This window comes from Phoxinus phoxinus (assembly GCF_949152265.1).
Source record: "Phoxinus phoxinus genome assembly, chromosome: 10".
Classification (NCBI taxonomy): Eukaryota; Metazoa; Chordata; class Actinopteri; order Cypriniformes; family Leuciscidae; genus Phoxinus; species Phoxinus phoxinus.
The window spans coordinates 22,620,678-22,682,034 of record NC_136885.1 but is presented as its reverse complement, the minus strand read 5'-3'; the positions used below and the strand labels follow the sequence as shown (position 1 = coordinate 22,682,034).

General features: G+C 38.3%; 5 protein-coding genes and 1 long non-coding RNA gene across 12 annotated transcripts in view; 4 read left to right on the top strand and 2 right to left on the bottom strand.

The window, feature by feature from the left end:
* Nucleotides 1-17,444: 17,444 nt before the first annotated feature.
* On the top strand, nt 17,445-29,725 carry lingo4b (leucine rich repeat and Ig domain containing 4b). Of its 4 annotated transcripts, none has more exons than XR_013799423.1 (4): nt 17,445-17,858; nt 25,347-25,471; nt 26,162-28,341; nt 28,993-29,725. XR_013799423.1 is itself a non-coding variant. In XM_079627040.1 (3 exons), the coding sequence occupies exon 3, from the start codon at nt 26,174-26,176 to the stop codon at nt 27,986-27,988; it is 1,815 nt and encodes a 604-aa protein (XP_079483166.1). In that variant the 5' UTR covers nt 17,445-17,858; nt 25,347-25,471; nt 26,162-26,173; the 3' UTR covers nt 27,989-29,725. The 4 variants fall into 4 exon arrangements, 2 of the variants coding, with proteins under 2 accessions (XP_079483166.1, XP_079483165.1); XR_013799424.1 differs by lacking the exon at nt 17,445-17,858 and adding an exon at nt 23,222-23,446; XM_079627040.1 differs by having other exon boundaries at nt 26,162-29,725.
* Nucleotides 29,726-32,135: 2,410 nt separating this feature from the next.
* On the top strand, nt 32,136-45,916 carry LOC307006252 (semaphorin-7A). Its single transcript, XM_079627038.1, has 15 exons — nt 32,136-32,202; nt 33,361-33,453; nt 35,915-36,054; nt 36,432-36,488; nt 37,123-37,218; nt 38,021-38,117; nt 38,677-38,784; nt 39,510-39,649; nt 39,735-39,910; nt 40,318-40,426; nt 40,620-40,821; nt 41,296-41,411; nt 41,608-41,780; nt 41,883-41,938; nt 42,858-45,916. The coding sequence occupies exons 2-15, from the start codon at nt 33,375-33,377 to the stop codon at nt 43,202-43,204; spliced, it is 1,896 nt and encodes a 631-aa protein (XP_079483164.1). The 5' UTR covers nt 32,136-32,202; nt 33,361-33,374; the 3' UTR covers nt 43,205-45,916.
* Nucleotides 37,621-50,031, bottom strand: LOC307006255. The gene is made up of 4 exons (XR_013799429.1): nt 49,642-50,031; nt 42,956-43,216; nt 39,498-39,927; nt 37,621-38,756 (listed from the first exon to the last, which is right to left on the bottom strand). It is a non-coding gene; the product is annotated as an uncharacterized lncRNA (long non-coding RNA).
* Nucleotides 50,032-50,493: 462 nt separating this feature from the next.
* tlr18 (toll-like receptor 18) lies at nt 50,494-57,932 on the top strand. Of its 2 annotated transcripts, XM_079626569.1 has the most exons (5): nt 50,494-50,760; nt 52,305-52,449; nt 53,148-54,118; nt 54,759-55,935; nt 56,705-57,932. In XM_079626569.1, exons 3-5 carry the CDS (start codon nt 53,169-53,171, stop codon nt 57,104-57,106), a joined length of 2,529 nt encoding a protein of 842 aa, XP_079482695.1. In that variant the 5' UTR covers nt 50,494-50,760; nt 52,305-52,449; nt 53,148-53,168; the 3' UTR covers nt 57,107-57,932. The 2 variants fall into 2 exon arrangements, with proteins under 2 accessions (XP_079482695.1, XP_079482694.1); XM_079626568.1 differs by lacking the exons at nt 50,494-50,760; nt 52,305-52,449 and adding an exon at nt 52,864-52,922.
* A 664-nt stretch (nt 57,933-58,596) lies between these two features.
* Nucleotides 58,597-60,541, top strand: s100a1 (S100 calcium binding protein A1). Its single transcript, XM_079626331.1, is given in 4 exon segments — nt 58,597-58,671; nt 59,565-59,741; nt 59,835-59,888; nt 59,892-60,541. Coding segments are annotated over 3 exon segments (288 nt in total). The 5' UTR covers nt 58,597-58,671; nt 59,565-59,600; the 3' UTR covers nt 59,985-60,541.
* A 231-nt stretch (nt 60,542-60,772) lies between these two features.
* The window catches only part of mettl25b (methyltransferase like 25B), a 4,869-nt gene continuing 4,284 nt past the window's right edge, over nt 60,773-61,357 (bottom strand). Inside the window, exon 9 of one of the 3 annotated variants that reach the window (XM_079626328.1) lies at nt 60,773-61,231. In XM_079626328.1, the coding sequence (XP_079482454.1) occupies nt 61,143-61,231 (89 nt within the window). In that variant the 3' untranslated portion in view covers nt 60,773-61,142. The remainder of the gene's footprint in view (nt 61,232-61,357) is intronic. The other 2 variants (XM_079626327.1, XR_013799338.1) reach the window with 2 other exon arrangements.

The window sequence follows — 61,357 nt, the reverse complement described above, 5'->3', positions numbered from 1 at the left end:
GGGCCCAAGCCTTGAAAAGGCGAAGGCCCTATTGTTTTCCTCCGGATTATTATTATTATTTTTCTTACGCTATTCGGGCACTTTTGGGGGCCTTAACGTGCTCAAAAACTCTTGAAACTTTGCACACGGGTCAGAACCCGCGGCCATTAGAGCCGGACTAAAGCTGGTACCCGGGCGTGGCAGGGGGGCTCGACAGCGCCCCCTGGAACGGGGTCCGAAAACTTGGTCCATAAATCAAACACGCTTGCATGAAATAATATGAAACTCGGTACACTTATAGATCTCACCGGTTCATATATACTTCATGCTCTGACTTTTTACCCCAGCCCAACAGGAAGTCGGCTATTTGGGGTAGTTAGAAAAACGCATTCAATGGAATTTAAAAATACTCCTCCTAGACGATTCAACCAATCGCCACGAAACTCGGTGTGCATGAAGTCAAGACATGGAGGATGATAAATTGCGAGGGGATTTTTGATATCTCGAACTGTTTGGCCGTGGTGAGGAAACGAATTTATGGCGAATATTGAAAACAGGAGTTGTGTTATAACATCCTCATACATTAACTGATCTTGATGAAACTTCAGCAGGTGTGTTCGCTGTAAGAAGCCGATCACATGGATGTGACTATTGTGAGTCAAAGTTATAGCGCCACCAACTGGCAGCAGGAAGTGTGTCACTTTCAAAATGCTTTAAATTCACCCTCTTATTTTTACCCGATTTGCTTCAAAACTTCATCTGTATAATGTAAACACACGACAGATGTAGACCTGGGAAAGGATTATTGATATCTTTAATACTGTCGCCCATGGCAACGCTTTAAACTTTTATATTCTTTTTGGATGCATTTGAGGCTCTTAACATGCTTCAAATTGCATGAAACTCAACATGCATATCACATTTATTGCCTAGTACACTTGTGCGAAGTTTCAGAAACGGGCGTGGTAAGGGGCTCAGTAGCGCCACCTTTAGTCAAAAATGGGGTATTAGTTTTACCTACAGTAACCAAACTCGGTACGTATATTCTTCTCTTCGATCCGGACAACTTTCTAATTTACAGTCATTAGCTCCGACCAACAGGAAGTCAGATATTTTGGTTTGAATGTGTACTTTTCGGAGCATTTTCCTTCTGCCCCTCTGCGTCTCTGTGTGTGTGTGTGAGCGGAGGGGGGCTAGTTTAGTTTAACCCTTTCTCTGCTGTGTGCAAAATCTCTGGCACTTTTGAGGGCCTTAACATGCTCGAAAACTCTTGAAATTTTGCACACAGGTCAGAACCCGCGGCCATCAGGGCCAGGCTGAAGCTGGTACCCGGGCGTGGCAGGGGGGCTCGACAGCGCCCCCTGGAATGGGATTCGAACACTTGTCCGTATATCAAAAACGCTTGCATGTAATAATATGAAACTCGGTACACATATAGATCTCATCGGGCCGAACAACTTTCGTGCTCTAAGTTTTACGCCAGTCCAACAGGAAGTCGGCTATTATGGGTTGTATGAAAACGCATGTCCCTGGAATTTTATATACTCCTCCTAGAAAAATGATCCTATCGCCACCAAACTCGGTCAGCATGAAGTCAAGACATTGAGGATACTAAATTGTGGACGGATTTTTGATATCTCGAACGGTTTGGCCGTGGCGAGGAAACGAAATTATGGTGAGAAAAGACAAAACACAATGTGTTATAACGTCTTCATACATTAATTGATCTTGATGAAACTTCAGTAGCGTGTTTGTTGTAAGAGGCCGATCACATGGATATAACTAATGTGAGTCAAAGTTATAGCGCCACCAACTGGCAGCAGGAAGTGTATTACTTTTGACAAAAGTGGGGGGGTTAGTTTTACCTACAGTCACAAAACTTGGTATGCATATTGTGCACATCGAGCCGGACAACTTTCTAATTTACAGTCATTAGCTCCGACCAACAGGAAGTCAGATATTTTGGTTTGAATGTGGTTTTGTCTCTCTCTGCCAGAGTTCCTCCTGCCATTCTGTGTGTGTGTGTGTGTGTGTGTGTGTGTGTGTGTGTGTGTGTGTCTCTGTGTGGGGAGGAGAGGCAGGGCACACACACAGACAGCTCCCCCTGTCTGTGTGTGTGGGGAGGGGGGCATAAAGAATCTATTAAAAATAGGTATATTGTGCCATCTAGTGTTTTATACTATGTATACATGTGTTTTTTTTCTTTTAAACAAGTGTTTTAAAGTACAGTAATTTCAATGAATATATATACCACACTTCATAGGAATTTTCGGTGTTGTGTACTTACAATGGCTGCTGATTTCATGTGTCCGTTAAGTCCATGAGACTGTAAGGTGTCTAATTTTTCATTTTAGGTTTCAGAAGGGTGCTCACGCATACTTTGTGGTTGATATGTGCCCTCGATGTGCACTTTTGCAGAACCCACACTGATGCAAGCTCTAAAGCAGACTTCTTCTCGACAGTCAAAGCGGAGTTACGTTATTGCCCGTCGTGCACAGGAACCCTAAAGGCACCGGGGTGGCGGTTTATATATATATATATATATATATATATATATATATATATATATTATATATATATATATAAATATAGCTGCAAGCAGCGATGGAGGGCCCAAGCCGGTGGCACCGCCACCTCGGTGCCTTTAGTGCAACTAAAGGCACCGGGGTGGCGGTGCCACCGGCTTGGGCCCGTAATCGCTGCTTGCAGCTATATTTATATATATATATATAATATATATATATATATATATATATATATATATTTCTTCTTCTTCTTCTTTATTATTATTATATTACTACCTTTTGGGCACTTATGGGGGCCTTAACGTGCTCAAAAACTCTTGAAACTTTGCACAAATGTCAGAACCTGCGGCCATCAGGGCCCGACTGAAGCTGGGACCCGGGCGTGGCAGGGGGGCTCGCCAGCGCCCCCTGGAATGGGATTCAAAAACATGTCCATATCTCAAACACGCTTGCATGTAATAATATGAAACTCGGTACACATATAGATCTCATCGGGCCGAACAACTTTCGTGCTCTAAGTTTTACGCCAGTCTAACAGGAAGTCGGTTATTATGGGCTGTATGGAAACGCATGTTCTGGCATTTGAAACACTTGTCCTAGAGAATTCATCGGATGACCACGAAACTCGGTGTGCATGAAGTCAAGACATGGAGGATGCTAAATTGCGAGGGGATTTTTGATATCTCGAACGGTTTGGCCGTGGCGAGGAAACGAATTTATGGCGAATATTGGAAACAGGAAGTGTGTTATAACATCCTCATACATTAACTGATCTTGATAAAACTTCAACAGTGTGTTTGTTGTAAGAGGCCGATCACATGGATGTGACTATTGTGAGTCAAAGTTATAGCGCCACCAACTGGCAGCAGGAAGTGTGTCACTTTCAAAATGCTTTGAAATCACCCTCTTATTTTTACCCGATTTGCTTCAAACTTCATCTGTATAATGTAAACACACGGCAGATGTAGACCTGTGAAAGGATTATCGATATCTTAAATACTGTTGCCATGGCAACACATCAAACTTTAATATTCTTTTTGGGTGCATTTAAGGCTCTTAACATGCTTCAAATTGCATGAAACTCAACATGCATATCAGATTTATTAGGTACTAGGCATGTGTGAAGTTTCAGAAACGGGCGCGGTGGAGGGGCTCAGTAGCGCCACCTTTAGTCAAAAATGGGGTATTAGTTTTACCTACAGTAACAAAAATCGGTATTTATATTTATCTCCCCGAGCCGGACAACTTTCTAATTTACAGTCATTAGCTCCGACCAACAGGAAGTCAGATATTTTGGTTTGAATGTGATTTGATGGGAATTTTGCCAGTCTCTCTCAGTGTCTGTGTGTGTGAGAGAGGAGGGGGGCTTTATTTTAACCCTTTCTCTGCTGTGTGGGACTTCTCGGGCACTTTTGGGGCCCTTAACGTGCTCGAAAACTCTTGAAACTTTGCACCCAGGTCAGAACCTGCGGCCATTAGAGCCGGACTGAAGCTGGTACCCGGGCGTGGCAGGGGAGCTCAACAGCGCCCCCTTGAACGTGGTCCGAAAAACTTGGTCCATATATCAAACACGTTTGCATGTAATAATATGAAACTCGGTACACATATAGATTTAATCGGGCCGAACAACTTTCGTGCTCTAAGTTTTACGCCAGTCCAACAGGAAGTCGGCTATTATGGGCTGTATGAAAATGCAAGCCCCTGGAATTTGATATACTCCTCCAAGAAAAATTATCCTATCGCCACCAAACTCGGTCAGCATGAAGTCAAGACATTGAGGACGCTAAATTGCGGACGGATTTTTGATATCTCGAACGGTTTGGCCGTGGCGAGGAAACAAAGTTATGGCGAGAAAAGAAAAACACAATGTCTTATAACGTCTTCATACATTTATTGATCTTGATGAAACTTCAGCAGTGTGTTTGTTGTAAGAGGGCGATCACATGGATGTGACTATTGTGAGTCAAAGTTATAGCGCCACCAACTGGCAGCAGGAAGTGTGTTACTTTCAAGATACTTTTGACTAAAGTGGGTGGGTTATTTTTACCTACAGTCACAAAACTCGGTCTGTATATTGTGCTTATCGATCCGGACAACTTTCTCATTTACAGTCATTAGCTCCGACCAACAGGAAGTCAGATATTTTGGTTTGAATGTGGTTTTGTCTCTCTCTGACAGAGTTCCCCCTGCCATTCTCTGTGTGTGTGTGTGTGTGTGTGTGTGTGTGTGTGTGGGGGGGGGGAGGGAGGGAGGGAGGGAGGGAGGGCACACACACAGACAGCCCCCCCCCTTTTCTGTGTGTGTTTGGAGGGGAGCAGAAAGACTCACACTAGAGTGCGGATCGGGCCAAATTTTTCAGTCCGAGCCCGGCCCGCGTCCGACAGAGCAGTAACCGAACCCGACCCGAGCCCGACAGGCATAAAGATATTTATGTTCGAGCCCGACCCGAGCCCGACAGTTAAAATCCCATTTTTTTCTCATACTAATGACAATTGTACGTTTTTTTGTGTGGAAAGCCCACTTTTATTAAGCAACTGTAGGAAGGCAATCGGAAATGTCAACAGGACAAGCGCATCAGCGCGCGGAGCAAGAAGCGCTCTTAACACCTGGCGCGCGCACATTATGCACGCGTTTCGTTGTCACGGCTACATAAACAAATGTCCGCACACAGGAAGACGGATGTTATGGTAATATTTTACATGTATTTTAATCACAAAAACAAACGTTTGCATCAAGTGAAAGCATCAGGCACATCGGCTACCTACATAAGCTGTTTTAAATTTAAAATGTTCAATGCCTTATCGCGCTGATGTGACCGAGCCCGACCCGAACCCGAACATCATTTCTAAATATCTGTCCGAACCCGGCCCGGCCCGTCGGGTACCGGCGGGTCCCGTCGGGCTCGGGTCGGGTATCCATCCTCTAACTCACACTGATGCAAGCTCTAAAGCAGACTTCTTCTCGACAGTCAAAGCGGGGTTACGTTATTGCCCGTCGTGCACAGGAACCCGAAAGGCAACGGGGTGGCGGCTTTTTATATATATATATATATATATATATATATATATATATATATATATATATATATATAAATATAGCTGCAAGCAGCGATGGAGGGCCCAAGCCGGTGGCAGCGCCAGCCCGGTGCCTTTAGTGTAACTAAAGGCACCAGGGTGGCGGTGCCACCGGCTTGGGCCCGTAATCGCTGCTTGCAGCTATATTTATTATTATTATTTTCCGCATTTGATCGCATTTTTGAGGGCCTAAACATGCACGAAAACTCACGAAAATTTGCACACGCGTCAGAACTGGCGAAAATTGACATCTGATATGCGTTTCAGAATTGGGCGGGGTAAAATGGCTCGATAGCGCCACCTATAAAGGTTCAACGGAGTGCGCCTCCCGCTACGTTTCACGTACGTGTACGAAATTCGGTACATACATGTAATGACCCAATACCTACAAAAAAGTCTCTTGGAGCATAGCCTTAAACACAACAGGAAGTCAGCCATTTTGAACTTCCTCTCTGATTTTTGTGCAGTTTTTGGCATTTTCAGGCCTCGTACTTTAACGAACTCCTCCTACAGTTTTAATCTGATCATCTTCAAATTTGGTGAGTGTAATCTTAAGGCCTTTGCGACGTTAAATTGCGAAGATCTTGAGTTTTCGTCGAAGGGCGTGTCCTCGGCGGCCTGACAAATTTTGATGTTTCGCCATGAAACAGGAAGTTGCTGTAACTCAGGCATTGAATGTCCAATCTGCCCCAAACTTCACACGTTTGATAAGAGTTCTGTCCTGAACACATGACCATGCTCAAATTCAGTTACAGTCATAGCGCCACCTGCTGGCAACAGGAAGTGACATGTTTAACACCGTTTTGGACTCCTAATTAACATATACAAAATTGCCAGCAAGTGCTAAACATGTTAACACCATACTAGAAACATGCTAAAACATGCTAGCAAACATTAGCTAAGTGCTAAAGCATGCTATTCCTGCAATTAAATAGGAATTTGCTGTAACTCAGGCATTGAATGCCCAATCTGCCCCAAACTTCACACGTTTGATAAGAGTTCTGTCCTGAACACATTTACATGAGAATATTCAGTTATAGTAATAGCGCCACCTATTGGCAACAGGAAGTGACATGTTTAACACTGTGATGCTGTACTAGCAACATATTAAATAAACCATTGAGTTATAAACATGTTAGAAACATGTTAAAACATGCTAGCAATTCTTAGCTAAGTGCTAAAGCATGCTAATGCAATGAAACAGGAAGTTGTTGTTACTCAAGTAGGCAATGTCCAATCTGCCCCAAACTTCACAGGTTTGATAAGAGTCCTGCCCTGAACACATCTGCATGAGAATAATCAGTTAGAGTAATAGCGCCACCTGCTGGCAACAGGAAGTGTCATGTTTAACACCATTTTGGACTCCTAATAACATATAAAAAATTGCCAGCAAGTGCTAAACATGTTAACACCATACTAGAAACATGCTAAAACATGCTAGCAAACATTAGCTAAGTGCTAAAGCATGCTATTCCTGCAATTAAATAGGAATTTGCTGTAACTCAGGCATTGAATGCCCAATCTGCCCCAAACTTCACACGTTTGATAAGAGTTCTGTCCTGAACACATTTACATGAGAATATTCAGTTATAGTAATAGCGCCACCTATTGGCAACAGGAAGTGACATGTTTAACACTGTGATGCTGTACTAGCAACATATTAAATAAACCATTGAGTTATAAACATGTTAGAAACATGTTAAAACATGCTAGCAATTCTTAGCTAAGTGCTAAAGCATGCTAATGCAATGAAACAGGAAGTTGTTGTTACTCAAGTAGGCAATGTCCAATCTGCCCCAAACTTCACAGGTTTGATAAGAGTCCTGCCCTGAACACATCTGCATGAGAATAATCAGTTAGAGTAATAGCGCCACCTGCTGGCAACAGGAAGTGTCATGTTAAACACCATTTTGGACTCCTAATAACATATAAAAAATTGCCAGCAAGTGCTGAACATGTTAACAACACACGGGAACCATGCTAAAACATGCTAACAAACATTAGCTAAGTGCTAAAGCATGCTATTCCTGCAATTAAATAGGAATTTGCTGTCAGGCATTGAATGTTCAATTTGCCCCAATTTCACACGTTTGATAAGAGTTCTGCCCTGAACACATCTACATGACACTTTTCAGTTATAGTAATAGCGCCACCTACTGGCAACAGGAAGTGACATGGTTAACACTGTGATGCAGTACTAGCAACATATTAAATATGCCATTGAGTAATAAACATGTTAGAAACCTGTTAAAACATGCTAGCAATTCTTAGCTAAGTGCTAAAGCATGCTAATGCAATGAAACGGGAAGTTATTGTTACTGAAGAAGACAATGTCCAATCTGCCCCAAACTTCACATGTTTGATAAGAGTCCTGCCCTGAACACATCTACATGACAATTTTAAGTTAAAGTAATAGCGCCACCTACTGTCGACAGGAAGTGACACGTTTTAAACTGTGATGCATTGCTAGCGACATATTTAATATGCCATTGAGTTCTAAACATGCTAGAAACATGCTAAAACATGCTAGCAACACTTATCTGAGTGATAACGCATGCTATTATACCCATGATAAAGGACATTTTTGTAACTGACTTTGACATACTCCTATATTTACCTACTTAAATGCACAATGCCCACCGTGCTCTGTCTTCCTAAATCCACCGGGTGGCGGTGGCACGGGTGCGAGGGCCCTTTCATCGCTGCTTGCAGCTTTAATTATTATTATTATTATTATTATTATTATTATTTTCCGCATTTAATCGCATTTTTGAGGGCCTAAACATGCACGAAAACTCACGAAAATGTGCACACGCGTCAGAACTGGCGAAAATTGACATCTGATATGCGTTTCACAATTGGGCGGGGCAAAATGGCTCGATAGCGCCACCTATAAAGGTTCAACGGAGTGCGCCTTCCGCTACGTTTCACGTATGTGTACGAAATTCGTTACATACATGTAATGACCCAATACCTACAAAAAAGTCTCTTGGAGCATAGCCTTAAACACAACAGGAAGTCAGCCATTTTGAACTTCCTCTCTGATTTTTGTGCAGTTTTTGCCATTTTCAGGCCTCGTACTTTAACAAACTCCTCCTACAGTTTGAATCTGATCATCTTCAAATTTGGTGAGTGTAATCTTAAGGCCTTTGCGACGTTAAATTGCGAAGATCTAGAGTTTTCGTCGAAGGGCGTGTCCTCGGCGGCCTGACAAATTTTGATGTTTCGCCATGAAACAGGAAGTTGCTGTAACTCAGGCAAACAATGTCCAATCTGCCCCAAACTTCACACGTTTGATAAGCGTTCTGTCCTGAACACATGACCATGCTCAAATTCAGCTACAGTCATAGCGCCACCTGCTGGAAACAGGAAGTGACATGTTTAACACTGTTTTGGACTCCTAATAACATATAAAAAATTGCCAGCAAGTGCTTAACAAGTTAACAACATACTAGAAACATGCTAAAACATGCTAGCAAACATTAGCTAAGTGTTAAAGCATGCTATTACTGCAATTAAATAGGAATTTGCTGTAACTCAGGCATTGAATGTCCAATCTGCCCCAAACTTCACACGTTTGATAAGCGTTCTGTCCTGAACACATGACCATGCTCAAATTCAGTTACAGTCATAGCGCCACCTGCTGGCAACAGGAAGTGACATGTTTAACACCGTTTTGGACTCCTAATAACATATAAAAAATTGTCAGCAAGTGCTAACCATGCTAACAACATACTAGAAACATGCTAAAACATGCTAGCAAACATTAGCTAACTGCTAAAGCATGCTAATGCAATGAAACAGGAAGTTGTTGTTACTCAAGTAGGCAATGTCCAATCTGCCCCAAACTTCACACGTTTGATAAGTGTCCTGCCCTGAACACATCTACATGACACTTTTCAGTTACAGCAATAGCGCCACCTACTGGCAACAGGAAGTGACATGTTTAACAGTGTGATGCAGTACTAGCAACATATTAAATATGCCATTGAGTTATAAACATGTTAGAAACCTGTTAAAACATGCTAGCAATTCTTAGCTAAGTGCTAAAGCATGCTAATGCAATGAAACAGGAAGTTGGTGTTACTCAAGTAGGCAATGTCCAATCTGCCCCAAACTTCACACGTTTGACAAGAGTCCTGCCTTGAACACATCTACATGACACTTTTCAGTTATAGCAATAGCGCCACCTACTGGCAACAGGAAATGACATGTTTAACACTGTGATGCTGTACTAGCAACATATTAAATATGCCATTGAGTTATAAACATGTTAGAAACCTGTTAAAACATGCTAGTAATTCTTAGCTAAGTGCTAAAGCATGCTAAGGCAATGAAAGAGGAAGTTGTTGTTACTAAAGAAGGCAATATCCAATCTTTCCCAAACTTTACACGTTTGATGAGAGTCCTGTCCTGAACACATCTACATGACACTTTTCAGTTATAGTAATAGCGCCACCTACTGGCAACAGGAAGTGACATGTTTAACACTGTGATGCAGTACTAGCAACATATTAAATATGCCATTGAGTTATATACATGTTAGAAACATGTTAAAACATGCTAGCAATTCGTAGCTAAGTGCTAAAGCACGCTAATGCAATGAAACAGGAAGTTGGTGTTACTGAAGAAAGCAATGTCCAATCTGCCCCAAACTTCACACGTTTGATAAGAGTCCTGCCCTGAACACATCTACATGACAATTTTAAGTTAAAGTAATAGCGCCACCTACTGTCGTCAGGAAGTGACACGTTTTACACTGTGATGCATTACTAGCGACATATTTAATATGCCATTGAGTTCTAAACATGCTAGAAACATGCTAAAACATGCTAGCAACACTTATCCAAGTTATAACGCATGCTATCATCCCCATAATCAAGGACATTTTTGTAACTGACTTTGACATACTCCTCCTATTTTTAACTACTTAAATGCACATTGCCCACCATGCTCTGTCTTCCTAAAGCCACCGGGTGGTGGTGGCACGGGTGCGAGGGCCCTTTCATCGCTGCTTGCAGCTTTAATTAGGGCCCAAGCCTTGAAAAGGCGAAGGCCCTATTGTTTTCCTTCGGATTATTATTTATTATTATTATTATTATTATTCTTCTTTATTATTATTATTTTACTACCTTTTGGGCACTTTTGGGGGCCTTAACGTGCTCAAAAACTCTTGAAACTTTGCACAAATGTCAGAACCCGCGGCCATTAGGGCCGCGCTGAAGCTGGGACCCGGGCGTGGCAGGGGGGCTCGACAGCGCCCCCTGGAATGGGATTCAAACACTTGTCCGTATATCAAACACGCTTGCATGTAATAATATGAAACTCGGTACACATTTAGATATCATCGGGCCGGACAACTTTCGTGCTCTAAGTTTTACGCCAGCCCAACAGGAAGTCGGCTATTATGGGTTGTATGGAAACGCATGTTCTGGCATTTGAAACACTTCTCCAAGAGAATTCATCCGATGACCACGAAACTCGGTGTGCATGAAGTCAAGACATGGAGGATGATAAATTGCGAGGGGATTTTTGATATCTCGAACGGTTTGGCCGTGGTGAGGAAACAAATTAATGGCGAATATTGTAAACAGGAAGTGTGTTATAACATCCTCATACATAAATTGATCTTGATGAAACTTCAGCAGTGTGTTCGCTGTAAGAGGCCGATCACATGGATGTGACTATTGTGAGTCAAAGTTATAGCGCCACCAACTGGCAGCAGGAAGTGTGTCACTTTCAAAATGTCACTTTCGCCACCTTTAGTCAAAAATGGGGTATTAGTTTTACCTACAGTAACAAAAATCGGTATTTATATTTATCTCCCCGAGCCGGACCACTTTCTAATTTACAGTCATTAGCTCCGACCAACAGGAAGTCAGATATTTTGGTTTGAATGTGATTTGATGGGAATTTTGCCAGTCTCTCTCTCAGTGTCTGTGTGTGTGAGAGAGGAGGGGGGCTTTATTTTAACCCTTTCTCTGCTGTGTGGGACTTCTCGGGCACTTTTGGGGCCCTTAACGTGCTCGAAAACTCTTGAAACTTTGCACACAGGTCAGAACCTGCGGCCATCAGGGCCGGGCTGAAGCTGGTACCCGGGCGTGGCAGGGGGGCTCAACAGCGCCCCCTTTAACGGGGTCCGAAAACTTGGTCCATATATCAAACTGAATATTGCATGAATTAGTATGAAACTCGGTACACATATAGATCTCATCGGGCCGAACAACTTTCGTGCTCTAAGTTTTACGCCAGCCCAACAGGAAGTCGGCTATTATGGGTTGTATGAAAACGCACGCCCCTGGAATTTGATATACTCCTCCAAGAAATTTAATTTGATCTTCACCAAACTCGGTCAGCATGAAGTCAAGACATTGAGGATGCTAAATTGCGGACGGATTTTTGATATCTCGAACGGTTTGGCCGTGGCGAGGAAACAAATTTATGGCGAGAAAAGAGAAACACGATGTGTTATAACGTCTTCATACATTAATTGATCTTGATGAAACTTCAGCATTGTGCTCGCTGTAAGAGGCCCATCACATGGATGTAACTAATGTGAGTCAAAGTTATAGCGCCACCAACTGGCAGCAAGAAGTGTGTTACTTTCAAGATACTTTTGACTAAAGTGGTGGGGTTATTTTTACCTACAGTCACAAAACTCGGTCTGTATATTGTGCTTATCGATCCGGACAACTTTCTCATTTACAGTCATTAGCTCCGACCAACAGGAAGTCAGATATTTTGGTTTGAATGTGGTTTTGTCTCTCTCTGACAGAGTTCCCCCTGCCATTCTCTCTCTGTGTGTGTGTGTGTGTGTGTGTGTGTGTGTGTGTGGGGAGGGAGGGAGGGCACACTCACAGACAGCCCCCCCCTTTTCTGTGTGTGTTTGGAGGGGAGCAGAAAGACTCACACTGATACAAGCTCTAAAGCAGACTTCTTCTCGACAGTCAAAGCGGGGTTACGTTATTTCCCGTCGTGCACAGGAACCCGAAAGGCAACGGGGTGGCGGCTTTTTATATATATATATATATATATATATATATATATATATAAATATAGCTGCAAGCAGCGATGGAGGGCCCAAGCCGGTGGCAGCGCCAGCCCGGTGCCTTTAGTGTAACTAAAGGCACCGGGGTGGCGGTGCCACCGGCTTGGGCCCGTAATCGCTGCTTGCAGCTATATTTATATATATATATATATTTATTATTATTATTATTATTTTCCGCATTCAATCGCATTTTTGAGGGCCTAAACATGCACGAAAACTCACGAAAATTTGCACACGCGTCAGAACTGGCGAAAATTGACATCTGATATGCGTTTCAGAATTGGGCGGGGTAAAATGGCTCGATAGCGCCACCTATAAAGGTTCAACGGAGTGCGCCTACCGCTACGTTTCACGTACGTGTACGAAATTCGGTACATACATGTAATGACCCAATACCTACAAAAAAGTCTCTTGGAGCATAGCCTTAAACACAACAGGAAGTCAGCCATTTTGAACTTCCTCTCTGATTTTTGTGCAGTTTTTGCCATTTTCAGGCCTCGTACTTTAACGAACTCCTCCTACAGTTTAAATCTGATCATCTTCAAATTTGGTGAGTGTAATCTTAAGGCCTTTGCGACGTTAAATTGCGAAGATCTAGAGTTTTCGTCGAAGGGCGTGTCCTCGGCGGCCTGACAAATTTTGATGTTTCGCCATGAAACAGGAAGTTGCTGTAACTCAGGCAAACAATGTCCAATCTGCCCCAAACTTCACACGTTTGATAAGCGTTCTGTCCTGAACACATGACCATGCTCAAATTCAGTTACAGTCATAGCGCCACCTGCTGGCAACAGGAAGTGACATGTTTAACACTGTTTTGGACTCCTAATAACATATAAAAAATTGCCAGCAAGTGCTTAACATGTTAACAACATACTAGAAACATGCTAAAACATGCTAGCAAACATTAGCTAAGTGCTAAAGCATGCTATTACTGCAATTAAATAGGAATTTGCTGTAACTCAGGCATTGGATGTCCAATCTGCCCCAAACTTCACACGTTTGATAAGCGTTCTGTCCTGAACACATGGCCATGCTCAAATTCAGTTACAGTCATAGCGCCACCTGCTGGCAACAGGAAGTGACATGTTTAACACTGTTTTGGACTTCTAATAACATACAAAAAAGTGCCAGCAAGTGTTAAACATGTTAACAACATACTAGAAACATGCTAAAACATGCTAGCAAACATTAGCTAGGTGTGCTAAATCATGCTATTAATGCAATTAAATAGGAATTTGCTGTAACTCAGGCATTGGATGTTTAATCTGCCCCAAACTTCACACGGTTGAATATTCTCATGTTTAACACATTTACATGAGAATATTCAGTTATAGTAATAGCGCCACCTACTGGCAACAGGAAATGACATGTTTAACACTGTGATACAGTACTAGCAACATATTAAATATGCCATTGAGTTATATACATGTTAGAAACATGTTAAAACATGCTAGCAATTCTTAGCTAAGTGCTAAAGCACGCTAATGCAATGAAACAGGAAGTTGGTGTTACTGAAGAAGGCAATGTCCAATCTTTCCCAAACTTTACACGTTTGATAAGAGTCCTGCACTGAACACATCTACATGACAATTTTAAGTTAAAGTAATAGCGCCACCTACTGTCGACAGGAAGTGACACGTTTTACACTGTGATGCATTACTAGCGACATATTTAATATGCCATTGAGTTCTAAACATGCTAGAAACATGCTAAAACATGCTAGCAACACTTATCTGAGTTATAACGCATGCTATTATCCCCATAATCAAGGACATTTTTGTAACTGACTTTGACATACTCCTCCTATTTTTACCTACTTAAATGCACATTGCCCACCGTGCTCTGTCTTCCTAAAGCCACCGGGTGGCGGTGGCACGGGTGCGAGGGCCCTTTCATCGCTGCTTGCAGCTTTAATTATTATTATTATTATTATTATTATTATTTTCCGCATTCAATCGCATTTTTGAGGGCCTAAACATGCACGAAAACTCACGAAAATTTGCACACGCGTCAGAACTGGCGAAAATTGACATCTGATATGCGTTTCAGAATTGGGCGGGGTAAAATGGCTCGATAGCGCCACCTATAAAGGTTCAACGGAGTGCGCCTACCGCTACGTTTCACGTACGTGTACGAAATTCGGTACATACATGTATTGACCCAATACCTACAAAAAAGTCTCTTGGAGCATAGCCTTAAACACAACAGGAAGTCAGCCATTTTGAACTTCCTCTCTGATTTTTGTGCAGTTTTTGCCATTTTCAGGCCTCGTACTTTAACGAACTCCTCCTACAGTTTAAATCTGATCATCTTCAAATTTGGTGAGTGTAATCTTAAGGCCTTTGCGACGTTAAATTGCGAAGATCTAGAGTTTTCGTCGAAGGGCGTGTCCTCGGCTGCCTGACAAATTTTGATGTTTCGCCATGAAACAGGAAGTTGCTGTAACTCAGGCAAACAATGTCCAATCTGCCCCAAACTTCACACGTTTGATAAGCGTTCTGTCCTGAACACATGACCATGCTCAAATTCAGTTACAGTCATAGCGCCACCTGCTGGCAACAGGAAGTGACATGTTTAACAATGTTTTGGACTCCTAATAACATATACAAAATTGCCAGCAAGTGCTTAACATGTTAACAACATACTAGAAACATGCTAAAACATGCTAGCAAACATTAGCTAAGTGCTAAAGCATGCTATAAATGCAATTAAATAGGAATTTGCTGTAACTCAGGCATTGGATGTTTAATCTGCCCCAAACTTCACACGGTTGAATATTCTCATGTTTAACACATTTACATGAGAATATTCAGTTATAGTAATAGCGCCACCTACTGGCAACAGGAAATGACATGTTTAACACTGTGATGCTGTACTAGCAACATATTAAATATGCCATTGAGTTATAAACATGTTAGAAACCTGTTAAAACATGCTAGCAATTCTTAGCTAAGTGCTAAAGCATGCTAATGCAATGAAAGAGGAAGTTGTTGTTACTAAAGAAGGCAATGTCCAATCTGCCCCAAACTTTACACGTTTGATAAGAGTCCTGTCCTGAACACATCTACATTACACTTTTCAGTTATAGTAATAGCGCCACCTACTGGCAACAGGAAGTGACATGTTTAACACTGTGATGCAGTACTAGCAACATATTAAATATGCCATTGAGTTATATACATGTTAGAAACATGCTAAAACATGCTAGCAACACTTATCTGAGTTATAACGCATGCTATTATCCCCATAATCAAGGACATTTTTGTAACTGACTTTGACATACTCCTCCTATTTTTACCTACTTAAATGCACATTGCCCACCATGCTCTGTCTTCCTAAAGCCACCGGGTGGCGGTGGCACGGGTGCGAGGGCCCTTTCATCGCTGCTTGCAGCTTTAATTTGAAATGTTTTCCCTCTAGTGGCCAGATTTAATTAAAATCCTACAGGCAATGTGGAGAGTGTCACTGTTCTTCCAAACCACTATCTGCTACTCCAGTGCAGATATCTCTGTTTATATTTTACTTGCGCTATCCATGGATTGTAGGCTAATAGAAGTAAATAACCATGTGAAACCCTGTTGCCATTTAGGAACATCCTTATTATTATTGTGAACAAATGGCAATAGCATGACCTGCATGATTCATTGTTTTTTTAGACTGGTAAAAAAAATTCATAAATTAACATTTATGTTTCATATCCTTGTCATCCTCAGTCAATAATAAAAATAAAAGAAAGGATGACAAATCCTTTTTACATTAATGGTGCTGGTTAATGTTGTGTGATGTCCATTAAAAAGGCACTGAAGTTATTTAAGAATAAATGCATTCTGAATGTTAGCGATCATGGCTTATCTGGGGTTTTTCACCATGAAGGATAAAATCTATCACAGTCTGATTAACCACAGATGTTTTAAGGCAAGCTCCAAACTTTGTGTATTATAAAATGAAGGTGAATGGCTGTTCCTTAAGAGATCTGACCCTGGTTAGAGGATCTTGTTTTCAGGCCGGCACACATCTGACTTAAAGCCTCATGAAAACAAATAGTGTGATTTATCATTATCTTATCTGCAAGGTACTTAGCAAACGCCATAGAAAATATAGTTATTTTAACCAAAAAGTATTTTTTTTTAGAATAAAGAAAAACCTTATTTTTTTTAAAGACCATGAAAATATATTTTTTTACTAAAAATATTGTTAAACGTATTAAAAGTAAAAACTATGAATTATCTATACTGAGAGAATGTACAAAATACAGTTTAACGAGGCAATAGGCCTACTTACTTTTACAGTGCAACTTTTTAATATATAAGAGTAATAATTAATAGCAATAAATAATAGGCCTAGGCTAGCCTATATGCTACAAGTAGCCAAGTGATTGCAAAGCAAACAGAATTTATTTAAAATGTTGGTCGCCCATTTTTAGACAATTTATGTGCCCTGTTGCCTTTTAGTTGATGTTTATAGCATTTTATGGCTAAATCTGATTCATTCCATAACTCTTGTAATATTGTCACATTTTTACAGTAGCCTACAGGTTTGTTTTCTACCTTAATTTTTTTTTTTACCTTTTTTTTTTTTAAGACTAATTTCAGTTTGGGATTTTGTTCTCTTTTCTACAAAAATACCAAGCAATAAAAATCGGTTTACCACAAAAAGTCACACTGTGAGCATTTGTATCGTATAAATCGACTAAAGTACACATGATGTGTCCCATGAGATGTTTTCAACCATCTACAAGCCACGAGTCTCACTCAGGCAACCATCTGCTGCTTTACCTAAATCCGGAGATTTGGACAAGCCTCACAAATATCTGTCATTCTCTCAGAGTGCCCTCACGAGTGTTATCCTTCATCAGCTCGGCTGAATAGACCAGTAAACACCGATCTGCTCTCTAAACCGCTGGGGTTTGGATGTTCACTCGTAGGAAACGGGCAGGTGGGAGTTGGAAGTTAGAGGAGCGAGTGCAGAGGAGCGTCAGTACGGAGAACAGACAACCTAAATTAAGGTTACAATTATCCTACTAGACCCCGGAGGGATGTGTCGTAGACAGGAGGAATTAATGAAGAAACAAAGCGATTAAAAACATTCGGGTCTTGTCTCAAGACAGTCTCGTCGTCTTTCTGAGCACGATGGTAGAGGACATTGTGCAGAAGTGAGGAACTGCGAACCGAGATGGACAAAGACTTGGGGAGCTATGAAATCGCTGCCATGCAGATAATGTGAGGGAAGAGGGTGAGTTCCGCTTTGTGTTTTGTTCTGATAGTTTACTTAGGTTATGTTCAAAGCTATGTTTGTTTGGTGTTCTTCAAGGTTATGACTAATTTTGAAGTTACTCATTTCGTCACATCCAGACTTACTCATGGACGTCAAAACATAGCCCATTGTCGATTACATTACTTTAAGCGGAACAACAGACATTAAAGTTAAACGACTCTTGTTGTAGACTCTTGTTGTAATCACAATATGTGAGGAATTTAATTCTAACACTATGGTTTCCAAGGTAAATATTATATTGTAGATGTATACATGGTCAATTTGATATTCTTACATAGGCTGTTTACATTTCTTTAAAAAACTAAATAGGATTCAAAATAAGTTTCTTAAAATAGCAGGTAGCCTAGTGTGTAAAGCTGGAATAGTAAATTGAGTACTGGTAGATGGATTGATGAATTAGACTCAATGACTCTAGATAGATAGATATACAATGACAAGAAATAGATAGATAGATAGATGATAGATAGATAGATAGATAGATAGATAGATAGATGATAGATAGATAGATAGATAGATAGATAGATAGATAGATAGATTGATTGATTGATTGATCGATTAGATTCAATGACTCTAGATAGTTAGATAGATAGATAGATTGATTGATTGATTGATTGATTGATTGATTGATTGATTGTTTGATTGATTGATTGACCAATTAGACTCAATGACATAGATAGATAGATAGATAGATAGATAGATAGACCAATCAGAATTAATGACAGATAGATAGATAGATAGATTGATTGATTAGATTCAATGACTCTAGATAGATTGATTGATTGATTGATTGATTGATTGATTGATTGATTGATTGATTGATTGACCAATTGACCATTAGACTCAATGACATAGATAGATAGATAGATAGATAGATAGATAGATAGATAGATAGATAGATTGATTGACCAATTAGACTCAATGACACAGATAGATAGATAGATAGATAGATAGATAGATAGATAGATAGATAGATTGGTAGATAGATTGGTAGATTGATTGATTTGTTTCTTAGTTTGTTTAAGCCCAATTGATGGGGCCAGATCATAGTCTTTTGTTTTAGGAGGCAAACAACTAAAAATAGCAGTCAGGGACACCAGTGGTCAGCTGGCATTGTGCAGAGCATTCGCATTCTCGGCCCGCACGGTCACTGAGGTTGCGGAGGCCCCTGGCAGTCATGGCTGTCTTAATTAGAACTAATCAATCTGAGCAAGTTCTGTCTAATGAGATTTCAAACAGCATCCCGCATGATGTGTAGCACTGCAAATTCCTGTCGCGCACTCGTGAGCCATTGCTAAAGGAGCGCAAGCTTTGGGGACGGTCCAGACGAGCACTTTAATCAGAAGAGTTGTAATGCACAGCAGGGCCTGATTTATCACCAGTTGATGGGGCGGAGCGGTAAAAGCACTTACTTGATCACTGCTTTGTTTTGCATGGTCACTCGACATTCTCATCATGCCCTCATATGTATCGGCATGTGATTTATTAGGTCTGCCGCTATGAAGTCATTTTGGAGCGGGGTTTAATATCACTGTGCAGATGCCCTGGTTTGACCAGTATTGTCTTTTTAATAATGCACAGCAGTTACCTTTGAACTAAATTTGAGATTTGTGGCCCTGATAAGTCCGCCTCACATGAGCATCATCCTGGTTCTTTGTGTAATCCTGCTGCCCTAAAACGGACCTATTTAGGACCGCTTAGACAGTGAACTATCCAGGCCACCATATGACCCTGCTAATGGGTGTCCTGAATTACAGAGCCAGATGAAGAGATCTCACTGGTGAAATTTCCCTACAGACCAGACCCATCTTGTAACTAAGCAATAGCCGTGCTGTTTAGTTTTTTGTTTTTTTGTAAAGAATGTTTCATTTAAGAGCGGGATCTGAGATCCTGGATGGTAGGCAATCTGTCAGATCAAAATCTATGGACATCTAATACATACATGGGCGAAGCAGATTCTGTGCTTTTCACAGATGACATATGACCTTAAACCACGTCCATATGTGTGAACTCTCCAGAATCACAGAAAAAAATCAATGGACTCAGACTTGATTTATACTCTCTGCTGCAAGACACGTTGCATCAATGGAATGAAATCTGAATCCGGGCCTTCACAAACAAATGCTCTCCATCCCACCAGCATGTCTGTCTACTGAATTTCAGATGCTTTTGGCACTGCATGTTTTACAGGTTTATAACTATAAAATATAAATGCATATGTTTGTAATCTAGTGTCTATTAAAAACTTGCTTAAAATTAACAATCAACTTGTGCAATGCACATATGCAGTGACCTAGTTACATTGATGTATTCAGTTTAGCCTGAGGTGACCTCGTTTGTGTGTCCTTGAAAAGTTACTGTTAAAGTCATTTTAAAACACTCATGCACATATAGTATGTGTGTTGCCTTCTGGCAGGCAGTAACATGCGAGATGATGATCTCATGTTCATTTTCCCATAGATACATTTCTTTTGCATCACATTTGATTGTCTTTGTACACAATGTACACGCACACTGACTGAAGTGACCAGCACAAAGCTGAATTATCATAATCTGTCCTTCAGACTGTTGTGATCCCAGCGTGACCTCTCTCAGCCGCTCCACATAATCATGAAAAACAGTGAAAGCATGAACATTCATATTTGTTTGACCAAGTAAAATATACACAACATATTAGATATTGTTTTCTGTGTTAAGTACCTATAGCAATTATTTGTCTTTAATTGAGTGATTTTTAAAATAGTTTTATTTCTGATTTCTGGCGCTAAACTAAATAGTGATTATATTACAATAACAAGACATATGCATAATAATACACAATAACAATACAAATGATTAAATTCAAAAAGAATAATTTCAAGGGATGCACTGAGATAATAATTTTCATGTTATTGCTGATAAAAGAGAAACGTTACAATATCAAAACACAATTTGATATTTAATACTTTTTTGTCTAAATAAATAAACCTAAAAACTAAACCTAAACATTTCAAATGCTACAAGTGAATTTAGGCATCACAGAATGATAATGTACAGTTTATGAAAATCTGATATGTGCGTTTCACTTTTCACTTTTTAATTTTAAACAGTGTTATTAAATGTATTAAACAGTGTTATTAAATGTTTTTAAAGTTTAACTTTAAGTGACCTTTAGATGATGGCAAAATGTAAAAATAGGGGAAATGAGCATGCACATTATCTATAAAAAAATCGAAGTCGTTAACCATAATTCAATCAATAGTTTAATAATTAAATTAGTAGTGTGCATGGTGGTTTGCTGTTCCCAGGGAAACTATAATCTGATAAGGTGTTAATGCCGTTGTACACAAAAACAAGACATTGGCAAACAACCACCACTAAAGCAGCTAAATCAGTCACACTTCAACAGAGGCTGAGACTATAAATGCTTGTTTTATATGCTACACATCCAAACACACAACGGATATGTTTTTTAAACTCTGTCCTTATGGCTTTCAGCGAAGGTGGATTACAGAAGGATGAGCAGAAGCGTCTTGTAAATTCACTGTGGGCTTGAAATGCAAACACTTTGAGGAAGCATCTGTGGTTTGTGCATCCAAGTGTGAACCTCACCTTCTCTGTAATATTTATTTTTCCATTCCCCGGGCAAGCTCGAAAGGGAACAAATCCATGTCCTGAAGATCTGTCATCATGTCCCATAGCTAAACAACACCTGTTTCTGAAAGCTTTGAATACTTGCGTTCATTCCCATGGCTTTATTCTGTGGCGGGGGTGGAAGGCCAGGGGCCATAAACAGCCTCTTTCTCACTTTGTTGCAGTGAAGAATTGATGTGAGGAATTCTAATTGGAGATTGGAAAGTGGCTCTGGGTAGTTTCCCCCCGGCTGGGACGAGAATAGCACAGGCTCCGAGAAACAGGTGAACCCTGGCTGCACTCAGAGGTTAGAGGTCATGCTAAACATGCAGGTTGGAGACCTCTGATATTGTCACTGAAGAGGTCCTGAAATTTTAGTCACTGTTGTAAGGCAAAATAAAAGGTCAAAAAAATAAATAAATCTTGGCTGACATTTTGTGAATATCCTGTAATGTTGAAAGCTAATTTTCATTTCAAAATGCATGGATTCCCTCATCCTTTTGCTCTGCGCATCCCTTGCTTGACCTTTGACAGTAAAATACACAGTTAAAGCTCAATAATACTTCTTTTCTTACTGTTATAACCCCTTCTGCATGCCTAGAGCCAGTGAAGTGCAAATTGGAGTCCGTCTGCAGAGGCTTTAAGTGTTGTGTTTACTAATGGAGTCAGGGGAACAGCTACAGCAGCAGTGGAAAGCTTTTGCTCACCTTTTATAGTATCTGGCTGACGTCCATGTCAGTTATTGTAACCTAATGAAGCCTGTCTGACCCTGATGAGTTTTGATTGTGGATGTGAAAGTATGAAAGTCAGGCCTGAAATGAGAAAAACAACACATTATTTGGGTGCGTTTAGCTTAGTGAGGGCTGGCTAACTGTGATGACATTGCATCAGATCGACAAGGGCACACTCAATGTTTGGCAGAGTGTTGATTGTTAGATAAGAGCATTGCCAAAGCTAGAATATAGACTGTCCTGTATGTGATTGTGCAAAAGTTGTATTACTATGAGGCATCTTATTGGGTTTGGGCAACAAATTTGGCAGTTTTAATTTTAACAATGTTAATGAAAAAAATATAAACATATTTTCTGTGCATGGTTTAAAATAAAAAAAGAACACAAAATATGTATATGTTATATAAATGTATATGAATGTATTTTATATTTTAATATACAGTAAGAATAAAGCAAAATATAAACACAATATATATATATATAGTACACACACACACATATGGATATTTTAAATATATATATATATAATATATATATATAATTGTATAGATAATTATTATATATAATAGTATAGAGATTTTGTACAGAACAAGACTTTTTTTTTTAATTGAAGGCAATCTCAAAGCCAGCTGTCAAGATGTTTCAGCATTAAAATCATGAGATCAAAATCACTTATGCTAAGTGTTCTTGCTCTTACTAATCGCAATCAAGATGAGCTTAGTTGTCAGACAGTGTGAAAATGCCATATAGGCAAGCAGCAAGACACAGAGCAAGAGTTTTGTCACCTCCATGTTCAGATCTCGCACACCTGCTGCAGTGTGTCTTTCACAAGACGACAGAGAGGGATTCACACCCTTAATTTGTGTAAGCCAGGCTCTCTGCTGTGGAAAACCAATATGGTATCAAAACAGCCAAGCCAATAGTGATTCTCTCTCCCTCCTTTGGCTAGATACGGCATTATGAGTCAGCTTAGTTGGCCAGTATAAGGCCTTTGTGTGGAGACTGGGGACGACACTGAACTGGAGTACTCAGGGAAACAAGTCAACCTCATTTTAAGTGTTTTTTAGCAGGAACAGGAACAAAATAGAAGCTTTGTGTGTAAACAGGAGAACAAGAGAATCCCAGACCCATGTGAATAGGCTATATTAAGCAAGCAAGCAGTGGGAGAGGTGTAATGCAAGGCTGGTAGGACTTTGTCACGACAAGGTAGGAGTTTGTACCCATTTCATTCAGTTCATTCGTATGCAAAGTACTACTGTACAAGACATTTGTACAAATACTGTGTAGAACTATGATATATTAAGCATTTTAATTCCAATTTAGTTTATTTTTATATACTTCTTATGCATTTAAAAACAGGTCTGCTAATGTGATATTTTAGAGATGCATTGTCTGATAAAAAAAAATATATATATATATATATATATATTTTCACATCTCATACAGGGAGATATCAGGCATCGAGGCACTATGAAATTAAATAATATTCCCCTAAATGCTTTTCCAATTTGTAGGACAAACATTTTCATCTAAAACCGATTTATTAAGAGTTTGCTATTTCCCAGCATGCTCTGCAGCATTATACAACTTTATTATTTTAAGGTTTTTTATTTAATGCTGCTGTTGTTTGTACTTTATTAACGGGATAGATCATAATTTATTCACCTTCAAGTAATTCTAAACCTATAAGAGGTTCTGTCGTCTGTTAAACACAAAAGAAGATATTTTGAAGAACCAAGCAGTTTCTGGTCCCCATTGACTTCCAGTATGAAAAAAATATATATACTATGGAAGTCAATGGGGGCCAGAAGCTGTTTACCCACATTCTTATTTTGTGTTCAACAGAAGAAAGAAACTCATACAGGTTTAGAACAACTTGAGGGAGAGTAAATTATGAAAACATTTTCATTTTTGGGTGAACTATCCCTTTAAGTTGTTTGTTAATTGTCACCTTTACTGAGGTTTATGTGAAGTATTGAGGTTGTATAGAATAAATTGAAGCATCTTTATGATGCAAAATGTTTTCTGAGGCAAAGACTCGCAAGCTATCTTTCCCTTTAGAGGTGATTCATAAATAAAAACTGTGCACGATAAAGATAAATAAAAAATTAGTGTGCTGCTTATTGACATTTGACAGAAGACATTTAACGTTCAGTGAACAAACAAATCCAAATAGGCTAAATTACTGAGGATAATTACACTTATTGAAAGAATAAATCTTATTCTCAGACATCTCAATCCATCAGGTTGCCTTGCTAAACGTGTATGGTTCTCTCAAAAACCACATTGCTATAATATTTTGCATTCATATACTATTGTGCAGTCCAGTGTTTTTCTCTTGGCTATGATATCGTCTGGCTCAGCTCAGTCCATTAAACTGAAGCAGAGTCAACGTCTGTCCATGCTGAGTGGGTAATTCCTAATTTGTGTCTAGGTCTCTGCACCTGCACCCTGTGACATGAGGTTAAGCTGGACTATAGTGAAAGTGCCCTGCACACACCTGTCCTCTCACATCAGACCCTCTAGAGATGTAAAATGCAGAGGGCTGGAGCGAATTAAGCATGTTACCGTGCAGCTGTCACTTGTCTCATCATTTTTAGTTTCTGTCAGGGTTATGTTTAGTAGTTTTGTTTTCAGTCAGTTCTTTGTCCCCGCTTTGCCAGTGTTCTGTGTTCCCTATTTAGTTTCCTTATTAGTTTCTACGCACAGTTCTTTCTGTTCAGTGTTCAGACTCGTTTACGTTTATGTTTAAGTGTGGTAAGACTTGTTATATCTCCTGTGGTTTTCCTGAAGTGATTGTTGAGTTTATTAAATACAATTTCTTTGAATCTCATTGTGCCGTGAGTGTTAAACCACACTGAATCGTTACATTTATCTAATGAGTGTGCATTTGAATTACACACATACATTTTGCTGTCTCGTACCCAAACATGTCTATAATGTTCCACTGTTGTCCTTCATCAGAAATGGATGGAAAGCTGTTCTACAACTTCAGATGTGTCTGGATCAGTCGGTCTGTCTAAAAGCAGAGGATTAAAGAGATTGTTAGCACAAATCATCATAAATCATAAATTTTTGCTGTTTTTTCCTCTTCTCTCTGCTTTAGGCTATTGGAAGTTTTGACGTAACGTCTAAATGTGACTAAATGCATCTCCAACGAACACTGGGCCCGACATAGATACCATCCTGAAAATATCTGGTTATGAGAACTGGCACTACAAAAGTCCCTTGGTAAGTAACTAGACAAATAAAAATTATGATTTATGGGTAAAGCAGCAACATTTGTATCCTAATTCAATACATTTACATCTATAGCTCTTGAAAATGCTTATTTTAGATGCAGAATAATACTTAGTAGTACTTACAATAATACTGTTCCATTGTGATTGATCAAAACACTTATTTTCATTTTTCATTTTTTTGTTGTTGATTATGTTAATTTATTCAAAAAACATTATTAAAAATGTCAAAAATAAACATATTATTTCTCTTCTGTGATGTCAGATATGTCAGGGTAATAAAACTTGAAGAAAATAATGTCATAATGAAAAAAAGCCTAATTAAAAGAATTAAATTCTTGAAAAGAAAACCTTGCGTTTAGTTTGTAATAATTTATTGCTATTCATTCTTAGAAAAAATATTTTAACAAAACTGATTCAATGCTTATTAACAGTTAAGAAGATAGTTTCTAACTTTAATTAATATATTTAAAAACATTTTTGAAAATAGCAAATGAATTAATTGACTGACTTGTGTGACCATCAAGTATTCCTTTCCTAAACTTCTTCAAAGTGATTCAAACGGTTTTTCAAAACCCCATGAAACCAACAAGAATACACAGATTACATTTCTAAGAACTTGACATTATGATTAAAAAAAAAAAAATTTGGACACACTTACATGCAATTTTCTTTTTTGCAGGAAGGAGGTAAGATGTTCATGGATCTGTGTGGCCAGCGGGGCGCATGGACAATCCTGCTGTTGTGGTGCCTAAGCCTATCAGCTGCTGACCTCCCCTGCCCGCAGAAATGCACTTGTTACCGTGACACATTGGAGGTCAACTGCTCCTCAAGACACCTGACGGGTGTGCCTGAGGGGTTACCCAGCAATGGCAAACGCTTAGACCTTTCAAGAAACCAACTGAAAACGCTGGCTAGGCGTCAGTTCTCCGGCCTGTCAAAGCTTGAGGACCTGGACCTGAGTGAGAACATCATCTCCATGATTGAGGTGGAAACATTTCAGGGGCTGAAGAACCTGCGATACTTGAGGATAAAGAACAACCGCCTGAAGATCCTCCCGGTCGGGGTTTTCTCCGGCCTCTCCAACCTTCAACGTCTGGACATCAGTGAGAATGAGATCCTGGTTTTCCTGGATTACACATTCCGGGACATGACTAACTTACAGCAGCTCGATGCAGGAGAAAACGACCTGGTGTTTATCTCGCAACGGGCTTTTGTTGGGCTGCAGGCGCTGAAGGAGCTGAACGTGGACCGCAGCAATCTGACATCCATCCCCACTGAGGCTCTGTCGCAACTTCAGAGCTTGACCAAGCTGCGCCTGCACAAGCTGACCATAAGCGTGTTGCCCAACAATGCCTTTCGCCGACTGCACCAGCTGCGCACATTGCAGATCCTCCACTGGCCTTCTCTCGAGGCGCTAAATAGCAACAGCCTGGTTGGTCTCAACCTTACCACTTTAGTTTTAAGCAACTGTAACCTTAGCTCCGTACCTTACGCTCCACTGCGCCACCTCGCTTACCTGCGGTACCTCGACCTGTCCTACAACCCCATCACCTCCATACAAGGCAACTTGCTGGGGGAGCTTCTGCGGCTGCAAGAGTTGCACCTGGTAGGTGGGAGCCTGTTACGTATTGAGCCAGCTGCCTTCAGGGGTCTGGTCCACTTTCGTCTGCTCAATGTGTCCTCGAATCGTCTGACGACATTGGAAGAAAGTGTCTTCCACTCGGTAGGGAACTTGCAGATACTGCGGCTAGACAGAAACCCGTTGGCTTGTGACTGCAGGCTACTCTGGGTTGTGCGACGACGTCGGAGACTGGATTTCGATGGCCGCCAACCCACCTGTTCGGCTCAGAATCAGCACAAGAAGGCATTTCGTGACTTTTCGGAGGCTGATCTTCCGGTTATATTCACGTGCAGACGAGCGCAGATTGTGAACCGCGAGCTGCAGGATGTGAGTGTGGTGGAAGGCATGAGCATACGGTTTGACTGCAGAGCCGAGGGCTATCCGTCGCCTTCTATTACCTGGCTGTCAGCCCAGCAGACTGCACTTAGTTCTGTCGGGAGAGTACGAGTGCTTGCTAATGGGAGTTTAGAAGTGCGTTATGCCCAAGTACAAGACAGTGGAACGTATCTGTGCACTGCAGCTAATGCAGCGGGGAACGACAGCATCTCCGTGAGTCTGCAAGTGGAGGGGCTCCCACAAAACCGCACGGCATCGTATTTCTCAGACGAGGGATGGATGGAAACATCATTGCCTCCTTCTACCAACTCCTCCACACGGGTGTCAAGTCCTTACCCGTTTGATGCTAAAACCCTCATCATTGCTACCACCATGGGATTTCTCTCTTTCCTCAGCTCTGTGGCGATCTGTTTCGTGTTTATGTTCTTCTGGAGTCAGAGCAAAGGACAGATAAAACACACTGCCACTATAGACTTCGTGCCACGATCATCCATGAGTGGAGGTGGAGATGGTGGGGACACTGGGAGATTCACAATGAAGCTTATTTGAGCTGGAATAGAGAATAATTGGTCATGGTAACAATTAGTTGAGCCTTTAAAACTAGTAACTCTTAAAGTTGCAGCTTGCCACCACAGCAAGGTACAAAGCCTTATGATAACATATTTTGCGAGCCGGATTGACTTTCGTGTAAATAGGTACAGCATAGTAACTTATCTTTATATGAATAATCTCATTCATATTTTGTCTGATTGACATTAATGTAAGTAGGTTTAACTTCTCTTTATAATAATATTTTAGCTGAGAAGTTAGATGATATCAAATTTAAGATAAGTAAGGTAGTATTGTGGCTTGACCAATTCCAAAGTCTGAAGATAAACAACAAACAAAATTTCTTACTCTCAGTAATGATTCATTTTTATAAAATATTAATAATAATAATTAATTAAATGCTTAATCAATACAAATTATATATAACTTTTATTTACTATTAAATGGTTAGTTAAAATTTAATTTAAATTATGTCAGTAATTACTCACCCTCATGTTGTTTCAACCCCGTAAGACTTTCGTTTATCTTCGGAACACAAATTAAGATATTTATGATGAAATCTGAGAGCTGGCTCACTCCTCCATAGGTTGTAATTGAAACTTACAAATGTGACTACTGTGTCTCAACCATATACTGTCTATGGTCTCAACCATAAGTTTATCTAGCGACGAGAATACTTTTTGTGTGCAAAAAAAATAGTGCAGCGCTTCGTCAGAACCGGTCAGAACGTAGGCTCACATGATCATCACACACATGACCAGCGTCGGCCAATAATGAGCCTACGTTCTGACGAAGCATTACGTGAACTCACTCAGAGGCCCACAGAAGAAAATTAATAGTTGAATAATTTTTGTTTGTTTGTTTTTTTCGCTCAAAAAGTATTCTCGTCGCTTAATAAACTTATGATTGAGCCACTGTAGTCACTTGGACTATTTTAAACACTGTCTTTACTGCGGGCAAGTTTAAATTACAATAGAAGCCTTTAGGAGTGAGCCAGCTCTCAGATTTCATAAAACATATCTTAATTTGTGTTCCGAAGATGAACTAAAGTCTTTCGGGGTTGGAACAACATGAGGTTGAGTAATTACTGACAGAATTTTCATTTTTGGGTGAACTAACACTTTAGCTATATTAATATAGTATAAACATACATACATCCACACATATAGTGACTAATAAATAATTAAGCAACTGTTGGATATTATTGTTGTGGTGTCCCCTCCAGTTGGTTTGTCTTTTTTTTTAGGCTCACAGCTCTTAGTATAATGAATAAAATCTCTTCATTTGTAAGGGCTCAGGCACAGTTAGCCTTTAGAGATATTCATTTCACTGCCAAATTAAACCAGAACGCGCCATGCGATGATGCATTTGACAACAGTTACAATGCATTTTTAGATATTGTAATATTGTTGCACAAATGTATATGCTAAAGACTGAAAAAACCCATAGATCTTCTATATATGTCTTAACAGCCTATTCACATCTATTGTAGCTTGTAGAAATTAAAACATTGCAACAGGAAATAAATGAATTTAACTAATAATAATTTTGAAAAAGTTAAGGATTTTAAATGGACGATAAGTTATTGAAATGGATTGCTGTATTATATATTGTGTGTGATATTGTACATTACAGATGTTATATTTATCGTTTGCAGTAAGATTACAAAAATTTTGCAAGGTCATTCAGAAATGTATTTTATGCTTCTTCTTTTTTTTCACTTTTTTTTTCAATAAACATCATCAAGTGATGTTATGCCATGCCAGTGACTCTTATGGCTATGCACAAATGGCTGTCATGATTGCACACACACACATGGTTATTTACCTAAGATGCTTAGCAATTTATGTAATGTATATAAGTTATATTTCCACATTTTGATGTTTTTGCTAATGCATTTGTAAGTTTTAATATTTTGCATTGGATCATTAAAGACTATGCAAGTCTGCCTGTTCAGAAAACCATCTTGTCTCACTATTTTTACTCCACGGGGTTCCATTTTAAACCTCCTCATTAAAAATGCAAGTACATTTCTAGGTAAAAATTAATTTCGGAGTCCTGAAAGTCTGAACAATTTAGATACTGTGATCATATCCCTTTGTTACTCTGGTGCATGCAGGATCAAATTGTCCAGATGTAAGCTCCATCTGTTTCATCAAGGCAGCACCTATAACCTTGAGTGGCTGCAGTTTTTCTTTAGCTCATCTGATTGTGGAGGATAAATGACATGAGATGTAAGAGAGAATAATCTGCATAATTATCTGCATCAGTCACTGTCTTGTTTGTTAAACGGAGAAATAATTGTCTCCTGCTGCCTCTCATCTGATTACCTACGATTAATGTTTAATTTTACAGAATTTATGCCATTCATTCAGTCTAATAACAAAGTCAAATTGATACGTGATAGGTATGTTTTATTACACCGATGACGGATTATTGTCTGAGAGTACAGGAAGAGATGGGGGAACTCGCAGTGGTGTTTTAGTCAGGCTGTCGTTTTGTTGGACAGACAGTTCTCAAGCTTTAACTGGATTCTGCTGAGAGAGAGAGAAAGAGAGCGAGAGAGTGAGAGTAAATCATTTCTGCTGTTGCCCAGAATAACCCAGAAAAAAAAGATGATAATCACGTGTATGACCAGTGGTTTAAACCCTTTAGGATTACCTCTAGATGTCTCAATCTGTTATATAGGTCTGTCTGGCTACATGCGTACTATGATCAAATAAAAATGCGTTTTATTCTCTAAAAACGTGTTGCAATTAAACTACATCTAAACTAACTGTTTATTAAGATGAGAATATTGTCACATTTTTGTAATACACAATAAAAAAGAATAAACATACTGCACAGATATAGAAGTGTGTGTGTGTGTGTGTGTGTGTGTGTGTGTGTGTGTGTGTGTGTGTGTGTGTGTGTGTGTGTGTGTGTGTGTGTGTGTGTGTGTGTGTGTGTGTGTGTGTGTGTGTGTGTGTGTGTGTGTGTGTGTGTGTGTAGTCATACATTTACAGCTATTACAGTATGTTCAGATCTTCCTGTTCTGTACTCACAGATGTGAGGACTTATTTGTGCCTCCACTTTGACCAAAATATGTCGCTTGTGCCTTTTGGCCACTAGCTGGAGCCAAAGAAAAACATATAAAAGAGACAATAGCCTGTACTATACAAAATTGATGTCAGCTTACACAGACATAATTTGATTTTGTGATAAATGTAGGGGATTTCATGGTACCAAATAATCTACAATGAATGGAAGAATGGTCAAATGTTTCCTGGCCCACTCTGCCACTGATGCGGTGAGCAATGGCTTATCTGAGCTCCAAGAGTATTGATGAACCTGATGAATAGGACAATAACATGGGCAAGATGCAGAGTGAGCAGATTCTTATCGCTGATTCGGTCAAGAACTGACAACGCAAATTTAACAGTTCACTGAAAAAAAAACAGATAATAGATTACTCGGACAGTTTATCACATATGTATCTTAAAAGCATCTGTAACAACAGTTTCCACAGTCAGGAATATGGAAGAGCTATATATTGTGAAAGGAGGCCGACATGAGGATGGCACTTCCTTCGCTTTTTCAGTTCCCTCATTTCGATGCCAACGCAGGAAATGTCACACACTGTAAAAAAATATTTTCATGATTTGTTATCACAACTTTTTATCTTTTGTCAAATCAACTTCGATAACTAATTTGTGAAGATAACATACTGTTTTGAGTTTCTGTTTATTAAACCATTCTTCATTGTATTAACTCAAAGTTTTAATTACAACAAACTCAAAATTTGAAGGCAACAAGGTAGCTTGCTTTTTTTAAGTTAAACTAAAAACATTTTTTTTACAGTGCACAGCTCAGGATATTACAGCCACTGTCATGGGACTGTCTTGGCTGTCTGCATATGTACTTATGCAAAATGCCAAGGCAGGACCTAAATTCAGCAGAATTCAAGAATATAAGGAAGACTCATTGCTCTTCCTTGCAACCAACAGTCTGATACACCAGCAGTCATCAGATGCAAGAAGCTTTAAGCCTAGCTATTATCTATCTGTTAGTTAGTACTCATTTATAATCTGTAACAAGTATTCCTTTTCATTTGATTCTTTTAATACATTTTGTTAAAACATTTATTATAATCATCTGACTGGACCTTGGATTATTGAGTACGAGTCACATTCTTTAACCAGCAAGATCCTACCTGAAGAAAACGACACCAGAGGGTGAGCATTCTTTTGATAAAAGAATAATCACTACTAAGATTTGATTGATCATAAAGCCTAGCCAAAGAGGCAGCATATGACATGGTTGTTGTATAGCAAACAAGGTTGAAGAGTACCACAAAAGGCAGACTTATAATACAAAGGGGAAATCTATTATTGTTATAATAGAATACGAATTTGTATAGACTGATAGACTCTTTAGTTACCGCGAGATTATCTAAATATACTGGATAGGATGTAGGATAATTGGGTATTAATCGTGATAATCTATCGCAATAAATATATGTCATCTTATTTGATCATTCATATATATATATATATCCAGTTTGAGAAATTTAATGGCAATTATTGCAAGATAATGATTATTATGACACATATTAAATAACATGTAAACACATTGTCTGTCAGAATACTCGATTGTGATTGGCTGGAGGGTGTGTGTTCAAATAGTGTAATGCACAGGTAGTTCCAGTCAGTCAAACCACCGTTCTATATTAATGAGCTGCTTTCAATGAAGCACACGCACGCGCGCGCACACACAAACACACACTACTGCATAGACAGACGCAGCACCCACATCTCTCTCTCTCTCTCTCTCTCTCTCTCTCTCTCTCTCTCTCTCTCTCTCTCTCTCTCTCTCTCTCTCTCTCCCCCCCCCCCCCTCTCTCTCTCTCAGATATACCTTTATATTCTATAATCTGTATATGCCATTAACTATATGCAGGGTATTTTTTTGTGTGAAGGTTAAAATCCTGGGTATTTAACATATTTAACATTTTGGGGGGGACATTGGCCCTATAAACAGTTCTAAATGTTTAAATGTTAGCAACATCCCTGTCTAACTGTAAATGATAATATTTATATATCTATGAGATCTACAAACTGAAGTGTATTAAAGTGGAATGTCAATTAATATGCATTAAACTAATAAATAAAGTGTTTAGCTCACTGTGTGGATGTCAATCCGCGTGAGCGCATGTCTGTTCGCCCTTTTTTCTCTCGTTCAGAAGGTGTGACGTGAAGACAATTACCGCTCAGATTCTCACAGAGGTCTGAGGGACAAGGCAGCGCCCGCTTATCACGCACACTTCTGCAAAACAACACCATCCTTATCTAGGTGATAAGGCTTATATTAACTTGTCGTCACTCTAATTATAGCATCACTCAGCAAGATGAATCTACTCATACTGGCGACTCTGTTCTCTGTGGTTTTGGCCGAAAAATCACCCCGGCTGAAATTTACCGTGATGGGTAAGGCATATTTTCTTCAATGATATAGTTTAATTCTGCAACGATTCTGTGGAGATATCTGGAATTTTCTCGTTCTCGGGTTCTGATGTCATGTTTATCCTTAATGAAACTCGAATTGCTAAATTTTCCCCTCAAAAAAAAAAAAAAAATGCTGCGTATTAAGTCTGTAGGAAGTAAAAAATAAAAAAAATAAAAGAAAGAAAAAAGTCAAATCGCAATGTTAGTAAATTGAGGCAAGCTAAAATGAACCACTGACTGTTTTACATTGCTGTTTTGAAAACAAAATAACAATTGAGGCTCACATGCACGTCATGACTTCACATCATGACGTATGTGTGATATTAATCATGGTTTAGTGTACACAAGCCTAGACTACAATGAAAAAATACAGTAAATGCATCGCGTTAATTACTGACGTTGTATAAAAAAGAAGCGTATAGTGCTGATGCCAAGCCTATTAAGTATAACTGATGGTTCATACAATGATGCTGGAAAGATTTTTGCCTGTGTAGTCATAGTAACATCTCCTGAAGATATGTCAGTGGTGTATGGGTTGGTCAAGAGCGAGTGGTCTGTAGTAAACAAGCGCCTGAATCTTCCTGGAGGCTACAGAATAAGTAATTTTCTGTAACGACAATTCGCTTTCTATCTAAACTTGAAAAAGCATTGGATCACATTGCTGTTTTGAAGCAATTTTCCTGTAGAATACGCAGCAAGTGGGTTTGTTTTAAGAAAAGCATAGGACGCAATCTACAGAGCTGCAATGCAGGTGCGTGAGCTAACGGGAATGATGGCACTGCAGCAACTGATGCATTTCCAAAACACAGGGTACAACATTCGATCCAGAGAAAAACACACTCGCATTTGCAGAATAGCCCATGGAAAATTCCACGAAACCCACCTTAATTATTTATTCCAAGCACGTTCACAGACTTCTATGTCGATACAAACAGTATGGGTCATGTATTTGTTTAAAAACATCAACATGTCTCACGGCCATCCCCTCAGTGTAACGGGATACTAAAACCTCTCACAAATACACATTTGAGAAACCGTGAGAGCCCAATATAAGACACCATTGAGCTTGTTGGTCTTGACCGCCCACTTCAGCACCACGGACAGCGATCTCTACAATTCAGCGCACGTCTTCTTGAATCACCAAGGATGCGATCAGGAGACAAATTCTCTGATGAACTAAAGTGTTATGGAAAACGAGAGCTGTATATGCAAATAGAAACCGGCTCAGACTGGTCTGAAGGCTTTTTCGACCTCTTCAGCCCCCCCTGCGAATATCCAGTTATTGATTGTGCTGAAATCTACCAGCGCAGACCGAGACAAACACCTGTTGCAACCAACGTGTTAGTTTTATCAAATAATCGCGAAGCTCCGCTTTATATAATGCTGTATCAAAACCATTTTAATTTTACGGTTACCCCTGACAACCACATTTGACAGTATTCTCCATTTAGTTCAAATGAAAAACGCCCATTAGCGGCTAAGGCATTTGAGCTAATCATTTAAGATCTGTAGTTCTCAACTGGTTTTGCTCTAAAACCCAGATTTTACTGTGAAAATCAAGTGATAGCATTTAAATAATATGACATAATATTTAACATAACATTTCACAAAAGCACAGGTCCAACAATATGCAAAATAATTTATATAGAACAGTTTTGTTAATGCACTTATGCACACAACAGCACAAATGTGATGACCGACACTGGACTATGTTATACTTAACTATAAAACCAAGTGATGATTTGGACACTATAGAGTTTGGATGCACAGCCTTTGATCTCAACAACAAAAGATAAGAATGTATTGCATTTACATGGGCTCTGTGACCCTGGACCCAAAAACCAGTCACATGGTACATTTTTTTGAAATTGAGATTTATAAACCATCATTTACGGTTTGTTAGGATAGGACAATATTTGGCCGAGATACAATTATTTGAACATCTGGAATCTGAGAGTGCAAAGAAATCGAAACATTGAGAAAATCACCCTTAAAATTGTCCATTTATGTTCGCGGTTGTGCTGCATTCACTCACAAAAATAAATGTTTTATATATTTACGGTAGGAAATTTACTAAATATCTTCATTGAACATTATCTTTACTTAATATCCTAATGATTTTTGGCATAAAAAAAGCGATACTTTTGACCCATACAATGTATTTTTGGCTTTTGCCACAAATGTACCCGTGTGACTTATGACTGGGTTTATGATCCAGGGTCACATATAAGAAGCCTTTATTTTTCCTAAATATAAACATTTTTATGGCTAATTTTGTATTGTATTGGCCCTGTGGCCCATTTTTGAATTGCAACCCACCAGCTGAGAACCATTGATTTAGTAGACGTACATTATTCATCTGTGCAATATGTGAACATATACAACATGAAAATGTCCAAAACCCTGTTTATACACTGCATTTCTGCATTTCATTTGTCTTTAGAATCCCCTCGGTTTCGCTTCATGAAACCGGAGAACTACACAGCGGTTTACCACCAACAGGAAACTGATGTCCTGTATGTGGGGGGCCAAGGGGTCATCTATAAGCTCAGCTTCAGTGATAAAGGAGTGCATGACAAGCAGGTAGGGGGGATGACACCATAACCTGGAGCTAAAGTAGATCTATCACTGCTCTAAATCCTGACCTAGATAGATGGTACTCGGCAAGTAGCAAAACTGTGGAATTATTTATGGAGCAGAACAATGTCTTATAATGGAGGTAATACTTGTGGTTGCATAAAAGCAAGCTTTTCTTTGCAGTGGGGGATAGTTATAGCTTCTTATCATTTTATTATAGCCATAACATTTTATGTTCTGTTTTCTCATTGTAATTATAGAATACACAGTAGCTCTAAAATGATGAGAACATTCCATAGCTCTAAAATGATGAGAACATTTCATCCCTACATTATTATGTATGCAAGGCTGCATGATTAGTAATGTTGTTGATGTGCTCCCAGATCCATGCGGAAATGGATGAGAATGCAAAATCGAAGTGTCTCACATCAGCATGGAAGGTAAGAGAGACAATCCCACAATATTCAGTCAGTTCAGACCTCAAGCTAGTTGGCATTTCAAGCAAAGAAAAGGATTATCTTAACTCATTTAAACCGCGCGATTCAATACACTCACATATCTTACTGCGCACAAGAAGTGACTAGCACAATGTGTCCAGTTATCCATTTCTCATAAATCCACTGTGTGAATTACACTCATCAGGTTAAGATGGATTATAATAAATAGTGAATTGTGAAAATGACTTTAATCAGAACATTTATGAACGTATTTCCCAGACGCTCCTCAGCCTGGCTGGATTCACTGCCCTGGTTCAACATCTACAGAAATAGTCATCCATGATGAGCAGGTCATCACTCAGAGTTGACTGAATGAGGCTATTTTTTAAGGGTAATGGCACAGACAGAAAGCCAACACATGAGTGATGGGCTCCTTTAAAATCGAAATAAAGATGGTTGTTGGGGTGTTTATGCTGAAGTTGCAAATACAATTAGTATAGAAAAAGGAAAAGGAAAGAGCCTCTCCAAGCCCACAATTAGCATACTGTATTTAGCAACTATTCTTTCTATCATTTATAATATATGATGTCTGTATGTTTTGCATTGACACATTTTGTGTTTTTTCATCTTTCTATAGCAAGAGTGTGATAATTTCATCTCAGTAATTGAGAAAGTCGGTGATTCATTCGTGGTGTGTGGGACAGCAGCGGGCTCTCCTAAATGTTATCTCCTGGTAAGATGCCTTACCTGCCATTGTATATGCAACTCTCACAATCCAGAAGCAGTTTAAACTCTATCTGCAAACCACAAAAGTGTTTAAGATTAGGACATGTTCCTCTTTGCTAGTCTTCTAAGGCCCTGTTCCAAATGGCACCCTAAACACTCGCTCGTGTGGGCTCGGCATCGAGGGCGCATATTGACTGCAAGGGGGGCGCTCGTGAGCACCACACTGAAACCTAAAATGACAAATGGGACACCCTGCAGGTCTCATGAACTTAATGGACATGCGCACGTTCCACAAGACTGAAAGTGCATTTGAAGTATGCCATTTGGAAAAAAAGGGCCAAAAATTGCAGAAACAAACCAAAAATAGATGTGCACACCACACCTGCTAAATGCAGACATTTCGGGTTCATTTAAAATAATAAATTATGTTGCGAAGACACATCAAATATTACTCACAATCTGTGGTTACACGAGAAAGCGAAGGAAATAAGACCAGTTTTCCATCTGAGCTCAGCGGTTTTGACAAAATTCAGGTTTATTTAACCACCTCTGTATTATTATGCACATTTTTATAACCTTTGTGTGTCTCTGCTGTGGGTGTGATTTATACCGAATCATTTAACAGTTCCAACTGTGCTTAGATTAAAATGACAGAGCTGAAAGTAGTACAATAAAATGTGAGTTTGACATCCTGAAATGTGGGACACGCATTTAGTGTTCTGCTAAAAAGTGGTATGATTTCTCAAAGTGCTGTTTCCTTAATAAAAGCCTGAGAATTACTGAATAATCACATCATCTCTCTCATCCAGGTAAATGACAGTGCACTGACGGAAATGCCGGCGGAAACAGCAGCGTCTAACTTCTTGGCACCTTTCCCCTCTCAGCGCTCCATCAGTCTGTCAGCAGGTAGATAGAGAGAGGAGAGGAATGGAGGAAAGGAAAAGAAGGGAGATAATGCGGGAGAGAATGTTTTTTTTTCATATTTTTTATTTAGATCTTTCATTTGAATAGGTATTTGTTTCTGAAGTAGAGCAGACTGTAATGTGACATGCTCAAAGCTTCAAATCTTGTCAGATCTCTTTAGAAAATACAGTGTGTATCAGAGGAAATGTAAAAGAACAAATTCCAAAAAGACCAACACTCCCTGTAGTATATGACAAAAAGAAATCTTGCCCTTTTTGTTTTAAATGTCAGATACAAAGTTGAGTATTTCATACGCCATGTAAGTTAGCAGAGCTGAAAGGTCAACACTGATTCTGAGAGAAATTGCATGTCTCAAAAATGTCTCCATCTGTCAGTCAGAAGGAAGTAGTTCGCAGTGCGTTGCAGCCCTCTTTTTTACTTTGAGTATCAAAGTATTGCAAACATTGCTAAATTTAAATCAAAGTTTCAGAAACTTTGATTTGACAGGACTATAGTCACCGAGGTTTGACTGATGGATATACTTATCTCTCTCCTTATTTAGATGGGAATCTGTACTCTGCTCTGTCAGCGGGTGCAGGACGGACTGGCTCTATCCGTCGCACATATGGCTCCAAAAAACAGCTGAAGACAGAGAATAAATGGCTACAGAGTGAGTTGACTGTTGTTATCTGTACTGCATTAGCAGTTTGGAGATTTTCTTGATGGACTGAGCTAATGGATCTTACAGTATGTCAGCTTAAAACAGAGTTAGTTTTAAAACCTGACCAAAAGTTTTAAAAAAAGAGGAGTTTTCAAAACAAGTCTCTTATGTTCCCTTATGTAAACACAGTAATATTGTGGAAAATTATTACAATTTAAAATAACTGTTTTCTGTTTTAATATATAATTTATTCCTGACTGTGATGGTAAAACTGAATTTTCAGTAGCCATTGCTCCAGTCTTCAGTGTCACATGATCCCTCAGAAATCAGTCGAATATGCTGATTTGCTGCTCAAGAAACATTTCTTATTATCATCAATGCTGAAAATAGTTCTAATGCTTAATTTTTTTGTGGAAACCATGATATATGTTTTTTAAAAGAACAACATTTGTTTGAAATATGTATACTTTTTTTGCGATAATGTAGAAATCTTAACTGTCAAACTGAATCTTATGTAATTCATGCAAATTATTAATTATTAATAAACACTATATATATCATCTCATGAATGGCTTACTTAAACCTCTACATATTAAGCTAGGATAGGAGGAGAAAACATTTTAAACATAAAAAATATATATATTTCAACTAAGATAAAGGTTCAAAAACTAATTCTTTATATACAACACAAAGAGTCAATGTAAGTAATAAATCCATCTCACCCTCTCTCTCAGATCCCCAGTTTGCAGGAGCCGCTGTGATACCACACAAAGAGAAACTCAAAGATGAGATCTATTTCTTCTTCAGTGAGGTCAACAGCACAGCCAAACTAGATGAAGAGCCTTACAGGGCTCGGATAGGACGAGTCTGCATGGTAACACGCTCTTAATCCATTCCTGCTTCAGATACACTGCTGTGAGGACTCTAGGTTTCTGATAACCTTTGCATCTGTGGCTCAGGTTGATGAGGGAGGGCTTCAGAATATGCTGCCAAACTCCTGGACCACATTCCTGAAGGCACGTGTGATGTGTGGGGAAGCTGGAACTCCTGTGCAGTACAACAACTTCAAACAGGCCTTCGTTCTGACCTCTCATCTCCGCACTGGGTTGATATATGGCCTCTTCTCCAATGCCTGGTAAGCAGTTATGAAGTCTAAAAGTGAGTAGGAAGACATTTGACATCATGCAGCTGGATAACGCCTTTGGCAAGACTTCATTATTCACCACAAAATACATCTCTAGATTTTTTACTCAAAACACTGAAAAAAAAAACATTGTCAGTTGTGCTTACTTCAAGCTTTCTTTTATATAAACCATATTGATCAATATTACAATTTTCTTTTTTTCCATTTATCAGTTGGATATTTAAGTGTGCATGCTCATTTCCCCTAATTTTTACATTAACATTTACTGAAAGCTAATCTTTTAAAACATGAATTATTTCTTTACACTGAATTTTTTTTATCTTTAACAGATCTCAGAATGAATATCCATACTTGATTAAAATCTGTTTTCCATGTTTAATGTTTATGTCTTTCTACAGGAACACCACTGTAGTGTGTGCGTACTCCATTGAAGACATTGACAGAGCCTTTTCTACATCCAAACTGAAGGGCTACAACTCACCTTTAGCGGCCCCTCGTCCTGGAACGGTACAGCACACCGAAACATCAACCAAAGGCATAATTATGTGTCAACAGATTCATTTTGTTAATACATATTATTACATTCTAAACATTTATTAAATTAACTTTGAATGTATCGATAAAATAGCCTACTATCCTACAATTTCATAACGCAAAGGTACAACCTGATTTTTCATTTGTGTGGTTCGCATTTATCCAGTGTGCTTTCAGGAACAACACTCAGGCTCATAACCAGAAGATCCTGACTGTGATCAAGGATCACCCTGAGATTGAGGATATGATCACACCGGTTGACGAAACTCCTCTGGAACTGCCAGTTCATGACCACTTCACACATCTTGTGGCAGACACAGTCTTGGCTGTCAATGATGAACACTACAGCGTCATTTATCTGGGCACAGGTATTCTGAATCATGGAGGGGGGAGGGGGGGGGGGGGGGTTATTGTATATTGTGGGGGGTGTATTATTGGGGGGTGCACTGATTTTATAATATCGGCTGATATAAATAGCCGCTATAGCCATATCATTTTAATACTCTATACTATTTTGCCTAAATAAAGAAAGAATAAAACATTTTAAACTAAAAGTACAAGTGAAATTAGGCATCACAACATTATAATACAGTATGAAAATGGAAATGGCTAAAGATAATATTTAACAGTGATATTAATTTATTAGTTTTTGAAGATTAAGTGTCAGAAATCAGCAGCACAATTAAATATACAATACCGGTGATACCGGTAAACTAAAACAAATCTGATATTGACAAATATTAAATTTTGCACCAACATCTTGCACCCCATATAATTTATTCTCATTCTATTATTGTTTTTCTGTCTTTTCTAATGCTATTTTTCCCGTGTCTCCTGTACAGAAAAGGGCAAAGTCCTGAAGGTGCTCCATGCCATAGAAGGAGCGTTTATCATAGCGCAGTATTCTTTATTCCACGATGATAGTCCCGTCATTAACATGGCAATTGACTCTAAAAAGGTACAGACCCACATTTTAATGATGTGAACCAATTTTAACATATTATTCCACTGAAATATAATTATATATAGCTTTGAATTACTATTTGCAAAATACAGTGAGCGAGTAATTCAAAGGCTGTTCCCACAGATATCTAAAATAGAGTTTGATGGGATCCAGATGGCACCTTTCACCTCTGAATTCTGCTTTTTGCCAGGGTCATCTCTATATTGGCACAGAGCTTGAAGTGCAGCGCATCCCTCTGGCTGACTGTGGTCGGTACGGAGTAGGCTGCCGGGAATGCATCCTTTCACGAGATCCATATTGTGCGTGGGACAAATCCAAGAGGAAGTGTACTGCAATCCCAGCTGGCTACAACATTACCACTGGGTACATATGCACTCACAAATATCCCACAATGATGCATTACTGGTTTTCCTGACGAAGTAACCTAAGTTTCTTTTTCTTTTTTTCTCACGATTTTGAAATCAGGACCCTTCATCAGACCCTTGACCACTCCAGTGCCTCGGTCTGCGGCGATGCTCCAGGTAAATTGTCTTTGAGACTTTTAAAGGTGCAAATTTTCTTGTCGTATCTCTGGACCCTTTATGGCACTTAAGAATTTGAAAGTTTTCAAAACAGTTTCAGCTTCTTCCTCCCAATGAAACCCATATTTGCATTTTTTTCTAAATATAGTTTTTTTTCTAGAATTCACTGACTTAACAGTATTTAATGCCATTGAATTTTTCTTTTTACAAGATACCGTATAGACAACCAATTAAAACCCTAAGAATAAAAATAAATAAAAATAAGTAGTCTATTTGTATCCCTGTAATAATAGTGTTCAATAAAACAATTCTGTCTTCAGAAGAGACAAACATTAATAGTAGTATTATGTCTGCAATATATGCTATATATATATATATTCATTTATAATATAAAATAAATTAATATTTTGACATTGTTACAAAAAATAAAATAAAATAAATGCTGTTCTTTTGAACTTTCTACTCATCAATGAATCCTGAAACAACAACAAAAAATATTTCCATTTCCACATAAATATTAATCACCACAACAGTTTTTGCCATTGATAATAGTAATAAATGTTTCTTGAGGACATAATCAGCATATTACAATGATTTCTGATGGATCACGTGACACTGAAGACTGAGTAAGGAGGACTGATGAAAATTCAGCTTTGCCAGCGCAGGAATAAATTATATTTTAAATTCTATTAAAAATAGAACACAGTTACTTGGAATTGTAAAAATATTTCACAATATTACTGTTTTACTGTATCTTTGATCAAATAAATGCAGCCTTGGCAAGCATAAGAGACATAAAAACATTACAAATCTTACTGACCCCAAACTTTTAAACAGTAGTGTATATATAAAATACAAGCATCTTTATTAAAAATGGTTTCAAATATACTAAAATGTTTCCTATAATTGTGGGATACAGCTCATAAGGCGCGTAGCACCATCCCCAAACAAGTTTTAGTGGATAAAGATGGACCGGTCCTGCTACCGTGCCCAGTGCGATCCTACCATGCCACTTACCGCTGGGAGAAAGACAACTGCATCAAGGAATATCCTTGCACCATCTCTGGCTCCTCCTGTGTGCTGGCACCCACCCCTGACCTGCCTCTGAAGGAGGGTGTATTCCGCTGTCTGGCGGAGGAGAGCGGTCTGCGACATGAGGTGGTGTCCTACAAGCTAGTGTTCAACGGTGGACCCCTCTCCACCTCGCTAGCCTCCACCCTGGGGTCGGCTCTGCTGCTGGCTGCCGCGGCACACTGGCTCCTGTAGATCCGGTGAATCCTGAGGGGTCGGAAGGGAAACGAGTTTTATGCTAAGGTCAGCAGAGCATGAGTACCTAGACCGGTCCAACTAAACTGCAGGGGAGCAGCTGGTCTCTATATAAACTGTGTTTCTTGTTTCTTATTCGGAGCAATCCTATTCTTTGAAGGGCCGAGAAAATGCCTGAAATTGTCTCATTTTGCAAAATGCTTTATCATTCATACCAGTGTTATGTATTACATGAACTTATGTAAGTGTACCGTTTCATGCCCATCAGCCTAAAGCAAACATTTAGACTTATATACTGTATATTCAAATATCTAATACATGAGATTTGTACTTTGCTTGCAAAATGTTAGTGCCATCTTTCAGATGTTTCAGAAGACTGCTTTGCTAACTACACTTAGACATGGAATCCAGATCAGTTCTTTAACTTAGTTTTCTCGTTAACACTTTATAGTAAGGTTCAATTACATTCGTTAATGTATTGGGGATCATGAACTAACAATTAACAAAAATTATTTACAGTATATCGTTAACTAGGTTAATGTTAATTTACTGCTGTTTAACATTTAATACATTGTTCATTGTACATTCCTGTTTGTTCATATATTAACTAGTTCTTTATACAGCTTGAAATGCTACAAATATATTAGTGTATGGAAGAAATTAACATTAAATTAATGTGTACGGATCATTGTTAATTCACGTTACCTAATGATTTAACCAAGTTGAACCTTATTTTAAACTGTTACTTTTCCGTTGGTACGTAGAATCACTGAGTTACAAACGTGAGTACATGCTGAATCATGAATATGCTGTTATGAATTCGTTTATTTTTTTTCCCATTGTGTGCCATTAGGACAGTTCTGAAGCCTTAAAACAAGGATGAGTCCCTTTAAGCTGTAAGGGTCACATCCTAAGCACAACCTGCAAACTGAGCAGAACCTGCAGAATCTGCTGGCTTTGTCTTTCCACCTGACAGAATGTTTTTTTCAGCATGATTTCAGGAGGACACACAGCTGATTTGTTTGTGCCTGTTTAAGAAGTTTGAAATCACTTATCAGTCACTACTAGAAATGTGAACTGCAAAAACGATACAAAACCAATACAGATTCAACTGCTTTTGCTCAGTGTGAACAGGAAGAATAACCAGAATCCATAAAACCAGATGGTTTATCTCGGTATGTCACTGTGTTTAACAGACATGAACTCTCTTGCATCCTTGACACCTGTGATTTTCATGCTCATGATGTTTTTACATTTTTGCGTTCAAATAAGCTTCGGTACATGTGATATGGAGTTGCATTTTGTAGTTGCAGTGTAAAGAGGCTTAATTACAATGTTGTTTTAATTGTAAAGCTCTGCATATGCTGTTTTTCACCATTGCTGCCTATGGGAATAGAAAGCATTCCTGATGGATCTAAACAGTCATTCTGCACTAAGGTGTTCTGAGTGTAAATCTGTCACCATTTTACGGCATATCGTTTTATTTGATCATCACTTCAGCGATAAAACTTTATCTTATACACATTACAGAAAGGGAAAAATAAGATGCTCATACAAAAACTTTCTAACTAGCACATAATCGTCTCTAATCGTCATCTGATCGTCTCTAATCGTCATCTGCACAACACACACACACCTCACTACTATTTTTGTTTCTCTCTCTCCCTCTCTCACTCTCTCTCTCTCACTCTCTCTCTCTCTCTCTCTCGCTCTCTCTCTCTCTCAGAGCAACTGACCCCAAATGCCAGATTTGTCTTTAACCTTGTTCTTTCCACACTGTATTTTGGGAGCAGGAGTGAAACAATGGTGTTATGAATGAATTGATTACTAATTAACCAGAAGTGCATTGTGTTTTCAGAAGATGGACTTTTTATTTGTAGCTACGTCTTGTGCCATTCTATTTCTTGCTCTACTGGTGACATAATCTGTCAATCGAATTAAAAGTTTGTTTTGTACTTCCATATGGATCTCTGGGTTGATGTTTGGGCATCAGGAGATATTTAAAGTTTCATATAAGCCATGTAAATAGTCCAGGGACTGACCGCAGTGTTGCTTTACACATTACTTATGCTAGCGTGTGCTAACCTTCTGTTTGCATGCTGAATGCCACAGCACTGTTGCCCTCTCTGTGTACTCGTACCTCTGTCTCTTGGCCTAATGTGCTACACTGCACTAAATGCAGGAACGTTGTAGTGCCAAACCAATGTTGTGTCATTTTCATCAGAGAGCTTTTCTAACTTTTCCACTGTGCTTCAAAGCCAAACGTTTACCTTTCTTAGACACATATATAGCAGAATCTAGATTCACACACACATACACACACACACACACACACACACACACACTAAATCACTATCGGCAGTGTAAATGACACAGGGTCTTTCAATGTAGATCACACAAAATCAATACTGTAAACAACTGTTACATGTTTATTTTTTTTATTAGTTTTTTTACTCTGTAACTGGTGTTGCGAGGCCATTGTGTTTTTATCGTCTGTCATTCGCTATGCATTGTGTTTTTTGCCGCGCGACTTGTGGCAGGGAGTGTTTTCTCATGTAGGGACGCTCAGCGCGGTTTACTGCTCAAAGCATCTTGCAGTTGTGTAAGCTGGTTACCAAAAGTCAGCAATTTTTTTTTCTAAGGGGGTTGAAGACATTGTAAAATACAGAAACGTATAATTATACATTAAATGTTTCCCTGAAAATGTGCATTAAAATAAATAACAAAAATATCTACTGTATTTATGTTTTTTATTGTCCATCAATGTTTTTTTTTTGTAAAGATATATGTATTTACTATTTTAACATGCACAGTAAACAAACTTGCTATTGTGCAGTTTGCGCTATTGTGGTTGTAAATGTTGCTTTTCACCAAACCATTCCTTCAAAAGTGTGAAATGTAGTCTAATGTAAATATTGGTTTAATCACCAAAAAACAACAGAATTATCTTTTTTTATGTAAATGGTAAACATGGCAAGATGTTTTCGATTGTGATAAGCAAATTTATGTCATGTTAAGTATTTCTTTATTAAACACACATTAAGTGTAGTAAAATAAATTGGTTTTGAGAACCAAACTAAGTCAGTAGAAAATGTTCAAACAGGAAAAAAAAAATGCATTAATTAAAAAAGATAAAAATGATTTTGAAATTATTACTAAAGCGACTAAAGACTAAAAATACACCACTGATTTGTGAAACAGTATATAAAAATATTGAAATATTGAAACCGGTGTTAACTTTGTAACTACATAATGTATAAGGCAATTTGGGAGTTACCTTGGCAAGAAGCACACATCATGTGTCAACATGTTAATTTAGCAGATGTTTTTGGCAAAGGCAGACAGTGCACTAATTGCTGTGACATCTTCTGGAGGCCCCTGAGGCTGTGTAGGGTTTAGGAATTGAAACCAAGGCCCTGTCCCAAATGACACACTTCATATGCACTTTCGGTCTTGTGGTCTTACACACGCACTCTTTAAATAACAAAAAAAAGATTGTGCCATTGACTTTAGACCAGGTATCAGTTGGTCAATCGCACAGTCTGCGCCCGAACACACCTTTTTTTCAGACCAGCGCACAGATGGGCGCAAATGCATTTGCTATAAAAACAACATGGCACAGGACGTGAAAATGATAACTGCTTCAGGCTGAAACTAGCAAAAGACACTTGCGTTGCCTGCATTGCGCCAGGTGATAGTGCCCTAAATCTGAGAATCTGTGTCAAATTCAGTTGGGGTTTTTTAATCACTGACTTGTTAGCTAAGTACTGCAAGTTTAATCTTTTAGATCAGCCAAATTCACAAATGAATGTTATTTATTGTGAACAAGTTTATTTAAAACAATCGGGTCAAAAGATTCAGTCACGAAACGGGTCACAATTTAAGATCTCGATTTAATACTTCATATAGTGAATCAAAATATTTGACCGCGGGGGCTGTGAGACTTGAAACGAAAACAGAAGTAAAACATTGCTTATTCAAGGGCGTGCAACATGGATTTAGTGTCTAAAATGCATGTGCACAGTTCAGTTAATTAAAAATGTTATGTAACGCTGTTAAAGGATTAGTTCACTTTAAAATGAAAATTCTGTCAATCATATACTCACCCTCAAGTTGTTTCAAACCTTTATGAATTTCTTTCTTCTGCTGAACAAAAAGGAAGATATTTTGAAAAATGTCAGTAACCAAACAGTTACCAGGTCCCATTGACTTCCATAGTAGGAAAAAAAAAATACTATGGAAGTCAATGGGACCTGGAAACTGTTTTGTTACTGACATTTTTTTAAATATCTTCCTTTGTGTTCAGCAGAAGAAAGAAATTCATACAGGTTTGAAACAACTTAAGGGTGAGTATATGATGACAGAATTTTCATTTTAAAGTGAACTATCCCTTTAAGCTGAATTTACTAAACTGTTTGCTGAAATAACCAAATTAACAACAGCACTGAAATAAAAATGCGCTGTTTATCTGTCTGCCAGATTCGTGTGAAAGTTGCATTCATAACTATAGCAACAGGATCCGAATCATGGCAGGTAGGTATAGATAAAAAAGTTCTCGATTTCGTCACTTCAAAATAACGAGAAACAGATTGTATTTCTGAAATAAGTGTAGCAAAAAGCACATAAATAGATAACACGGCAGACACATGATCCTGCAGTGTTATTTAGTTATCATACAACTGCATGACCACACCTTCTATAAGTATGTCTTGTCATGTTACTGACAACGATACTGATACATCATTTTATTTATGAGGTGGAGCGACACGGGCAGCCCCACCCCAGATGGAGACCCGCCCCGATCTGCAGGCTGCAGCCAGGTCCTTCTCTTTATCAATGGGATAGTTTACCAAAACTGACATGGTATACTTTTATATTTCTTACATTTACATATCTTTCTTCTTTGAAACACAAAAAATATATATTTATAAGAACTTTGGTAACCAAACAGCTTTTTTTCAAACAGGTTACCATTGACCTGGGGGAAAAAAACAGACATTTTTGTTTCTTAGGGTTTGTTCATCTGGTTTGTTCAAGAAGGAAGTTGACACTAAATTTAGTAAGTCGTTGTCATGAAACGGAGGTTGCAAAAGTCCTTTCTTCCCAAAGTGGTTTGCTGTGGTTTGTTACTGCTGTGATCTCGTGTGAGTGACAGGGAGCTATTTTGATTAAAGGGCTGGTTGATTGTGATTTCACTTTTCTAACTTTAGTTAGTGTGTAATGTTGTTGTTTGAGCATTAACAACATCTGCAAAGTAACAAAGTTCAATGCAAAGGAAGATATTTGCTTTTAAAGAAAACGTTTTTTAAGAACTACAACAAACGGCTGGTAGGGACTACATATCTTCCTCCCGGGTTAGTGACATCACCAACCCTAAAATTGACATAAATGTATCCTCCCCTCAAAGTGATCATAGTGCTACTACACTAGTGGCGAGACGGATCACAAAACTTATCACGGATCCGTGGTTTGATTAAAGTCAATTTTATTTTCAAATGATTACTCACTCACTCTTGAGCATCTGGCGCGAGTGATTTAAATGTTAAAGGTGCTGTATGGAGTTTTTCTACTAAAATGAATCCATTTTTTATTACCTGTGTGTGAAGGGGTTGTAATCTCACAATAAAATGATCCACTTGGTGGGTTTTGCTATTACCTCTGAAAGCAAGTATTCCTATTTCTATGTGAAGTCTCTGGGTCGGATTTGCCGCGAAATCCAGTGACGTGACTGAGACCTGCATGCGCGCTCCCGAGCGTCTCGCCTCTCGCCTCGTCTACTGACTTGGCACTCAACAGCTACTGTATGACACTGCAACTTTATGACATGGAGTCTGCTACTAATACTAGGAAACGACTAGCACAACACAGACTCCAACACAAACTCCACATAATAATAAAAAACAAAAGAAAGCACGCGCACGAGCACTCGCTTGTAAACGTATTGCAATCTGAAACATCACCGCTAGATGCCGCTGAAAACTCCATACAGCACCTTTAAGTCAATGTAAAGACGCGTTTACGCGCGTCTAGAGGTCCTGCGGCGCGCCGCGGTGTTTAGCGCGGCGTGATAGACGCGAACCTCATCCGCGCGTCCAGTTTGCGCGAATGAGGCGAATTGCTAACACATAATGTCTTTTCTATCATTTCACTGTAGCTCAGCATCGCGATGTAAAGTTAACGTTATATCATGATCACAGTTCATATGTGTGGGGAAAGATAAGATATTAGAGTAAAAATATTGCGTTATGCTACTTCATGAGTTAATAAGAAAAAATATTTTACAATTCCTGCAAATGCAGTGATGAAGTTCATGTTCTCATGATTTATTTTTATGAATAAAAATGTTTCAAAACATCCCCCCCTCTGTTTTTTTTCACAAATCCCACCCTGCTTGTCTGGATGAGGTTTTCAGAGCTGCTAAAAAACTAATGATATACTTTCCGTGTCCTTGAGTGCGCGAGGGTCCGCGTGACATAACATTTGTCATCGGAGGGTGTGCCCGGAGGCTCCTTGCAGACATCCATGTGCCTCCCTTTTCTTTGTAACTAGCTTAAGCCGCGAAAAATGGACGTCGAATTTGAAGAGAGGCTGTGTGAAGAAGTCCGTTGCTACCCGCACCTCTACAATCCGTCGTTAAAAGATCACAAAGACAGCCAGATGTGTAATAATTCCTGGAGGGAAATTGGCCAGAGTTAAGGCAAAGAAGAAAGTCTGTGTCGGCAGAAGTGGAAATATCCGAGAGACCGTTTTGTCAAGGCAAAGAGGCTGAAGGGAAGGAGCAGTGCAGCATTGTTTCCCTCTTGAGCTGTTGAAGCTCCGCCCCCTGTGCCGGGAGCAGCAGCTCATTTGTATTTAAAGGGACACACACGAAACAACATGTTTTTACTGACCTTCAAAAAGGGACAATTTTAACGTCCTGTAAAATCATATCTGTGGGGTATTTGAGCTAAAACTTCACATGCACAATCTGGGGCCAACAGAGAGTTGTTTTACATATTGTAAAAAGGGGCATTATACCACCCCTTTAAAGATTACAAGGGTTCATGAATAAAAACAATAAATGAAGAGCACTGATCATTTATAATAAATACCGCAATATTCCATTAAAAAAAAAAACAAGAAATATTAATTTTGATTTCATAATTTGAAGGCTTAAATAGTTCATCCAACAAAAAATGAAAATGAAAATCGCCCTTGTGTCAGTATATGACTTTCTTCTGTGGAACATAAGATTTCCAAAACATTCTTCAAAATATCTTGTAAATATCTTCCACCAAACACAATTACTTGAGGATGAAAGTATGGCCCCTTTAAGCTTTCCATCAATCGTTTGTGTTTAATAGCCTATACGCAAAAAAACATTTAGCTCACAGCTAAAACTGAACCAATAACTGGGCGGTTCATCACAGTACAACTTGTACGGTCTGGGTTGTACCAGGCACAGAGCCACAGACATGCAGCAAGTAACTTTCACTGAGAGTTGAGTTGATAGGATGTGCTTGAACTTCCTCTGAAGACAGTGTATATCTTCCGTGTCCACTGCGGGAACTTCTGAGGTAATTCTTTAATTTGATAAGAGCTATGCTGTACATGTTTTTTTCCCCACAAAGATTATTCATAAAGCATGAAATCAGAACGATGAAAATCGTGATAGGCTATAGCCTATCTGCCGATTGCAAAATTAGCTACCGATTTTAAAAACATTAGTCTGCTACACACCACCACCTGTGTTTGTAGTAGGTGTGCGTGTTTGTCTTAAAACGTTTATCAAATTAATCAAATCTTATGACTCGTGTACTAACGGAAGCAACTTTATAAACATAGTTTTCTCCCTCCTCGTTACTCTTGCTCATTTTTATTGCCACAATATTTATTCTAGTGTCAGTGAGATGACCTACCGCGGTGCATAGCGAATTTTTTGCACGCTTGGCATCTTAAAATATCTTCAAAATACTTGTTGACTGCTTAGGGATAAAGCTCAGGTGTAGGCTAGCCTACTTTTTTCCAAACTTTTTTTGTGTTTGCTTGAGTAGCCTATTACAATGTAGCCGAGTAGCCTAAAAGGAATTTCAAGAATTTCAACATGTTTTAAAGCTTTATATGTGTTATAGGTGTCGTATTGCTGTTAGCAATACTGATTTACTAAAAATGTATGTGAATGTAATCACAAATCTTTACATTTAGGTCAATGTTTAATTATTACTTTTATATAAAACTGTGTAAATTGAGACATGCTTACCCTGACATTCTTGAAGTATTTAGTTTGGTTTGCCATTGAGATACTATTGAACCTGGGATTAAGATAAAGTAAACAACCGTCTGGTAAAATACAGTTTCTCATAAAATGAAAACCTATAACTCAAAACTTTCACTTATTTTGCACAGGTTTGTGCCACATCTGTTTCACAAATAAATAAATAAAAAATGCTGGACCATGTAGAGTTTAGATTCTCTAAATACATGGGAGCCAGAAAATGCTTTTATGTAGGCCTAATTGATTAAATGTATTTTTGTGAAAGTGTATGTTTATTCTTAGAAAGGTAATTTATTACACCTCTTTCTGTTACTCTTTTTGGTCTTTATTCAATATATAGCTACTCACTTAAAAATGTTGGGTTAAAAATAACCCAACGAATAACCCAACTGTGGGTTAGTATAGCACCTTCCCAACTGTGGGTTATTTTAACCCAATGCATTGGGTTAAACACCAGTTGGGTTAAACAAATAACCCAACGTTTTTTAGTGTGTAGTTTGAGGAACATGTTTTAGGAATATATGATTTAATAAATATGTGTCAAGTGTTTAATCTATTTACATTATATATGAACAGAGTGCTTGTAAGAAAATGCCATAAAATATATCTATTTTTTATCTTTTAGAATATCTATTTATTCAGTACTCAAAACATTGTTGAACCTAGTGTTTATGGACAGGAAAACGCTCCAATGGTAAACTTGTGATGGGAAAAAAAAGGAAAATCCTGCTATGCCGGTGAAACATTTAATGGAACTCAACAAGGAACTTAAGACAATAATGAAGGGTCTGTTCTACAGGGAAGCATGACATTAGGCTCATCATTTTCTCTTTCTGACCTTGGCAGAAATATTCATTTGAACATTAAATCACACATGGCAAAAAGATGTATATTGATTGCATGAGCATTGCACTCGTTGGAGGGTTCATTGTGGATTCCTGCTTCTGCCACAAACACAGACTTTGAAAAACTGCAAGTTCTCAAGTAAAAGGTAAGATGAGCTTCTTAATTTAGTTGTTTTTTAATTTGTGGTACGCAATATGATTTTTTAAGCAGAAATAAATAATTTAAATAAAGTAAAAGTATATAATTTTGTGGTATTAAACAGGATATTTGACATTTTCATATTTTACATCGCAACACCAGGATTGATTTTTGAAGATCACATTTTGAAGTTATGTTTTATTTATTTTTTAAGTATGTCGAAATGTGCTGAAATAAGATCATTTTTTATTTTTCCAAGAATTGAAAACTGACATGATATAGAATTTCCTAATGTTCTGCCAACAACAACTCTTCTTTGTCAACCATGCTTACATAGGCTATTACATATTATAGTTATAAAAAATATCCTTTCAAGTAAAATGTATTTATTTATTATTACAAACATATTTTCTTATTTTTTAAGCTATTACAATAAGAAAACAAACAGCAAAACAGCAATGAAACGAACAAAAAAAACAAGTAATACTTTTTTCTTTTTGTTTTATAATGATCATTTTATTATTATTGTTATATGTAAACCCAGCATTTAAATAAATAAATTCTGATCTTGATTTGCCCGCTGAACCTTGTCCATGTCATTAAGCAAAGCATCTTTCTATTCTTACAAAAGTTGAAAAGATGAAACTGAGTAATTAGGATCCCAATTACTAATTATTATTTTTTGTCTCTATACCTCTGTTTCAGATCTAAGAAAAGCCTGTGAGAATGCTTTTTTCGCTGGCTCTACTTCTCAGCTTCCAGGCAGTTCTGCAAATTAAGCCAACTAAAGCCAAGCATTCCTGTACAATAGCATCTAAAGACAGTGTGGCTGACTGTAAAGGTTTACGGCTAGATAATGTGCCTATAACACTGCCTGACTCACTGGAAGAGCTTGACTTGTCTTTCAATACCATACAGGTCATCCGCAAAGAAGATTTTTCCAAACTTAGTCATCTGCGAGTCCTCAAGATTAACTTCAACAACATCTCTCTGATTATGGATGATGCCTTTCAGGGAAACCCTCGGCTGGAGGAGCTAAGCTTATTTAATAACTCTATGAGAGAAATTCCCTTAAAAGCTCTTGAGTTGCTCACCAATTTAAAGATTTTAGAAATGTCCAATAATTTGTACACACAAGCATATCTGGGTGTTGCTTTTATGAATTTCACCCAGTTGAAAGTGCTGTCCATTGGTGGACCTCTGGTCAGTAGATTAGGAAGCCGAGACCTTTTTGTGCTGAAAAATATCTCATTGGACAAATTTGCTATTAAAACTGGTACTGGTTTTAAAAATTATGAACCTGGGTATTTCAGCAACCTTAACACAAAAAACTTGTGGCTCGATATAGCTATCGACAAAAACCCAGATGTGCTTCCAAAGATATTGAAAGATATAGCAAACAAGACTTTTGATGTGCTACGTTTTCGAAACCTTTTTGAATTTCAGTACTATACTGGTAAACAAGATATTTTTTATGGCCTGCAGTATGTAAAGATTCAACGCCTAACATTTTTTCGAGGTAAATTCAATGAAGAAGTTATTAGAATGGCTCTGGTAAATATGCAAATCAGTCCAATCAAAGCCCTGGAACTGCTGCTCATCGATTTTGCTCGTTCGCAGAATAAAACGCAGGGATCCAGTGTGACAAACTTGACCTTGGAGCAGCTGGTTCTCTCGTAAGTTATACTAACTCCTGTTGATTTTTAAAAAGAAATACTGAAATAATTATTCTAATGTTATTGAAATTCTCATCTTTTGGCAATGGTATTGCATTTCTTTGTTCCAAAATTGTATACCTTAAAAGGTACAATGAAAATTGTTAATGGACCTTTTAGGGATGTACAATATATCAGCCACCATATCAGTATCGGCCAATACATGTTCATTTTTAATGTTGCCATTATCGGCCCAATAAGAAAATCTGGCCGATATATTAAAGCCGATAAATAATGGTTTGTATATAATAAGCTACATAAAATTATAATGAGAGCATTATAATTGTGTGCTTGGGACATGGCTTTTAATGGTGAGACTTTTGTTTTTGTAATCAGGCTGTCAAAAATGATATAAAAATGTAGATTTATTGGCCGATATATCGGTTATCGGCTTTCAAAAATAAAGAATTATCGGTTATCTATATCAGCCAAAATGTTCATATCGGGGCATCCCTTGGACCTGTTAATCAGAATAATTTAGAAATTGGAACAGGAATCACTAAATTGTTTATGATTCTCATTCCTACTTCTCAATCTGTATGTATAAAAAAATATATCCTCTCATCTATACTTGTTATGCTCTTGCTGTTTTGTTCTACAGGGACATCAGTAATCCAGATATAATGCGCTTCGACTGGAGCTTTACCTGGCTTAATCATGTCCGCCAATTCATTGTATGGAATGTAAACTTCAACAGTGTGCCGTGCGACTCGTGGCCGGAGATGAAAAATATTGAGCTTCTGGACATCTCTAACAACCAGCTGAGAGACGGTTATCTTTATAACCCACTATGCAACACTAAAAACACATTGCACAAGCTCGAAACCTTTAACGTCAGCCGTAATCGACTTACCAGCCTAAGTGACTTGGCATCTCTGACAGAGGACTTTGTCAAGCTGACAACAATTGACATGAGCCACAACCAGCTGCAATATATGGGGAACCGTATCTGTTATTGGAGACAGACCATTACCAAAGTAATCGCTCATCATAATAGTCTCACAAGCGACTGTTTTAAGTGCCTCCCCACTTCTGCAATCTTCCTCGACCTTTCATACAGCAGCCTAGACCAGCTGGACATGGACTATTTCAATAAGGCATCCAACCTGACAGAGCTTCTCCTCAGCGGGAACAAGATCAAGTTCATCCCATCCGGCTGGAGGAATCCATATTTGAGGACACTCGCTTTAGATGGAAACTCATTTGGACTTGTTAGCCTCACGTCTTTTAAGGACATGCCTAGTCTACGTGTCCTGACCGCAGGCGACAACCCTTACCACTGTATCTGCGATCTCTACACCTTCATACAGGAAACCACAAGCAAGGGGAAGGTGACCATCACAGACTGGCCGGACAACTACAAGTGTTACCACCCCGAGCGTCTTCTCAACACAAGGGTATCCCAATACTTCCCTGGTCATTTAACCTGTAATATTACACTCGTGATTATCATCTCCGTGTCAACAACGGCAGTTGTTGTCCTAGCTATCATGCTTCTGTGCTACATTTCCAATGGTCCATGGTACATTAAAGCCACATACCAGATCATCAGAGCCAAGTACAGGGCCCATAAAGAAGGTTCAGGTCAGACTGTGGACTACACCTTTCATGCTTTCATTTCTTACAGCCACTCGGATGCAGAGTGGGTCCGAGACCAGCTGCTCCCCTGTCTAGAGAATGCTAAGCCTCCTTACCGCCTCTGCATCCATGAAAGAGACTTCGTTCCAGGAAAGTGGATCATTGACAACATCATTGAGAACATTGAAAGTAGTCGCAAGGTACACACACACACACACACACACACACACAGACACACACAGACAGACACACACAGACATTTATGTTCTTCGAAGATGCCTTTTTACAAAAGATACATAGTGTCAACAGTTCTGAAATAAATGTATTACAAGCCCAGTTGGATAACAAGGATTAGCCTAGAAGAGGCTGCACCATAAGGCTGCATTTGTTTGTTTAAAAATACAGTAAATATTGTGAAATATAATAATTTAAAAGAACCTATTTGAACATTTTTTTTTTTAAATCAGCCGCCATTACTCCAGTCTTCAGTGTCACATGATCCTTCAGAAATAAGTTAATGAGTTAAAAATAACATTTATTTGAAATAGAAGTCTTTATACTGTAACATTTGATCAATTTAATAATGAATTCTTGCTGGATAAAATAAATACATTTCTTTAAAAAAAAATCCAAACTTTTGAACTGTTGTTTTTCACACTATATATATATTCAAATATATTTTATATTTCGCAATTACTTTGCAGTGTAACTTTATCTTGCAATTGCAGCTTTGTTTATATTCTTGGCTTTATAGTCTACAATGTGATTTTATTTCTTATTGTAACTTTCTAACAAATTACCTTATTTCATTTTTTTTTTATTCTGATGTGGAAATGGGCTTCCTTGTTTTGTTTTTTTTGTTAAATAAAAAAAGACAAATCTGAAGTGCTGAAGCATTTTATAAGTTGTCAAAAACTGTCAAATATGTTAGACCAACACAGCATCCTAACTTGTTTTCTCATTATCAAGGTAATCTTCGTGTTATCGCGGAGCTTTGTGAACAGCGTGTGGTGCAACTACGAGCTCTACTTCGCTCAACAACGGGCCATTGGAAAGACGTTCAGTGATGTGATTCTGATCGTGAAGGAGCCCATTGATCCCACTTCTCTTCCCAGTAAATTCTGCAAGCTCAAAAAGATGCTCAGTACCAAAACCTACCTGGAGTGGCCCCAGCAACCCACAGAACAGAGCTTTTTCTGGGTCCAGCTGAGGAGTGTTTTGGGGAAACCAAACGTAATAAGACAGCGCACAACCAGCCAGCATAGCCGTCTGTCTTCAGTGAGACTGTCTTCTGTCACAGATGAAGATGGCCACCAGGCCAGCGATCAGCCTTTTAATAGATGTCAACAAACATTGAGAGAAATTGCGTGAAAGACATAAATAAGGTTATCTGTGGCCTGAGATGTCCAGATAGAACTTTTTTTTCTTTCTTTTTTCTCTATATATTCAGAATATGACATGCATTATAGTAACAATAAGTGTTCTGCAATGATGTTCAGCTAAGGTTTGTCTAAACCGGTTTGTCTGACTCACTGGTGGCAGAAGGACTGGAAAAGGTTCATTCTGACTCATAGATTCACTCAGTGAGCAAAACAAACAACCAGATAGATCTAGACAGTGATTTACTGACCTTGACCGTGGCATACACAACAACACACAAGCTCACTCGGATAATCAATACACTTCTATTTACTTTAAGTATACTTATCTTAATTAAGCTAGTGAACTGCAATAGTTCAATCACCTATGTCTACCTGAAACAAGTCATTATTTCAATAAAATTGTGTTACTATTGGTTCAGAAAGTATACAATTGTATCAGTATATAATTATTTAATTAAATCGTGTTTTAAGATTTAAAATATTTCAATTAATTTGTAAATACTGAATATATTAAGTTTTAATTCCTCTATTTTCATCCCTTCTTTGCCAGACACTTAAATGTATTTATTTTCTTACACCCATGTCACATAAATGTATTTCACAACATAATGATTTTATGTCTGTTCTATCTAGCTGTAAAGCATTAGTCATAAAATGTATAATACTGAACAGATGGATGCTTGAAAATAAACAAGAAGCTATGACACATCCACGTTATCCTCTTTGTAGCCTCGCACGTCATTTCTAGCTTCTCTAGTGATTTTTTTTTTTTTTTTTGAGTGGAAACATTCGGACCAATAAAAAATGTGCCGGACATAGTCATCACTCATTTGCGTGTGTTGTGGTTGTTTCTGCATTTATCATCCTTTTTTTCTCTGCTGACCTAAAGAGTTACTTATAAAAATAAAATAAAAAAAGGAACTGAATACAATTTAAGATATCATTAATAGATTCATTCTACTCACATTTATTTGATAATGAAATACCAACTTGTGCTGCCACAAACACCTCACTCCCCCTCATAACATATACAAGATCAGATTCCTTTAGCCTGACAGAGATATAATTTCACTTGGATTAAACCTAGACTGTATTGAACGTGAGTTATTTGTACGCAAGTGAGATCTGAGATAGAGTGATGCCATGCCAAGAATTCACCTAGTTGGCCTCAAGAGAGCCAGGTTTCAAGTTTCAGCACATACCTTCCTTGACAAGTCAGGAATCATCCAAATCAATGTGAATTCATTTGATTAGATTAGAGATACCATTTAAAAGCATTTTGTTAAACAGAAGAAACACTATTTTTTGCACTATATATGGCCTACACACACACACACATATATATATGTGAGGTATAGAGGTATTTTTCAAGTTCTTTCACAAGAAAGAGAAGATTGCATGATCGATGCGCGTGCGTGGTGACGTCATTAGACGTGCGGGCTGCGGTTGGAAGAGGCTCCGCCTCCGCCTTCACTAATTCCCCCGCACAGGTGAGTGGACGCTATTTAATGAGCACATCATTTCAAGCGCTAGGTACCACTTCTACTTGTTTAGGTAAGTTAATAACTTTAACTGTTTGTTTTTATAGACTTCAAATGTTATGCTGATTACAGTAGCTTTCTGAAAATATTGTTTATATACGCCATTGTTGAAAATGAGACGTTTAAGGTTAAAATCCTTAAGATAATTATTTAATGATGTCAAATGGTAATGTATGTGATGAGAGCATTTGTATTTAAGAATTATTACTTAAAGCATAACTCTCAATGTTTTACGGATAAAGCAGTTTTTGTCTTTTTAGGCACGACATTTACTGTGACCAATGAAGGTGGTACCAACTGTAGACTAATTAATGGGATGGAAAGTTACAGTTCATTTTAAAGTTGCATTTAAAAGTTATAGTTGCATTGTTTTAGACCGTGATCTGATAAGTTCTCATGTTAGTGTTACTGTCTGCCATATTGAAAAAAAATTTGATTGTATGTTAGACTTAATAGCTGTCTAATAAAAAAAAAAAAGGCCTGTGTGGCTTAATGGTGGATTAACAGTCTCAGAGCCTTTAGTTCATACAAAAAGCTAATTGAATAATTGATGCATACCTGTCTTCCCTCTCTCTAATGATAGTCATCAGCCTGCCAGTGCCAAAAGGCCTGTTTGTTCACAGATATTAGATCCCTCAGTGCTGTGTAACTCCAGTCTTTGGGGTCCCGTAGGGGGGGTGAAGGGGCTCCTGGGGTCAGCAGTTGTCTGTGCAAATGCATTAAAGAATCAAAAAGGCTACGCATTCTCACAAAACCATAATTGCGTGTATTTGTTGGATGAATCGAGACGATGCACTTAAATTAACAATATAGTCCACTAACACACCTGCGTAGATCTTCAGGTGTTTATAAGTGAAATGTTAGACTTGGATTTTGCATAATTAATTTTTTTTGTTTCTTTTTAAGTGTATTTTTGCAGAGTATACTTTGTGAAACAACAACATGGTTTCGAAACTGGAAAATGCAATGGAAGGCCTTATTAAAGTCTTCCACACATACTCTTCCAAAGAAGGAGACAAGTACAAGCTAAGCAAAGCTGAGCTCAAGAGCTTGCTTCATGGAGAACTCGGTGACTTTTTAGCAGTAAGTTCTAGCCACAATAAGTCGCATTAACATTTATGGCTGATGTGCATAATTGAAGGAACATTGTGAATGACCGTGTCTGTCTTGTTGTAGGCTAGTAAAGACCCCATGGTTGTGGAGAAGATTATGTCTGATTTGGATGAGAACTGAGATGGAGAGGTGGACTTTCAGGAGTTTGTTGTGCTGGTGGCTGCTCTCACAGTGGCATGTAATGAATTCTTTGTAGAGAGCATGAAGAATTAAATGTTCTTCTATGTCTCCCTTCAGCTGCATTTTGTAAGTGTCATTTATCAAAAAAATAAATACTAATGCAGACTAATATGTGTGTGTATAGAAGCAAATCAAGAGTGTACAAGATGCAATATTTGTTCAAAGCGGTTGTTCTCAACCAGGGGGGCATAAGATGACTTAAAATAATTTACGATATGAAATTACCATTTAAAATAAGCTAAAATGTATAAATATAAACTGACATTGACCTTTTCCAAATGTTATTCTTAACCGCAGGAAAACCTAGATATATGAGGGAATTTTGAAAGTGATTTCTAGACTTGGAAAAGTAATGGAAATACAATTCTAAAAGGTCAAGCAAATTTAATACACGTTATTTTAAGGTCTTATATTTTATTAAATATTTTGGTAGAAATTGATGTTTGAGAGAAAATAATTTTAAACCCTGTAATCCCAAATTGCTAGGAAGGTTGTGTAAAAGCATAAACCCAGAAAAATATTCAGTTATTGAAACTTATGGGATTAAATCATATAATTATTTGCAAATTATAACTTTTAATACATTGCCACTCCTAGTTTCAAATATTGTCCTGAATTTAGTCTTAAGAGTGCCATCTAGAGGCTATAAAAAAAGCAATATCAGCCTTTTCATTGAACTGTGTGTTATATACAGATATAATATTCATACACTTGTCTGAATGATATTTAAATGTCTTTTGTAATAGAGTTGAAGAGACCAGATGATGGCAGCTTTTCCCAGTGTGAAATAATCCTGTGCCTTAAAATAAATAAACAACCTTGTACAGCACATCTATTGAGAACTAAGAAAAAAATCAGTTTGTGTCATGTCTTTTTATTTTTTTTATAACAAAATCACATATTAAAAGATTAGAATTCGTATGAATTTCACTCTGTACTGGTAATTCAACAATTTATTTAAATTGTGATAACTTTTGCTTTGAGTCTTTTGCTTATGAAAAAAGCATGGGAGGGAAAAAAATTAACAATGGGTCACTCTGGAAAAAGGAAAATCAGACCTATAATTTCAGTTCCCAAATGTCTGATGGTTTGTGTGGGAGTTTCATTTCATTCATATGTTTCTGTAAATCTAATTATGTGGTTAATACAGAATGTGGGTTTGAACATCTTGGTGTGTTATTTCACTCAGCTTCATGCTTCTTTGGGCTTGACAGCCACCAGTACCAGGTTTCGTGGGGAAAAAGCAGCATCAAAGAGTGGGATGAGTTCACTCTTGAAACCTAAATGTGAAAATACAAAAGGTTTTACCCGCTCTGTAAAAATATACTATGTAAAGAATATTAATAATATAATCCAATATTACATTTTTATTTTAATTATGTAACCAAAAATGTTAAACAAAATAC

What these genes read in the sequence shown, in the direction of transcription:
- lingo4b (XM_079627040.1), top strand. Translation starts at nt 26,174, where the DNA reads ATGTTCATGGATCTGTGTGGCCAGCGGGGCGCATGGACAATCCTGCTG.
- LOC307006252 (XM_079627038.1), top strand. Translation starts at nt 33,375, where the DNA reads ATGAATCTACTCATACTGGCGACTCTGTTCTCTGTGGTTTTGGCCGAA. An exon ending in CTCCTAAATGTTATCTCCTG is followed by an intron (nt 37,219 to 38,020) that starts GTAAGATGCCTT and finishes TCTCTCATCCAG; the next exon opens with GTAAATGACAGTGCACTGAC. An exon ending in TGGCAATTGACTCTAAAAAG is followed by an intron (nt 41,412 to 41,607) that starts GTACAGACCCAC and finishes GCTTTTTGCCAG; the next exon opens with GGTCATCTCTATATTGGCAC.
- tlr18 (XM_079626569.1), top strand. Translation starts at nt 53,169, where the DNA reads ATGCTTTTTTCGCTGGCTCTACTTCTCAGCTTCCAGGCAGTTCTGCAA. An exon ending in TTGGAGCAGCTGGTTCTCTC is followed by an intron (nt 54,119 to 54,758) that starts GTAAGTTATACT and finishes TTTGTTCTACAG; the next exon opens with GGACATCAGTAATCCAGATA. An exon ending in ACATTGAAAGTAGTCGCAAG is followed by an intron (nt 55,936 to 56,704) that starts GTACACACACAC and finishes CTCATTATCAAG; the next exon opens with GTAATCTTCGTGTTATCGCG.